At 39.7% G+C, this 72,089-nt stretch overlaps 4 protein-coding genes across 7 annotated transcripts; 1 reads left to right on the forward strand and 3 right to left on the reverse strand.

Moving 5' to 3' along the window:
- Nucleotides 1–24,545: 24,545 nt before the first annotated feature.
- LOC121764906 lies at nt 24,546–26,174 on the reverse strand. The gene is made up of 5 exons (XM_042160929.1): nt 26,069–26,174; nt 25,410–25,892; nt 25,145–25,192; nt 24,889–25,059; nt 24,546–24,820 (listed from the first exon to the last, which is right to left on the reverse strand). Exons 2-5 carry the CDS (start codon nt 25,887–25,889, stop codon nt 24,797–24,799), a joined length of 723 nt encoding a protein of 240 aa, XP_042016863.1. The 5' UTR covers nt 25,890–25,892; nt 26,069–26,174; the 3' UTR covers nt 24,546–24,796.
- Nucleotides 26,175–32,324: 6,150 nt separating this feature from the next.
- LOC121764030 (protein PIN-LIKES 3) lies at nt 32,325–35,300 on the reverse strand. The gene is made up of 11 exons (XM_042160124.1): nt 34,687–35,300; nt 34,389–34,468; nt 34,196–34,320; nt 33,952–34,073; nt 33,689–33,889; nt 33,536–33,628; nt 33,342–33,442; nt 33,213–33,265; nt 32,951–33,136; nt 32,615–32,879; nt 32,325–32,490 (listed from the first exon to the last, which is right to left on the reverse strand). Exons 1-10 carry the CDS (start codon nt 34,819–34,821, stop codon nt 32,740–32,742), a joined length of 1,236 nt encoding a protein of 411 aa, XP_042016058.1. The 5' UTR covers nt 34,822–35,300; the 3' UTR covers nt 32,325–32,490; nt 32,615–32,739.
- Nucleotides 35,301–40,405: 5,105 nt separating this feature from the next.
- Nucleotides 40,406–46,868, forward strand: LOC121764001 (AT-rich interactive domain-containing protein 5-like). 4 transcript variants are annotated; one of them, XM_042160091.1, is made up of 15 exons: nt 40,406–40,458; nt 40,612–40,720; nt 41,142–42,127; nt 42,218–42,348; nt 42,431–42,470; nt 42,881–42,933; nt 43,379–43,424; nt 43,645–43,737; nt 44,107–44,229; nt 44,314–44,362; nt 44,739–44,811; nt 45,780–45,846; nt 45,929–45,979; nt 46,190–46,282; nt 46,491–46,868. In XM_042160091.1, the coding sequence occupies exons 3-15, from the start codon at nt 41,150–41,152 to the stop codon at nt 46,590–46,592; spliced, it is 1,899 nt and encodes a 632-aa protein (XP_042016025.1). In that variant the 5' UTR covers nt 40,406–40,458; nt 40,612–40,720; nt 41,142–41,149; the 3' UTR covers nt 46,593–46,868. The 4 variants fall into 4 exon arrangements, with proteins under 4 accessions (XP_042016025.1, XP_042016029.1, XP_042016026.1 ...); XM_042160095.1 differs by having other exon boundaries at nt 41,277–42,127; XM_042160092.1 differs by lacking the exon at nt 46,491–46,868 and having other exon boundaries at nt 46,118–46,233.
- Nucleotides 46,869–57,223: 10,355 nt separating this feature from the next.
- LOC121765864 (3-hydroxy-3-methylglutaryl coenzyme A reductase 1-like) lies at nt 57,224–60,379 on the reverse strand. The gene is made up of 4 exons (XM_042162138.1): nt 59,393–60,379; nt 58,573–58,754; nt 57,932–58,278; nt 57,224–57,828 (listed from the first exon to the last, which is right to left on the reverse strand). The coding sequence occupies exons 1-4, from the start codon at nt 60,355–60,357 to the stop codon at nt 57,586–57,588; spliced, it is 1,737 nt and encodes a 578-aa protein (XP_042018072.1). The 5' UTR covers nt 60,358–60,379; the 3' UTR covers nt 57,224–57,585.
- Between the last annotated feature and the right edge of the window lie 11,710 nt (nt 60,380–72,089).

The raw sequence follows: 72,089 nt of genomic DNA on the forward strand, positions 1-72,089 counted from the left end.
GACTCTCCACAAAACTGCCCTAGGCTGAACCCTAAAACTCTCGGCCAACACACACGAAAACTCTCGAACCAAACACTGATTTTCCCGAGCCATCTCTTGGCCAAACACACCCACATACTTCACAAAACACAACACTCAGAAACACACCCAAAGCACATGAAAACATCTCCCAAAAACATACAATTCGTGAATCTGCGCAGTCTACTTGCAAAAATCATAATAAAATCATACGACATCCAATGAAGCTGAAATTTACACACCACACCGAAGACGCATCCAAGTTTATACGGTTAAAATTTCGTACCAAAAGGAGATCGTTTGCTCAGTCAAAACGGGGTCGGAACCCACTGTCAGTTACTATCAAAACATGCTTGACAACAACACATAATCACAAAACCTATTCAGCATCTAAACCTTCCCAAAAACGTCCTACATGCATGTTTTTTTCGAATTTAACAAGGGTTAGGGTTTGGGTTACCTTTCCCGGATAGTTCAAACGTAATTCGAGCGGTTTACTTCTTCCTCCGACTCCGATTCACAACGAGCGAGCGTAACACCTTGAAGAATTCGAGATGATGATGAGGGGGAATGAATGGGGAAATGTAAACCGAGAGGGAGGAGGGCGAGAGAGCTTACCGGTGAGAGCACACTTCGAGAGAGATGAGCGCTTGAGAGAGAGACCGAGAAGAGAAAAAGTATGGAAAAGAGGGGGGGTATCGGTTATGAGGGAGTGGGGGAGGTTGAGAGATTTGTGGGGAGAGAGGGAGGGTTTTCGAAAAAGAGAGAGGGAGAGGGAGAGAAAAACCGAGAGAGAGGGGGGGTTTAATTTATTAATTAAGATATTAATTTGCTTTTCAAATGACCATAAAACTAAATATTCACACCCATAAATAATATAAAACAAATAAAACATACCACACCATATCTTAAACAAGATATTCACAAAAAGCAAACACCCCTTAAATAAAAAAAAACGGACATTACATTCCTCCCACCTTAAAAAAAATTTCGTCCCGAAATTTGTTAGATTACTCAAACAGTTCTGGAAACTTCTCTCTCATCTTATCTTCTGATTCCCATGTTGCTTCTTCGACTCCATGATTCCTCCACCGTACTTTCACCGAAGCAAATGACTTATTCCTCAATTCTTGCACTCTTCGATCCAAGATGGCCTCGGGCTTCTCCTCATAGCTTAGATCGGGGTTTAGGATCATCATCTCTTCCTGGTGAACTATGTGTGTGGGGTCAAACACGTACTTCCTCAATTGTGACACATGGAAGACGTTGTGCACATTCCCAAAGCTTGGTGGTAAGGCCAATCTGTATGCCACCACGCCGACTCTATCCAAAATCTCGTATGGGCCGATAAATCGAGGTCTCAGCTTTCCTTTCACTCCAAAACGGGTTATTCCCTTAGAAGGGGAAACTTTCAGAAAGACCTTTTCCCCGACCTCGAACTGTAAATCGGTCCTTCGAACATCCGCATAAGATTTCTGTCGATCCTGTGCCTCCTTGATCCTCCCACGGATTTGTCGGACAATCTCTATCATCTCTTCTACAGAGTCTGGTCCGAGAATTCTTCTCTCACCCACTTCATCCCAATAAAGTGGCGACCTACACTTCTTCCCATACAATGCCTCATATGGAGCCATCTTGATAGTCGCCTGGTAACTATTATTGTACGCGAACTCTACCAATGGCAGCACTTCTTCCCAACCCCAGCCTCGATCAAGCACCACGGCTCGTAGCATGTCCTCCAAGGCTTGTATCGTTCTCTCCGACTGCCCGTCGGTTTGCGGGTGGAACGCTGTACTGAAACTCAACTTAGTCCCCAACTCGCGCTGCAGGCTTGTCTAAAATCTAGAAGTGAATTTAGCATCACGATCAGATGTGACTGTCGCTGGAACTCCATGCAAGCGTATAATTTCCCGTACATATACCTTAGCCAACTGATCGGATCCATAAGTGGCACGAACCGGCACAAAATGGGCAGATTTGGTGAGGCGATCTATAATCACCCAAATCACCGTGTTCCCTCGCTGGGATTTTGGCAGTCCTACCACAAAGTCCATTGCAATATGTTCCCACTTCCATTCCGGAATCTCGAGGGGTTGCAATTTCCCATAGGGCCGTTGGTGTAGCGCCTTTACTTGTTGACATGCCAGGCATCTCTCCACAAATGCCGCAACATGCTTTTTCATACCGTTCCACCAAAACTGTCTTTTCAAGTCTTGATACATTTTGGTGCTCCCTGGATGAGCAGCGTATGGGGTTTCATGTGCTTCTCTCATGATTTCCATCCTCAGGCCTTCATCCTTAGGCACACACAACCTTCCCTTGTAGGTGAGACCGTTATCCGCTGCCTCACGGAAACTTCCGGGTTCACCCGTCCTCACTTCTGAGCGAATCTTTTCTAGTAACGTATCTCGCCGTTGAGCTTCTACAATTCTGGCTCTTAAGTCGGGTTCCATTACCAACGTGGCTACTATTCCTTCCCCAGTCTCGGGTATTCTCACTACTTCCAACCGCATCTTACTGAACTCTTGGATTAAACTCTCCTCGATAGTAAGAAAGGTGGCCAGCTGAGATTGAGACTTCCTACTAAGAGCATCGGCCACTACGTTTGCTTTTCCCGGATGGTAATTTATACCACAATCGTAGTCCTTTACCAACTCGAGCCACCTACGTTGGTGCATGTTCAACTCCTTTTGCTCAAAGAAGTACTTTAGGCTCTTATGGTCCGTGTATATCTCACAACGGACTCCATAGAGATGGTGTCTCCAGATCTTCAAAGCATGTACCACGGCTGCCAGTTCCAAGTCATGCGTCGGATAATTCAGCTCATGGGGCTTCAATTGTCTCGATGCATATGCAATCACTTTCCCTTTCTGCATAAGCACACATCCAAGTCCCACCTTCGACGCATCCGTATACACCGCATAGTCAGTCTCTGGCTCTGGCACGGCTAGGATTGGTGCGGTGGTCAATTTCTCCTTCAACAACTGAAAGCTCGCCTCACATTCTGGTGTCCAAATCATCTTGACTCCCTTTTTCAGTTGTTGCGTCATTGGCCTTGCTATCTTCGAGAATCCCTCGATGAATCTTCGATAATAGCCCGCCAGTCCTAAAAAGCTTCGGATTTCGTTTTGTGTAGAAGGTGACTTCCACTCCTGCACCGCTTCCACCTTGGCCGGGTCCACACGAATTCCATCTGAGGTTACTACATGTCCCAGAAAATTCACTTCCTTGAGCCAAAACTCGCATTTACTGAACTTGGCATATAGTTTCTCGTCCCTTAGAGTTGCTAGGACGGTTCTCAAGTGCTCTTTGTGCTCCTCCTCGTTCTTTGAGTAAACAAGCACATCATCGATGAAAACTAGGACAAACCGATCCAGAAATGGATGGAACACGCGGTTCATAAGGTCCATAAACACTGCCGGGGCGTTCGTCAGTCCAAAAGGCATCACGACGAACTCATAATGACCATATCTTGTTCGAAAAGCTGTCTTGGGTACATCTTCTCGCCGAACCCTCAGCTGATGGTACCCAGACCTCAAATCCATCTTAGAGAAGACTCCTGCCCCTCGAAGTTGGTCAAACAAGTCGTCTATCCTTGGTAGCGGATACTTGTTCTTCAGCGTCAGTTTGTTTAGCTCTCGATAGTCGATGCACATCCTCATCGTTCCATCCTTTTTCTTTACAAACAACACTGGTGCTCCCCATGGCGACACGCTAGGTCTAATGAATCCCAATTCCAGTAGCTCTTGTAGTTGCACCTTAAGCTCCTCCAACTCTTTTGGCGCCATCCTATAAGGTGCATTGGATATTGGTGCCGATCCGGGCTCCAGATCGATCGTGAATTCTACCTGCCTGTCGGGTGGGGGTCCCGGCAATGCATCGGGGAAGACATCGGGATATTCACTCACTATCGCCACATCTTCTATCTTCCTGTCTTTCTTCTCCTCCCCATTCAAATAAACAAGGTACGCTGGACATCCCTTCCTCATCATTGTAGTAGCTTGCAGCGCGGAGACAATGGACTTGCGTCGGTTCATTGAGATTCCGTAAAACTTCGTCGGCTCTTTTCCCGGGGTTTCAAACGAAATTTCCCTTTCTCTACAATGAAGGGTAACGTGGTTCTCCGCTAACCAATCCATACCCAAGATTATGTCTACGCTACCCATCGTCATTACTTGTAAATTATGAGCCAACAAACTGAGTTCACCTATTCCAAAGTTCACACATGCACAAGATCGGGATATATCTATAGTCCCGCCTACCGGTGAGGTCACACTCATAGTGGGTTCGGTCTTAACAGTAGGTAATTCCAAAGTATCCACACAAGACGTTGATATAAAGGAATGCGACGCACCCGTATCAAACAAGACAACTATAGGCATATTGAGAAGTGTGCCCATACCTGCCAAGTTTCCTTGCCCAAAGGTTTCTTTCCCGTTTGCCGGGTGCTTCCCCTTCAAGGCGTAGGCCCTTGCTTGCGATGGTAATCCTTGGCGGCGTTGTTGCGGTGGAGGTGCAGGTAGTGCCTGAGATTGTGGACGGAAGCCTAGCTGGTTCTGTCTCGTTCCCGTTCCCATGTTCTTATTTGGGCAATTTCGGAGGTAATGCCCACTTCCACCACAGTTGAAGCACCTAGGGTCTCGACACTCTCCGGTGTGGTACTTGAAGCACCTTCCACATTGAGGGTTCCTCGGCGGAAAGTTTGCCCTCGGTTGAAAAGTATTCTGTCTCCCGTCATTGTAGGGTGGGTTCCTCATGTGTTGTGGCCTCTTACCACCATACTGAGCCTGGTCACCATCCCACCTCCTCTTCTCTTGGTGGCCTGACTGAGCTTGCAGGGGTGTCGCGTTTGTTGTTGCCACAACTCTTGGCTTAGGGAGTGCATCTTCCACGTCCAGTGCACAAGTCAAGATCTCCGAGTAGGAGAGTTCTCCTCGACAGGCCAATGCGGCCTTTATCTCATCTCTGAGCCCGGCCCGGAACTTCACCGCCCATTTCTCATCGGTGTCCATCAACTCGGGCGCATATCGTGCCATCTGCGCGAGGGCTCGGTCATACTCAGTTACAGTCATTCGGCCTTGGCTCAACGTGTGGAATTCTACCACCTTGGCCCGTCTGTACGTCTTTGGGACATACTTGTTGTCAATCTCCACCTTAAACTCTTCCCATGTTAGCGCTTCCAGGCGTGCAGGATTCATAGTCCTTTGCCGAGTCTCCCACCAGTAATCGGCAACACCTGATAGTTGAAAGGTGGCGCAAGCAATGCGCTCCCTATCTGTGCACTCCATGACCCTGAAAATACGCTCGAGGCCGCGTATCCACTCTTCGGCTTTTGAGGGATCTCCCTGTCCATCAAATTTAGGGGGATTCTGCCTGGAGAACGTAACTATAAATCTTTCTTGCTGAGGCGGGGGTGGAGGTGGTGGTGGCGGTGGTGGTGGAGGTGGTGCCTCCACGTTGGGTCCCTGTCGTGGTTGGCGTGCACGTCTTGGCGGCATTCTGATTCAATATCCAAAAAGTGTTACTACAATTCTCATCCAAAATTACCACTTTCTCAAAATTTTCTTATAAAATCTTCATGTAGTATAAGATGCAACACATAGGATATATATATCAAAATCCAAATTCTCATTAAAAGAAAGGAGGTCAAACGTTGTTCTCAAGAGCAGATCGTACTGAAAACAAAAACTGAAAAGACAACGAACTATTCTAATTCTCGACTACGACTCTATCATCCTCATCCATAGGCCCTTCCTCCGGGTCTTCGTCATCGTCCTCCTCGGGGTTCTCTTGCTGAGCCTCCTCGGGGTTCTCTTGCGGAGCCTCCTCGGGTTCCTCCTCATAGTCATCTTCAAACCCTTGCTCACCCTCGTACATGCTCACATACTTGTCTTGGTACACGATCCTCTCTTGTACATCCTGTGGGGGCTGTTCCTCTCGAGAATCTACCAGTGCACAATACACGGCCTTCCGAAAGCCAGCCATGTCACCCACCATGTCATCGGTAACGGGCTCATGCCACGTGTACCTCCTAGCCGTTCTTTCGGCCCACTCTTTCCAGCTGTCGGGGAGCAATTCTATTAGCTTCTCAATGCCGTCATGCTCTGTCACTCCGAACTCCTGAGTTGCCCTCCAGAGGGTATCGAAGTGTGCCACGAACTCGATCAACGGTACGTGATCCTTCTTCCGGTACACTCTATAATCTCTGAGCACCCTCTGTGCCCTAAGTCTATCGCGATCACTCCGTCGCGGGGTTCGGAACATACGCGCCATCTATAGAAAAACAGAAACAACCGCCTCGCGTATAAAAACAGAGTGCATAACCGAAGAAGAGAGAGATATGTGTATGCAGACGTATCGATGTTCTAACTCCAAGCCCGCTGGTGTTCGAAGGCCAAAAGTCCTTGTCTACTATAGGTCCAAGAAGCACTAGTGAAATCCTATCACGTCTAAGTTCAAACATTCAAAAGGCCAACACATACTCACATAAAAGCTCACATCAACATTCACGTCACCATATCATCACACATCAACCACATGCTTTCAAGTACATTCGACACTCAATAACAGTTCATAATTCAAATAATTTCCAACTTTCCACATCACTTTGTACCCTTCCACATGTCTCAACATTTACTTAAACTTTACACAAAAACATTTTCGAACCCAAAATCACAATTTCCTCCACCTCCATATACTTTCCAAAAATTCAAAATTTTCATTACCTCATTTCAGGTTGAGTGCGATGCGTCGGATGTTGAGCCAATGACACTTTTGAAAACTTAGTCAAAACAGAAAAAGACTTTTGGGTCCAGAGCAGAAAGAAAACCTAGGCTCTGATACCACTCTGTCACGCCCGCATTTCCTAAGGATAGGAAGTACGGTGGACCGCGACTAGGGGAGGAATAAAGAAGCGGGGAAGAAAGGGGAGAACAGGAATATTTGACCCAAAAACATTTATTACAAAGAAGTTCACTTCAAACATTGTACTAAGAAGACATTACTAAAGTTAATGTAAACAGAGTTAAATAAAAACAATGTATCGGATTACAAAGCAGCGGAAAAGACCAAAAGACAGATGATGCCGGGTATGACGACACGACACCATCCAAAAGACCAAGTAAAACACTCATTTGGCTTTCACTGCTCAACATCCGTCATCCCCATCGCCGCTCAACCTGCACATTAAGAAAACAACATGCAGGGCTGAGTACTTATTGCACTCAGTGGACACACGCCAAAATCATAGTTTGTCATGCCACATCAGTGTAACCTTGGGGTTTTAAGTGTAAGAAAATAACCCAAGTACACAAAATATATTTCATAAATTCGACTGCGCAGTCATTTTCAGATATTGCCACCCTTATTCCCACCATCATACACTATCTGATCCAACGGTGACAAGGGGCGTGGCCACACCCCAGGTCACTAGACCGGCCAACTTGCTCTCAGATGGCTCCCAGTCTCGTGTACACTAGCCTGAGGGTTCGCAGCCCAACAGACCCGAATTCGATTAAACATATGTGGTAAACCACTTCAGATAGGTTTCAAATCAAAACAAATGGCAAGACAAACAGTTCACCTCCATAAACATTTCCGGAACAAAGTCCGTATTTAAAGATAACCCACATAAAAGTAGGGTAGAAAAGCCCACCTCGATTGCTTAGCCTTTAAAATAGTTCCCTTCAACCACACTTTCCTCGTAAAAGATCACCCTTTTGAAAGATAAATAAATATCATAATTAGAGTCAGGGTAGACGATGTTTAACGACAATGCATGATTCCTACTTGGATGACTTCAACATCTAGCACGTTACACGTATACACACTTAACAACATGTTATAACAAACACACAAAAAAACACGTCCGAAACACACCACGCACGCACCCGACACGCATACCACGTACCCAAGACGCGCACACGACACAAACACAACACTCAAACTCCCGGAACACCCACACTGCACAAACGGCTCACCTGGCTCGGAACAGGTTCGGGAAAAAGGCTCGGCGTCTCGGCCTGGCTCGGTACCTCGGCCGGCTGTCTCGGCCGCCTGTGTCTCGGCACCTCGGCCGACCATCTCGGCCGCCTGCTCGGCACCTCGGCCGACCGTCTCGGCCGTCCGGCTCGGCACCTCGGCCGACCGTCTCGGCCGCCTGTTCGGCACCTCGGCCGACCATCTCGGCCGTCCGGCTCGGCACCTCGGCCGACCATCTCGGCCGCCTGCTCGGCACCTCGGTCGACCATCTCGGCCGTCTGCTCGGCACCTCGGCCGACCATCTCGGCCGTCCGGCTCGGCACCTCGGCCGACCGTCTCGGCCGCCTGTTCGGCACCTCGGCCGACCATCTCGGCCGTCCGGCTCGGCGCCTCGGCCGACCATCTCGGCCGCCTGCTCGGCACCTCGGCCGACCATCTCGGCCGTCCGGCTGGGCACCTAGTTTACACCCCTTTTCCTCTGACCCCCGATTCTCAAACCCTATACGACAAACACACCACGCATTCTACATCCCAAAACACACCCAAACACCTGGGATCATCCCTTCCAGACTCTCCACAAAACTGCCCTAGGCTGAACCCTAAAACTCTCGGCCAACACACACGAAAACTCTCGAACCAAACACTGATTTTCCCGAGCCATCTCTTGGCCAAACACACCCACATACTTCACAAAACACAACACTCAGAAACACACCCAAAGCACATGAAAACATCTCCCAAAAACATACAATTCGTGAATCTGCGCAGTCTACTTGCAAAAATCATAATAAAATCATACGACATCCAATGAAGCTGAAATTTACACACCACACCGAAGACGCATCCAAGTTTATACGGTTAAAATTTCGTACCAAAAGGAGATCGTTTGCTCAGTCAAAACGGGGTCGGAACCCACTGTCAGTTACTATCAAAACATGCTTGACAACAACACATAATCACAAAACCTATTCAGCATCTAAACCTTCCCAAAAACGTCCTACATGCATGTTTTTTTCGAATTTAACAAGGGTTAGGGTTTGGGTTACCTTTCCCGGATAGTTCAAACGTAATTCGAGCGGTTTACTTCTTCCTCCGACTCCGATTCACAACGAGCGAGCGTAACACCTTGAAGAATTCGAGATGATGATGAGGGGGAATGAATGGGGAAAGGTAAACCGAGAGGGAGGAGGGCGAGAGAGCTTACCGGTGAGAGCACACTTCGAGAGAGATGAGCGCTTGAGAGAGAGACCGAGAAGAGAAAAAGTATGGAAAAGAGGGGGGGTATCGGTTATGAGGGAGTGGGGGAGGTTGAGAGATTTGTGGGGAGAGAGGGAGGGTTTTCGAAAAAGAGAGAGGGAGAGGGAGAGAAAAACCGAGAGAGAGGGGGGGGGTTTAATTTATTAATTAAGATATTAATTTGCTTTTCAAATGACCATAAAACTAAATATTCACACCCATAAATAATATAAAACAAATAAAACATACCACACCATATCTTAAACAAGATATTCACAAAAAGCAAACACCCCTTAAATAAAAAAAAACGGACATTACACATTGATCTTCTAGTGTCTGGGCAAGCTGCCCAATCAGCATCTGAGAATATGCTCAAGGAAGGCTCTGATGTTCTGGAGTAAAACAATCCATGTCCTGGTGTTCCTTTCACATATCTCAGTATTTTCTCAGCTGCTATCCAATGTTCTTCACAAGGTTTAGAAACATATTGACTAAGTTTATGAACAGCAAATGTTATATCTGGTCTTGTGATGCACAAATATAGAAGTCTCCCAATTAATCTTCTATATTTTGAAGACTCTTTCATTACTTCTCCTGCATCTTGTCCCAGTTGCTTTGAGGGATCCATAGGGACTGAAGATGGCTTGCAGCCTAGCAAACCAGCATCTCTCAATAAATCCATAACATATTTTATCTGAGATACTAGAATGCCATCTTTGCTTCTAGCAATTTCCAATCCCAGAAAATATTTAGGAGTGCCTAAGTCTTTGAACTTAAAATGTTGAGCCAAGAATTCCTTGAAACTTTCAATCTTCTTTCTGTCATTTGTGGCTATCAAGATATCATCTACATAGACTACTATGCTAAAGAATCCTGACTATCTTTCTTAAATAAGAATGAATGGTCTGAGGCTGACTGTTGAAGCCCAAATTCACTCAAAACTTCAGATAGCTTTAAGTATCATTGTCTTGAAGCTTGTTTGAGACCATATAAAGATTTCTTAAGTCTACAAACAAGTTTGGTCCCTGGTTCACATTCGACCCCCTCAACAGACAGCCCAGGAGGTATATTCATGTAAATCTCCTCTTCTAATTCTCCATACAGAAAAGCATTGTTTATATCAAGATGGCAGAGTTCCCAATTATTTATAGCTGCTAGTGCTAGCATAAACTTCACCGTAGTGAGTTTAGCTACAGGGGAAAATGTGTCCAGAAAATCTACACCTTCCAATTGTGTATAACCTTTGGCAACTAGCCTTGCCTTATATCTTTCTATTGTTCCATCAGCATGAAATTTCACTTTGAAAATTCATTTGCAATCAATGGGTTCTTTCCCAGGTGGAAGAGTTGTGATGTACCAAGTGTCTTTCTTTTTAAGAGCGCTCTCTTGAATAGCTATATGCCATTCTGGAATTGGAGCTGCCTGAGAGTAGTTAGCTGGCTCAAACACTGCAGTCATCAGAGTGACATATCGAAGGTATATTGGGGATAGTTTTGATAAGGTGAAGTAAGAAGAAATTGGGTATGGAGTACTTGAAGAAACTGAGTTACATAGCTAATTAGTTAGATGAGCTGGTGGTGTTGTTATTCTGCCAGCTCTGGTAGTGATGGAAGAAGGTGGTTGCTGATGATTTTCTGAAGAAGGTGTGAAGAGATTATTTGATGAAGAATGATCTTTATTTTGTGCGGCTGAAAAATTTTGTGAGGCTGAGTTTGGAGAGTTAGGAAAATTTGATACAGTGAGGTGAGAGTATGGAAATATGTTCTCATGAAAAACAACATTGCGAGTGATAATCTCTTGCATGCTGTCAATCTCAAGAAGTTTGTACCCTTTATATCCAGATGGATACCCCAAAAATATACACTTTGAGGCTCTTGGTGAAAACTTGTCTCTGTCCCTATTAAGGGTTGAGGCATAACACAAGCAGCCAAAAACTTTCAAATGAGAATATGAAGGTTCTTTATTGTATAGGATATGGAAAGGAGTGGTGTTATGGGGTAGAACAGATGATGTGGTTCTGTTTATCAAGTATGCTGCAGTAAGAATGCAATCGCCCCAGAAAGTATTAGGTAAATGAGATTGAAAAAGGAGACTTCTTGCAAGAAGGTGTTGGTGTTTCCTTTCCACTCGAGCATTTTGTTGTGGAGTTTCCACACAAGAATGTTGGTGAATGGTTCCAAAAAGGGTGTATATGGAGGGTATAAGGAATTCTGGGGCATTATCAGTTCTGATCATTTTTATCTTCTTATTGAACTGAGTATGAACTGAGTTAAAGAATTGGAGAAGAATATCTTTAACATCAAATTTATGTTTCATGAGAAAAGTCCAAACAAATCTGGAAGCATCATCAACAATGGTGAGAAAATAGGTAAAACCCTGTGATGTGCAAGGATTAAAGGGACCCCAAACATCACAATGTATCAAATCAAAGGGTGTATCTGCTATAGAGTTGGATGATGTGAAACTGAGGTGTTTTTGTTTGGCCATGAGACATATATCACAAAAAAATAGGTTTTTATTAAGCAAATGCAAAGTATCAGAAATAAATTTGAGTTTATTTATGGAAGGATGGCCTAGTCTCATATGCCAAGTATCAACAGAGACAATTGCATTAACAGCAGATACAGAAACAGAAGGAATAGTACCAGTATCAACAATGAGAGTGTAAAGATTTCCAACTCATTTACCCTTCCCAATCAAAGTCCCCTGTGAAGTTTCCTGGATTGTGAGTGAATCATGAGTAAAATTCACAACACAAGGCAAAGAAGATGTTAAGGAGCTGACTGAGATAAGATTGAATGTGAAGGAAAGAACACAAAGGACAGAGGAAAGAGTTATTGAAGAAGTGAGATGAATTGTGCCTATGTGTGCCACAGTGGCTGTTTCACCATTAGGCAGATTCACAAATGTCTCACTAACAGGTGAAGATGAATCAAATATGGATAGATTGCAACATACATGGTGTGTGGCACCAATATCAATTAGCCAAGAATTAGGAGCAGCAATATTAGCTACAAATGGAGTAAAAGAGAATGTACCAGCAAAGCGAGATGGTTGTGGAGATGGAATTTGAGGTGATGAGATGGATGAATGTATAAGTGCGGCAGAGATATTTTCTGGTGGAGCCGAAGTGGATTGAGGAGGGGAAGATGTGCCAAGCTGAGACTGCAGTAAAGCCATGAGTTGTTGGCATTGCTCCATAGTTGAATGTATAGAACCTGCTGTAACAGATGAATTTGCAGCAGTGTTAGTGAACTATTTATCACTTTAATCAGTGATGTTATCCTCCACCAAATTCACTGATTTAGGTTGCATAGAATCTCTAAACGTAGGCTTTCCTCTGCCTCTTCCAAAACTTGGTGGAAAACCATGTAGAACGTAATCTTCCTCTGCCATAGGAGGAGGAATCAACATTTGCAGCAAACAGTTGTTCACTTGAAGAATGAGAAGAGGAAATATAGGCTTGATCAATATTCCTTTGCCTCTCCTCCTGCACAACCATAGAAAACACTTTTGACAGTGATGGTAAAGGCACCATAGAGAGAATTGCCGATCTAATTTGAGAGAATGATGAATTGAGACCAATGAGGAATTGCATTGTGCAATCATCCTCTTGAGAAGTTTGCCATCGCCGAGCACTATTACATCGGCAAGTCGAGCATGTACACCAAGAGATCGGTTGAAAATGTTTAAATTCATCCCAAACTATTCTTAGATTGGTGAAATATGAGCTAACATCATTCTGACCTTGAGTGAGGTTCATGATCTGCTGCCGAAGTTGATAAGATCTAGCTAGGGGAGAGTAAAAAAACCGAAAACCGAATATCCGAACCGAACCAAACCGAAATTTTGAAATTCGGTTCGATTTTTTCAGTTTTTCGGTTCGGTTCGGTTCGGTTCGGGCGAAGAAAAAAACAGAAAAAACGAATTATATATATATTCTATTAATTTAATATATTATATTATATATAATATATATATTCTTTTAATATATTCTACTATATAATATATATAATGTGTATTATTAATTTTATATTATATATAAATATTCTATTAGTATATATAAAATAAAATAAAATAAAATACACATATATAAATATATATTTATATTATATTTATTTTTTTCAGGTTTTTCGGTTTTTTTTTCGGGTTTTTCGGTTTTGTTCGGGTTTTTTCGGTTTTTTAAGTTTGGTTTTCGATTTTTCGATTTTTCGGGTTCGGTTCGGTTTGGATTTTGAACTAAATTCGGTTTTTCAGTTTTGGCAAAAAACCGAACCGAAACCCGAATGCACACCCCAAGATCTAGCTGAATCAGATTGAGAAAAACGATCATGTAGATCTAGCCAGATTTCATAAGCATTCTCCAGATACATTATGCTTGAACAGATCTGTGGTGAAATAGAGTTTCGAAGCCATGAAACTATCATGTTGTTACATCGAATCCATGCCGGAAGAAGAAGATGATTATCATCCGGTCGGAGAAGAGTACCATTGACAAAAGGCAGTTTATTCTTAGCTAGAAGAGCTGTAGTAACCGATCTACTCCAGTTGATGTAGTTTGATTCGGTTAAAACTTGAGGAACCAGCTGCAAATTAGGATTGTCGCTTGGATGCAGATAATATGGGCTTGAACTGTCCTCCAAAGTAGAGTTGTTAGATGATCCGCTGCTTCCGGCATTGCCGGAGTTATCGGTGTTGCCGCCATTGCCGCGAGCCATCACAGAAACAGAGATAAAATGCGGAAGCTAAAAAATATTCACTGATACCATGTAGAATTTGTAAATCTAAACATATATCAAATCAATTCTCAACATAGAGAAGGTAGAAAAGATATTTTTCATTGATCAAAAATATATGAAAAATTACAGATAAAGGAAGCTAGCTACTTATTTATACTATGGCTCATTGAGCTAAGATGTAGCTACGGTGCAGCTGGTGCATGAGGATGATCACATATGATCATCTCTCGTTTAACTAACTACCAACTAACTAACTAACTGCCAGCTCACAACAGAACTCCTTATTTCTTCGAATCTTCTTCACTTCATTGTCTGCATGTTGTGGCTCTTTTCTTCACCTTCAACAGAAGGAGGAGTGAGAAGAAGATGAAGGGATTTAGCGTTTCTCTCTCTATATTTCTGCACCTCTATCTTTTCACATTTTGTATCATTAACTTTGTAGTCCCTATTTCTACCTTTGCTTCTCTTCGACAACGTAAGGTTGATCAATTATCAAATATTGTTAAAAGCTTTTCACAATTCACTTATTCAAATGTTATAAGGCTTTTGTAGTTTAAATAAGTCGCGAGTATTTTTAATTATCCTCCAATTCCATATTTTTATTTAATTTGTATTCATAAAATAAAAGTAATAATTACAAATTTGAAAATTACTTAATTTAAGCTCCTAAATTACATTAATTAAAAATTAAAAGTAACATTAATTATAATTATAAAACTCTGACTAAAGATAACTTCCACTTTCATAGTATATGAATTGTGGTTGTATCGTTCCTAAATTTGTTCTCATAATTTGTTCAAGTCAACTATGAGCTTACTCTTGGCAAAGATAAGCATGTCAAGTCGGTATATTTTTTTTAAATTGAAGTGGCACACCTTTAAGATGGGGCGTAGCGAGCGATTCCTAAGCTAAACTTTTTCATTTGCACGATCAAGCATATTGTTTAATTCATATTTTTATCATGGTACATGTGCATGCGAGACCAATGCCTACACATAAACGGAACTGATCGGGGGTAGTCAGAAAAATAATACAGCCTTCGTCCCTCAAGAATATGCATTCTTTCCTTTTTAGTTCGTCCCACAAGAATATGTACTTTCTAAATTTGGAAAGTCATTTCTTCTAATGAGGTGAGACTCATTCTCCACTAACAATACTTTATTTACTTTTTTTCTTCACCTCTCTCTTACTTCACCAATTTTACATTAGAGCACCCACAATGAGGCGGACGATTCATCGTCCGTCACATCGTCCGCCATTGTGGCATTGCAGACGATGCGATATCCATCATCCGCGCCCGATCCATCGTCCGCGGACGAAGCGCGTCCTCCGAGCCTTCGTCCGTCGCATCGTCAGTCACTGTGGCATCGCAGACGATGTGACGGACGATGCGACATGTTTCCGGTTTTTATTTTATTTTATTCAATTTTCAAAACCTATATATACCTCTCATTTTTCACCTCATTTTTCACTCCTTTCACTCTCCATGTCACACTCCATTTTCCACATTTCAAATGCTGATGTGGCGGTGCATAAGGCGGGGCTTAGGGCGTCGTACAGTCCGCCCCATTGTGGATGCTCTTAAAACCAGTGCCCACCCCAAAGTGCATATTCTTTGGGGACGGTAATAGACAAGGCGTGCACCAACTTCTCAATATTCTTGAGATGCGTACATCTCTGTTGGATGAAGCCTAGGAGACGGCACAATAGCCCTTCGTCGCATCTTTCTTTTAAGCACGATGTCAATACACTTGTAAATTAGAGAGTTCAAAAGGATTCTCATTTTCTGTTGACATTATTTATAATCTGTTGACATCAATCTTGAAATCTAACAGTCCAAATCGTAGTTCGAACTTTGAAGTTTGTAGCAAAGATGCAACTTGCATATTATCACTGCCCTAGCTATACAAAGTGTAACTATATGTAGAGTATTCAATACTCTTTAAATTTTAAAAATAAGAAAAAAATGTAAATTAAAATTTTTTAAATTTGTTTAATATTATTTTTTAAAATTTATGTTATTTTATAATTTTATTTTATTTGTTAACTAAAAACCAAGAAAAAATTGTTAAAATTGGTGAAATAAGTTGGGGTTAGTTTATTGCAAGTGTTGTCGCTTAAATTAAAAATGTTGATGTGATAGTAAAAATGATGAAATAAGTTGCGAGGCTTATTATAAGTGTTGTGGACTTGTGGCTTAAACTAAAAATACTGACGTGACAGATAAAAATGGATGAGCTCGCCCGTGCTTGTCGTTGTGCTCGTGCCGTCGGCACGGACGAGCTCTTCACCAAGAGCTCCATCTTTGGCAGCGGACGAGACACATGGCATTTTATAGTTGAGCGTCATTTATGCCGTTATTTTTTAAAAAAATTGTAAGAATTTGAAAATAATCCAAAAAAATTGGATTTCCAAATATATAGCCGTTTTTTTGACTTTTTTCTATTTTTTATTTTAATTTCTTTTATCCTAAAATTATATATAAATACTCATATTCATAATCCTTTTTTTACATCAAATTATCACTCACTCATACTTCTCTCATATTTTTTCATACAACTCACTTTCATCTTCTCTCACACTTAAACAATCTCTCTATATTCAAAAATGGATCCATACTTCTCTCATATTTTTTCATACAACTCACTTTCATCTTCTCTCACACTTAAACAATCTCTCTATATTAAAAAATGGATCCATACTTCTCTCATATTTTTTCATATAACTCACTTTCATCTTCTCTCACACTTAAACAATCTCTCTATATTCAAAAATGGATACATACGATATGGACGGATCATTGCGGAAGCGGATCGCGAAGAACAAGAATACTATCGACAATAATATGCCACTTATGATGTCTATGCCGCCGCCGCCGCCCCTCCTCCTCCTCTTCGGCTGAAATCAGATCGCTGCTACATCCCTCGTGATAGGGAGAGAGCCTACGAAAGGCTCGAGAACGACTATTTTTCCGAGGAGCCACGATTCCCGGCTGATTACTTCCAGCGCCTGATATGGTATTTTAGAGTTCTCAAACAGAGTATAAAGATTATCAAGTTCAATTATTTAAACTCTAATAATACTACACTACTGCAAGAATACAGTATCGTAGTAGTATTTCAAGTGTCGATCCACAGGGAGGCGAGATTGCTTACACTTAATAAGTCGACACAAAGCATGTAAAGATTTTGTTTTGATTTTGGGAAGGTTAACTAACTTAAGCTACTAAAGTGAGGTTTTTAACACGTGAAGACAAGTCACTCCAAGTTGCTCTCTAAGCTTGCGTTGTTACACACCATTACAACGAACCATACGACGGGATTAAAATTATCAACCTAATCGCGTGCACTGAACATGTCTACGACGAATAGTTCACAGTCAGCTGAACACTTGTTCCATGAACCAGCTTTCAACGACATTTGATTCCTGCAGATGCGCGGGAACAACTGTCGTCTACTATAATTACTTACCTAATCCACTATCAATTTATCCCCTGAACAGTTCTAAATCGATAGCATACCAACAAACGATCAATCCTAAGCTATGTTAAAGTGACGATAGCTAAGATTTAACAACACTACATCATTAGCCAAAAACGTAGCATTTTAATTATCAAACACATTGTTGGTATCAAACGTACGATTCAAGGTGTTAAAACAAATATACAAGCCTAGATTACAACTTGGAGCAACAAAGAGAGCCTAGCCTACACACATAGTAGAATGTAGAAATAAAACCATAGGTGTGATGCTCTCGTCGAGTGGAGTCGGGATTCGGGAATGGATGGTCGGAATAATGGCCGGAATGCCTTCACTCTCTTCTTCCTCTCCTCTCTTCTCTCCCCCTGTCTTTTTCTATGTATCCTCCTTCGTCCCTTTCCTTCTTTTAATCATCAAAACTGCCGAGGAAAATAAAACCGCCAGATTGCAGCTAAAAAATGATTCACCCGGCCGGGTGTAATTATTGGGCATAAAATTCACCCGGCCGGGTGGCTAATTTTGAGGACATGCTGGAATTTTCGCCCATCTTTTTCACTATCCGAGCTTCATTCCTCTTCCTACACCATAAAACAAACTTTTGCAAGCATCAAACAGTATAAATCATGTAAAGTTAGGGGAATAAAAATGTTCAATTTGATTCGCATCAAATACCCCCAAACTTATTTGCTTGCTCGTCCTCGAGCAAGATCACATAAAACACAAAACTTTGAAGCTCAACTCACAAAAGTTTTTCCAAAAGTTTTCATGAGAGTGAATCACGTAGAGACATGAATGACAAAATCTAAACCCCCAACAATTCCAATCAAGATTTCCCGCTCTCATGAACCATCACTTATCAACTTAGAACTTCAAGTCAATGTGCATTTCAAAGTAAGTCCAAGCATGTGATCATACAACTCAAACCGTCATCATTGACTCGTCAAGCATTACTTACCACATAGACTCGCGGATTTCAAATCAAACTTCATTAACTCTACCAAGTTATTACAAAACATCCACAAGCATCAACAAAAAGGTCCAAGGTCTTAATTAAAGGTTGTAATGGGGCTAGGGATGAGGTAGGATAAATATGGATAGTGAGCTCAAAAGCTACACATTTGAGTGCTAAATTCTTCCCTCCTACAACTTCCTTCCAAAGATCAAACAACAAAATATTACAACCAAATTCTCACTCCCCCAAACTTGAGATCAAATCTAGACAAGATTACTTCAAACAAATATAGAAGCTCTATCTTTATTCCATCAAACTTTTTTTTTTTTTGATAAAGACCTCGACTTTTGCAAATTTGGAGGTCGTCTTTTTCTTTTTCTTTCTTTTCTAAGAACTTCATTCTTTTCACATTACATCAAGTCTAAATATGTCTACTCTTTACATTTCACCACCCACACTCAAACTCAAACCACAAAGCTCTAACTTGTATTTAGCACCCAAATAGTAGCAAGGTCTTTCGATGAGGCTAAAATGAGGCTTATTTAATTAGCTAAGTGATAGGCTACGTGTTTACACAAACAATAGGGAATTAAGCTCAAAGTGGCTTCTAGGGGATCATTTGTTGGACTAGGCATGTGATCATTTGGCCATGGAGTTCATTCTAGTGCCTTATCCTCCCATATCATTGACACAAATGAATACAAGCACGCAGCTCGATAAAGCAAATCAATCCAAGATGATTTCCACAAGACATATGACTTTCATACTCTCCTCAACTCAAGAAATCGATTGTAATCACAAAATACTCTTTCAAATAAATTCATGCACAAATTCCATCCATCCTAAGCTTCAAAGATCAAGAAAAATCAAGCAAGCATTCCCAACCAGAAAACCGAAGATCTAACATGCACCCGTCAATTACATGATTCACAACACTTTAGCATACAATACACCCCAAGAAACATGCATAAAAATCATTGAAACTCAACAAACCCCCCAAACTTAAATGCTTCATTGTCCTCAATGCATGCAAAGAAGAACATAAAACGTAAAGGGAAAGAAAACTCCCCCAAACTTGGCATGATATCCATAGTGCATTCGGGTGGGAGGGCGGGTGTATATTCCTTTGCGGGTGTGCTTCCTCATAAGCTCCAATGTGAATTCTATCTCCATATTACTCCTACACAAACAAAAAATTAAAACAAAAAAAAAAGAAAAAACTCAATTCATAAAAAATACATCGAAGGAAAGAATTGAGCAAACAAAACCCTCGATTTATTAAAAGAAAAAAAAAAACTAAAAACTCATTGGGTTGCCTCCCAACTAGCGCCTTTGTTTAAAGTCGTTGGCTCGACTTAGCCTTCTAGCTACAACTCTGAAACAAGAAAATAAAAAGTTAGAAAACTATACAAAAATAAAAACAAAAAGAATCCTAAATTAAATAACCAGTTGCCTCCCCGGCAACGGCGCCAAAACTTGATATGGTATTTTAGAGTTCTCAAACAGAGTATAAAGATTATCAAGTTCAATTATTTAAACTCTAATAATACTACACTACTGCAAGAATACAGTATCGTAGTAGTATTTCAAGTGTCGATCCACAGGGAGGCGAGATTGCTTACACTTAATAAGTCGACACAAAGCATGTAAAGATTTTGTTTTGATTTTGGGAAGGTTAACTAACTTAAGCTACTAAAGTGAGGTTTTTAACACGTGAAGACAAGTCACTCCAAGTTGCTCTCTAAGCTTGCGTTGTTACACACCATTACAACGAACCATACGACGGGATTAAAATTATCAACCTAATCGCGTGCACTGAACATGTCTACGACGAATAGTTCACAGTCAGCTGAACACTTGTTCCATGAACCAGCTTTCAACGACATTTGATTCCTGCAGATGCGCGGGAACAACTGTCGTCTACTATAATTACTTACCTAATCCACTATCAATTTATCCCCTGAACAGTTCTAAATCGATAGCATACCAACAAACGATCAATCCTAAGCTATGTTAAAGTGACGATAGCTAAGATTTAACAACACTACATCATTAGCAAAAAACGTAGCATTTTAATTATCAAACACATTGTTGGTATCAAACGTACGATTCAAGGTGTTAAAACAAATATACAAGCCTAGATTACAACTTGGAGCAACAAAGAGAGCCTAGCCTACACACATAGTAGAATGTAGAAATAAAACCATAGGTGCGATGCTCTCGTCGAGTGGAGTCGGGATTCGGGAATGGATGGTCGGAATAATGGCCGAAATGCCTTCACTCTCTTCTTCCTCTCATCTCTTCTCTCCCCCTGTCTTTTTCTATGTATCCTCCTTCGTCCCTTTCCTTCTTTTAATCATCAAAACTGCCGAGGAAAATAAAACCGCCAGATTGCAGCTAAAAAATGATTCACCCGGCCGGGTGTAATTATTGGGCATAAAATTCACCCGGCCGGGTGGCCAATTTTGAGGACATGCTGGAATTTTCGCCCATCTTTTTCACTATCCGAGCTTCATTCCTCTTCCTACACCATAAAACAAACTTTTGCAAGCATCAAACAGTATAAATCATGTAAAGTTAGGGGAATAAAAATGTTCAATTTGATTCGCATCAGCGCCGTTTCCGCATGTCAAAATGTTTGCTTTTGTGTGTTGACAACACATTGTCCGCCCGTGATAAATACTTTCAATCACGGCTAGAAGCAACCGGTTAGCAAAGTCTCTCGATGTTGCAGAAGTGTATTTCTGCCATCTAGCAACATACTACCAAGAAATCGGTGGATATTTTCGACGAGTATATGCATGTGGGGAGTCCACTGAAATCTTATGCCTAAAAAATTTTTGCACCGCAGTTCGTCCTGCTTTCAGCGAGGAATTCCTTCGGGCACCTACCACCAAAGATTGTCAACGGATGCTTCATCTTCACGAAGCATGCATATTTTGATGATGCCGGAACCAACAACGACTTGAACGTGCTCTACTCTTCCCTCGTCTTCAAATATCTTTTAGATGGTGTAGCACCGGTGATCAACTTCACCGTCAACAGCCGTCAATATCACATGGGGTACTATCTTGCCGATAGTATCTACCCAAGGTGGCCAACTTTCGTGAAGACGCTCAATATGCCGCAAGAGCAAAACGGATTTTGTTTGCGAAGCGTCAAGAACCGGCTCGGAAAGACCTCGAAAGAGCTTTCGGGGTTTTTCAAGCCCGATTCAACATTGCGAAGGCCCTGTCTCAGATGTGGTATGCAAATAATATTGCCGACATCATGTACACGTATATTATCTTGCACAAATAATAGACGACAGAGGACCGAGGGCGGGTAACTTTTTCGACAGGATGAAGTCGGAAGCTCAACCGCAAGGTATCCTCCACACCGAGGTGTGCATACTACGGTGCGTGAGAGGAACCACAAAAGGTTGACTATGCGTGACGCCAAAGCCCACATAAAACTACAAGAAGACCTAGTCGAACACATTTGGGTGAAATTCCGCCACGAGTAGTGGATTTTTTTCGTTTTAGGAATTTAATTACTCAATTTTTAATTTTAAGAATTTTAATTATGTACTCTATTTTATTTTTTTAGTAATTTGTAATATTTATTGCATTTTAATGTTATAGAAATGTTTTTAGTAATTAAATTATTTAAATTATTTATAGCATACCTTCTACAAGAACACATATGTGAGAGTTGTGCTCTTGCAAAAGAACATGAAATTAAAAATGAATAAAAGTAGATCTGGATAACATCTGTGCTCTCTATCAAAAGCTCAGATATGGATGCTCTAACTCTTTCGTGTCTTCGACACATTATGACTGTATAAGTTGTGGAGGTTATGAATTTTTGCGTGTGATGAATTTTTGCTCTAACTCCAATAAATTAGTTAAATTGCGTTGTTGAATAAAGTAATGAAACAACTTACCATAATTAAATGAGATGGGCCATCTCATATCTAAAAGATAAATCTGTCTTCACTTTTTTTTGGTTTATTTGTGCTCTTCATCCTTACTCACTTTTTCCATTTCACCATACAATGGATAATTCCTTTAATTTCATATAAATAAGTCATTTTGGACCTGAGTTTTAATATGCATTTAATAAATTAAGAAGAAATGAGAAAAAACAGTTGAAATTATGTAATAAATGGTAGGAATTATAAATGATAAAATAAAAGAAAAGGAAAAAAATGTTATAAATAAATATAAACTAGTATTTCTATATGACAAAAAAAGAAAAAGAAATATAAACTATTTATATAAGACGGAGTATTTAAATCCTTCTACGATATATATTGCGAAGTCAAATTTATAAGAAAAATATACTCCCTCCCCTATTAGTGGAGCCTTACTTCTCTCCGGTGTGGATGTTATAAATATTAAGAAAAATTGATGAAAAAAATAAGAGAATATAGGTTCTATTTTAAAATATTAATTTTATAATAAAATATAATTAAAATGGATTACTGTAATGTGGGGCTTATAGTAAAAGTATATCTCAACTCTTATGAGAAGACCAAAATGAAAAAAAAAAGACTTTTAATGGGGGATGGAGGTAGCAATAAGATGAACTGAAGTGGCGAAGAATTACACTTGTTTACTATGTTGATGAATATCTTATCAAATAATCAGCACTATGTAGTCAAATATTGTAAATGTGATTTATGGTCTCATTTTTTGCATTACTTGATGATCTTAAACATTGAATTTGTAGTGGTCAAGAATAGTATTCCATTCGTCCTTCAATATATGTTTTGTTTTAATTGGATACGGATTTTAAAAAATGTAAACGAAAGTGGGTTAAAAAAATTATTAGTACGTGAATTCTAATTTATAAATTGGTATCATAAAAAAACGAGTAAAAGCGTTAATGAAATATGTGAGGTCAGCTATCATAAGTAATATTACCTTCGTCCCTGAATAAGAGTCATGTTTTATCATTTTTGTCCATCCCTGATAAGAGTCTTATTTCATTTTTATCATAAATGGTAGGTAGGACTCACATTCCACCAACTTATTTAATTCATATTTTATTATAAAACTAATACTCCATTTGTCCCACTACATGTGATGAATTTCTTTTAGGCACGAGATTTTTAAGGAAATTATATTTATTGAGTTAAAGTGGAGTAAATAAAATACGAGAGAAGAAAAAGTAGTAAGATAAAAAAGAGAATAAAATAAGAAAGATGAAATAAAGTAAGAGAGAGAATATGTTTTGTTTTTTGTTAAAAGAGGAAATCAATCACTTGTGAGACAATCCAAAATGAAAAGTTGTCACTTGTAATGGGACGGAGGGAGTATATATAAGTAGGACATATATTGCACTAACTTATTAAACTCATTTTTCTTTGTATTTCTTAAAGCACGCGTCATAACCAAATAGAACTTCCATTGCGGGACGGAGGTAGTAAAAATGTAGAGTATTAATAATGAATGAACAGAAATGGAAAATTGGAACATATAATAGAGAGAGTAATATAGAAAGGATTTACGCAAAACATATTCTTTTCAAAGAATCCGGTTTAGTAAGGCAAGGCAAACCACATTGATTATTTTTGACAGCACAATGAGAAGGAAAGTTTCTCTCAAGCCTCAAACATCTCTCCATTCCATGAAACCATCCTCCCACCAAGGCCATACCAGCTTTGCTGTGAGGTGATACCGTGATAGTCCTTAGCAGCAGACAGATCTGTCTTTGCTATTATCCACTTGGCACACCTTAATGGAACTTTACACGCCACTGCTCTATTCTATGTTTGTACTAGAATAATAATGCCAACTTTAAAGAAATTAATACCAATATACCGTACTACTAATTCTTTCAAATATTCTACATACTGAGCTATACTAACTAGTAACACTAACCAACAAAATATATCAAATCTAGTAAAGAATATATATGAGACACAACATAATAGTTATAAAAATTATTAGGGTGATCAAAATCCACTTCATCTTCTTGTCTCTCGGAGTTGCTGTCTTAGCCTTTGCCTTCGCCTTCTTCTTTCCCTTTTTCTTGTTCCTTCTCTGCACACACAATGATCATTTCAGCTTAAAGATCATAGTATATGTTAACAATGATATTATACAGATACTAATACATGGTAATGTGTAGTTTAGTTTCTTGCCTTTTCTCTCTTTGATGCTTCTTTGAGCATGGAAATTTGTTGCTGCTTGTTGAGCGAAGAAGAAGGAGGTTCGCTTTGGTACTCAAGTGTTTCTATTTCATCTTGATCTTCCACAAGCTTGAGTGAAGAAGAAGAAGGTTTGCTCTGGTTCTCGGCTGTTTCTATCTTCTTTTGGTCCTCATTTCTTGCTTTAGCTCTAGAGATGATGAGGCCTCTTTGTTGAACTCTTGGTTAGCAACTGCGGCAGCCCTCTTTGTTTCCCTCAATCTAATCTTTTCTGCCTTTTCTGCAATTATTCGAATACTAGTAATTAGGAATATTGAATAATCAAATCAAAATGGTAGAGTTTCTCACCTTCTCTCTTTTTTCTTCTTCCCCCATTTCAACTTTCTGCTCTTTTCCCTCCATTTCTTCTACCTTGTCGACACTTACATCTTCGTTCAAATCACCATTACTGTGCTTTGGTGTTACTACTGCAACACTCTCAACTTTCAAGCCACTAGCTTTGAGGGCTTTGTTTGGAGTCTGCAGACAACATATACCAAATCAAAACAAACTCAAATGAAACTATATATAGCTTTCCTAGAACAGCTGAGGAGATCATATATACCTTCAAATACTCCTCCGCGACCGCGAACATCTCTTGTTCAACGGCTTCCTACAATAAGTCCAAATGTAAAAAAAAATTAATACTAGTACTACTACTACTACATATTGCATAACAAGTGCAAAGAGAAAGAAAATATTTCTTCGTACTTCAACTGGCTTACGTGTTCATGACCATTCTCTTCAATCTAAGAGTAGAAATTAGTTAGTACTAATACGCAATACTAGTTATTTTGTTGGTTATGTTATGCGAAACTCAGGAAACTCACCCGTAACTCTGCAAGACTGATTTGTTCGTTGAGAAATTTGTCATGAAAATTTGGAATGTTGATTGAAAAGAAGCTGGAGGCAAGCTCATGCTCATCAATAGATTTCGGTTTGAGCTGTGAATCAGAGTCACAATATTGGTCTCCATTGACATTAGATTTGTGTCCATTTAGCTTGGGACAGCATGGTTTTTTGAGTGCATCCACCCAAGTTGAAGTGCTTGGATCTTCCACAGAGAGAACTTTGATAGTATTTGGAGTAACAAGGGGAGGGAACTCATGATTCCAGTCAATGTCGGTATTCACCTCAAGGCTCTCCTCTTCACTCAAATCGTTTTGAGTGGTTATGTCATTCAACTCCCCCACACCCACACACGCTTCAGTTTCAGTTTCAGTTTCAGTTTGTTTATCATCGCTTAGGACCAACAAATCCTCTTCCCCAAATTTGCTAATAGGCATAGACACATCACAATCACCCCCCATATTCTGTATCAACCACACACATTAAAATCATTAATTAAAGCATAAAGTAATATTCCAATCACCTTCAAATTTATATACGACTTCAAAATCAAACATACAAACAATAAGAAACACGGTCGTTGTTTATATATGCATGAGAATCAACAAAATATTCTAAAGTGTAAGGGCAGCTAATTTACAGTGCAAAGGTTTACGGGACGGCGGCGGTGGCGTACAGCGCTTCGGAAATAACGGAACACCTGATCTCCTTCTCTATATATCCTCCTCCTCCTCCTCCGTATATAATTTGATCTTAATAGTATCCTTCTCCCCATATACTAAATTATTTTAATACTAATACTAATAGGGATAGGTTTATAATTATCTCTATCGGGAATTGTTTTTTATTTTATTAATTAAGATAATCGATTGGGCTAATAATATCTTATTTTCAACTTTCTACACCCTTCGTCCTAAGGAAAATGACATTTTCTTGACAACACGGGATTTTATACATTTTTTTATTTTTCTTTGTCAGATGAAGAAAATAAAATAAAAAATAAAATCAATTTTTATTAATAAATCATCTTGGATGAGACAAATTAAAAGGAAAGTGAGTCATTTTCGATTAGACAGAGGGAATACAAATTTGTTTTTCTTGTTTATCAAATAACTTATGGACTCTTCAAATAATTTATGGACTCCTGCAAGATTGAATCATTCATTAAAATAAGTAGTACTTCTAGTTGGATTATGCAGCGCCGGATTTAGGTTTTTACCCTCCGTTTTTCAAAAATAGAAACATTTGAAACGGCATGGGTTTTAATGCACAATTTGATAAAATAAAAGAGAAAAAAATTGATAAAGTAAGAGAGAGAAAGAAAAAAAGTAATAAAATTAATGTTAGTGGATTATGGGGTCCACTTTATTAGTTGTATAAGTGGTAAATAAATTGATGTATAAGGGTGTAAAGATATCCTAAAATAGAAAGTTTGAAAGTTGCTATTTTTAAGGAATGAACTAAAATAGAAAGAGTTGTTATTTTTAAAATATATGGGAGTACTATTTGGCAAGTTTTTCTTTTACGTACTTCTAGATACCTTAGCTACTAAGAATGAGTTAGTCTATTAATTGTCAATGAGTCTTGTAGCCTATAAATAGAGGCATTGCCTCAAGATATTTAACTAACTTTTGAATATCAAGTATAGGGGAGCATTAAGGTTCTATTGCCCCCTTAGTGTCTATTTCCTTCTTAATATCATCCATTAGATTGATGGAATGGACGGACTTGATTAAAAGGAGAGATCTGATCCCATGTTGCATTATTAGGTTCATTCTGTGCATTATATGGGTATCATTGTAAAACAACAATGAATAAAAATGGAAGGAGCGAGAATTAAGCGGGATTTTCCATCTACTCACTCTCTATCTCACTCCAACCGCCCCACTCCTCAAACCCACGATTGAATTTCGTCTCCCCTAATTTCCTCCCCCCCCCTTCCAAACCCTAGCCGCTACTCCAAGCCACTGGAAATCAACCCAACCTTCGATTTTCATCCTTAAATCAACGTTCCGCCGCCGTTTCACAGTCGAAGACTCAATCCTTTCGCGCGCGGCCATCAATTTCCAGTCGACAACAAGGTAGGTGTTAAAAGTTCCATTTTTTGGTTAATGGACACTTTGAATCGCCGATTTTCACAAATCGTCTGTATATTTTTCCGATAATCATGAAATAATGGTGGATTTTGTTGACTACATCTTGTTGTTTTTAATTGCTTGTTGGTTTGTCTGACAGAACAACCATGACGAAAAGAGGCAGACAATCTAATACCCAAAACACCCAAAATGCAGGTGAGCAATCTCATGTCTTTTCCATTTGTAGTCTTCAAGAAGTTATACCTTATTCAAGCCAGTTGTTTATATGAATTTTGTGTGTTAAGCTACTTGGAATTGTGTCCCTTGAAGTTGTGCATTATTTGTTGGTTTTTGTACATTATATAGCAATCTGTTGCATTTGCATTTTGTTAGCGTCGAGAAGTTGTTCATTATAGTAGAATGTGGTGTATATGATGAGTTTGTGTTCAGTTACAACGATTGGTTCCCACTGAATTTGTGCATTATTTGTTGGTTTTTGTACATTATATAGCACTCTGTTGCATTTTGCCATTTGTAAGCATCGAGTAGTTGTTCATTATAGTAGAATGTGGTGTATATGATGAGTTTGTGTAAAGCTACATAGATGGGTTCACTTGAATTTGGGCAAAATTTGTTGGTTTTTGTACATTATATAGCACTCTGTTGTATTTGCCATTTGTAAGCATCAAGCAGTTGTTCATTATAGTAGAATGTGGTGTATATGATGAGTTTGTGTTAAGTTACATAGATTGGTTCACTTGAATTTGGGCATTATTTGTACATTATATAGCACTCTGTTGTTCATTATTGTACGCTGTGATAAAATACCTGAAAATTAGTGAAATTTGTATTCATATGTGCATTATTTGCTGCTATTTGTACATTACTGTAGACAGTGGTATACATTATGTTTTGTGGTTTTAAAAAAATCGATCGATTGTTGGTTGAATGTTATATTCAATCGTGCATTATTTGCTTCCATGTGTACATTATACAGCAAGTAGTGTGCATTATATAATATTAATGCAATACATTATTGATTTTTGAAGTTCCGGGAGATTGGCTAAGCATAGGGCCGAGACGAGTACCTCTCATGAAGACGCAGAGAAAAGGAAGCCGAGGGGGAACAAAGTCGACCATCTCTACTGTCGACGGACCCCAACCGAGTTCCTGAACTGTTTAAAAAGCCTAACTCCACGGCAGAAGGAAGCCGTCCATGAATTGGGTTTTGGAGCTTTTGTCTTTCTTGTTCAGGAGGTGTCCAACTGATGTGAAATAGATTTTAGGGTATTTTGTCTAGATTTATGACGATGTAAAGCAATTGGGATGGTTTGAATTCAATTTCCTTTCAACATTATTCTCTTCAATCTGTACATTATTCAATTTCCTTTCAACATTATTCTCTTCAAGCTGTACATTATTCACTGATCCGAATGTACATTATTAGATACTATTGGTACATTATTTAGAGAATAATGAATTTAATTTACTCTGTAATGGACGATTTATGTCGTGTAATGTATATGTTTCTGAGACGTTTTTGTTCTGATTTTATGAGTAGTTTTAACTTATAAATATAATGTGAAAATATTTCAATGTAATGGATTTTATTAACTCAGTAATGGATTATTTGTGTACTGTAGTAATGGACGATCTGTACATTATACATTGATCCGTGCACATTATTAGATACTATTAGTACATTATTTACTGTACTAAATCTTAAACGCATTAAAAAATGAAATTTAATTCATGTTGTGGTGCTATAACCTAGCCCCATGGGTTGCTAAACCCAAGGGGAATGATTCAAACTCTCTGCCCTTTGTGATGGTTCCGTTTGTGAGTGGGTACTACAACCTAGCCCCATGGATTGCTAAACCCAAAGGGCATGAATTCAATTTGCTTTCAACATTATTCTATTCAATTTGTACACTATTCATTGATCCGTGCACATTATTCGATACTATTGGTACATTATTTACTGTACCAAATCTTAAACGCATTAAAAAAATGAAATTTAATTCATGTGGCGGTGCTATAGCCTAGCCCAATGGGTTGCTAAACCAAGGGGAATGATTCAAACTCTCTGCCCTTTGTGATGGTTCCGTTTGTGAGTGAGTACTACAACCTAGCCACATGGATTGCTAAACCCAAAGGGCATGAGTTCAATTTCCTTTCAACATTATTCTATTCAATTTGTACACTTTTCACTAATCTGTGCACATTATTAGATACTATTGGTACATTATTTACTATCACAAATCTTAAACGCATTAAAAAAAGAAATTTAATTGACGTGGTGGTACTATAGCCTAGCTCAATGGGTTGCTAAACCAAGGGGAATGATTCAAACTCTCTGCCCTTTGTGATGGTTCCGTTTGTGAGTGGGTACTACCAATGTTATTAAAAAGCGGCCATGGCGCCGCCGTGGCGCCATTGCGTGGCGGGTTTCGGAAAAAACGCCATCGCCACGAGCTGCCACAAAACTTTTTTATGGCGACCGCCATGAGTGAGGCGCCATGGCGGTGCCATGGCAGTTATGGCGTCACTTTTGGTTGGGCTGCCCCAAACCTCAGCCCAATTACCAAATAACACGGCCCAAATGATTTTTAACCCTTAACCCGGCCCAAACCCGGCCCAAATAATGAAATAAAATGCCAATTAAGTCAAAATCTAGGGTTTTTTTCATAGTATCTCTTTCCTTCTCAAACAAACCCAACCTGCTGCGCCCCCAGTCCCACTGCCCTAGTCACATCGTCGCCGCCCGCCGCCGACCGCCGCCGCCGGTCCGTCTAGAGCAGCCCACTGCCCAGATTTTGAAGGTAACCGAAATTGTACCAGATTTTCTAATTTGCATGCCCTTCATGCCATTTTAATGAGTGGTTGGTTGGAGAGTTGGATGGTGCTGATGGTGAAGGCAGTGATAGAGTTTTTGACGGAGATTCACTTGATTGGGATACTGTATACGGGTCGTCGGGGATTGGAGAGCCTATCACATAGGTCTAAGAAAAGAAAAGAAGCTTCTACATCATCAAGTTCTAGGAAAGCCTCAAGAACCACAACCACATCTAGAAAAGGGAAAGGCCAATTAGGGAAATGCAGATTGGCGACAGTGGTTGAAGAAAGAGAGCTTGTGGATAAAGAATTGGAAGATGAAGAAGTTGGGGATGAAGAAGAAGGATCTACTTCGTTGGAGGACGATGATATCGATGAGGATGAGGATAACTATCTTGTGGAGGATGACTATGTTGGGGATGGTGATGATTGAGGATGGTTTTAATTTAGATTTGATATGTATTATGAATTTGTGATGATGACTTTATATTTTGATTGTTGAACTAAGACTTATTTGGTAGGCATATTATATAATTGCTTATGACTTTATGCTTTATTTATTGTTTTAATAGTTGATAACTTGATATATTACAATTTTTTATTATTTTCTAATTTTTTGAATTTATATATACATATATTACTAATATTTTATTAATTTATTTATCCACCGCCATATCCCGCCATACTGATACGCCATATCCCTGTGGCGGTTTTTGGGCTCACCGCCGTAAGCCGCCATACGCCATCCATAACATTGGGTACTACAACCTAGCCACATGGATTGCTAAACCCAAATGACATGAATTCAATTTCCTTTCAACGTTATTCCATTCAGTATGTACATTATTCAATGATCCGTGCACATTATTAGATAATATCCGTACATTATTTAATGTACCGAATATTAAACGCATTAAAAAAAGAAATTTAATTGATGTGGTGGTGCTATAACCTAGCCCCATGGGTTGCTAAACCCAAGGGGAATGATTCAAACTCTCTGCCCTTGGTGACGTTTTCGTATTTCGGTCAGTACTGTACCCTAGCCACATGGATTGTTAAACCCAAAGGGGAATGGATTTAACTTCTGTCACACATTAAACCCATTGTAATGTACATTATTCAAAGCTGGCATATACATTATACAACTATAATCATACATTAATACAATCTACATTATACACTTAATATAGTACATTACTTGTCGAAAATTTACAAGTTGTAACTGACGAAAAGAAAACACGGAAATCTGTAAGCAATGGATGATTTCATGAAAATAAAACGACAATTGATGCAAAATAAAACTAAATACAACAACGAACTGATCACAAACAAATAGAGAAAACCATAGAGGTCAATTACACGCTTAATACAATAACTTTCTACCAAAATTTATCAATAATCAAAATAAAAACAGACGTCTTCAATTGAAAAAAGACGACAACAATTTCTTAAGAAGGTCTTCAATGGAGAAAAACGATGAGGGAGAGCATTAGGCTCCTATTGCCCCCTTCTTCCATCGTTTAAAGAAAAACGAAATTAATCGTTGTTTTTCATGAACAACTTTAAACCGTGGATTCTTCAATTTAGAAAACCAAACAACAATTTAGGAATGACAAATTCTTCAATGGAGAAGTCACACTAAAAATTTCGATAGAGAAGAAGGAGAGAAGAACGCTGAAAATTTCGATAGAGAAAAAAGATTGAAGCGTGAATCAATAAGCATAATAAATTAGATTATTTATTTACCCAAGTTAAAAAGGAGTGAATCAAGGAATGTAATTAACCGCCTAAAACTATTACTCCCAAAACTGCCATTTTTCTTATTAAAATAATGATTTTATTAATAATAGGAGCATGAATCTAGGCCATTAGATCACAAAATCATGGGGTTAAGATTGAAAATGACAATAGAACAAAAGATGAAAAAATGATATGAATACATCCCATCAAGTATATATAGAACTTTGTTCTTTCTATGATCTTGTCTTTGAGAACTTTGGATTAAGCTCTTGTTGTCCGCGGATTCGGATGGTCTTGTCGCTCGTTCAACAAATTGTGTTGATTCATTTTGTTAGTACATTAGAGAGGTTCCTCTAATAGTTGCTCTACATCACCAACTATGTATGCTCTCTTGGTTTCAATATTGTAGTAGCTGTAGTTAGTATCTTAGTATTAATATTGAAATTTGGTGGAATTGTAACGGTTTCATTTCATGTCTTCAACATCATTTAGTAGAAAATAATTAGAGCATAGTACAACAAATGAATTTGGTGTACCTGCTAGAGTTGAACACCAACGACTGATTCGCACACCTAGCTACAAGCTCAGTCAAAGAAATTAAGTCCTCCAATCAAAGTTTGTTATAAGTCGAGCATCGTGTCTCGTTGAGCGCTTGAAAGCTTCATCCCTCATCAGTGTAAGAGACGAGCCACAGAAAAAATGTTGACCATATAGTGAGAGCAACAGAAGCCAAGGAATAACACCATAACATAATCACCGAGCATTCCATCTCACCAGCACCAAACAATTGAGTTATTGTTCCTAACATATCACAAAAAATTATCATTTCAGTCATTAACAGCAAAATTGAAACGGAGCTAGACCTGACATACCAATGTTCATTGCAGGAGGAATGGCAAATTGCAGCAAAAGAACAAACTCATACAGTGGATTATCATGCACTAAACCCAACCGGATCGCCCCTTTAACCACTGCAATGCCTAACAGCGGCAGGGCAAGGTACCGAACACCTACAACTCCAAAAATAACAGACTTCTCAATTCCCGAACCTCTTAAACCTGCAATAAATACAAACAATCTTTACCTTGCACATAAACAAACATCCCAATGATTAATTTTCAATCAGGCATCAACCTCTTAAAAGGTTTCCACCCATGACAAGCGTGACAGCTGGAATGGCTCCATCCCTGCAATGATTGACAACAACTTAAGACTACGGTTGCAACTGAGCATTAGGTGCTAGAAGATTCTCGTATACATTACCCGATCAAAAGTGCAATGTCTTGTAGTACATGGAATGGAGCTTCATCACCGATTAGGAGTCCTCGGATTTGTGGCACGAGTCCAACTACAAATCCGACAAACTGTGGACAAAAAGATACTACTAATGTTTATCTTCTATATATATATATATATATATATATATATATATGTATGTGCAAGCAAAGAAACAATACCGCTCCTGTCGTTGATGGTGCTAATATCTTCTTCAAGTTGATCTTACTGAAAACTGACCCCAATCTTTGCTTTATGTTGTCTGATACAGAAACCTGCAATCAATCTTTTACATTTCAAAAACTTACTTTGTGTAAAATATGCAGAGGTATTACCTGATGAGGCTTGCTCTCAAATCCATGTCCTAATCCCTTTTCATGGTCTTCAGTTTCAGAAAGTAAAGGATCTGTGAGGCTCTTCCCAGACGATGATGACTTATGGGTGGGAGAGTCAATGATCTCGACTTCCCTTGAGCTCCGGCTTGAGGATACTCTAATGATATTGTATACATAGGACCACAGATAAATTGCTCCTATCTGAAGCATAACAAGCACACTCTTGAGCTTAATACAATTTTCACACAAAATACAAAACTTACTGCCATCGAGAGTGAGGCGTATGCCATTCCGTATTTGACGCAAACATCACTGTCGCCGAAAGGGCTTCCACTCTCTCTACACACTGCTGGGATTATTATCAGAAGCAGGTTTCCCAAGTTCCCTATTTACACACAAATGCAATAGTATGTTAGATTCTTGAATATGATGTTATGTGACCAAGCATTTAGAAGAAAAATCAAGAAATGCATTCAACATTGGTTTTTGGTCATTTTAATCTTGTACCTGCAGCACAACAACCTATAACGAGTCCATGAAGATGGGAAGGAGGTCTGGTGAATTGAATGACCACCCATCCTAGCGCAGAACCAAATATGAAGGTGATAAGGATATTAAAGGGCATGAACCACCTGCAGGATATATTGCATGAGGGGAAACACAAAAGTGCATTATTGGTATATATGTGAACAAAACTTACAACTCAACCATGCTTTCAAATGTTAATGTGCTGGCTAAGTTGCTGTACACCAGGGCTGGGTTAAAAACGAAGAACGTAATCTGTCCACAAAAGATCATTTACAACAGATTGTGTTATTGTTTTCCATATATACATTCAAAGGCAAAAACAGAGTTTGAAAGACTGAAACAGAGAGAAACTTCATTTCCAATCGCCAACAACAAAATTCTGTTTTATAAAGTTGTAACATAGTAGTACTACCTAAATAAGTAAGTAGCCATACATAAACTCGCAAAGCTTATCTAGAAGCACATCTTACATTGTTCAAATGCTTCCTAGCATCGTCTCCTAGAATGTTGACGCGATCCACAGCAAGATACGAGCCCAATGCAGTCACCAGAAGCACTTTCACCACAGGAACAGAAGACGCCGCGAATAGATCCAAAAGGGCCATTCCTTTAAGCTTTGGTCAGCTTTAGATCTTCAATAACATCTTTCACTTTTAATTTGACACTAATATCCAAAATGCTAAGCCATTTCCTCATTATGCTTTCGATATTAATTTCAAGAATTGCCACAAAAATTCGGGCTACTAGTTTGCATATTTATCACTTTAACAGAAGCTAGCTTGTACAACATTTGAGAGATTTTGTGTATAATTATGCACCACGCCCATCAACCCATCCCAATTAAGACTATTCTAGATAGAGAGATGAACTCCACCGGAATATGAAATCCGGATAGGTTGCAACCGTAAAAAGATTTAATCTTTTCCAGAAGCAAAATCAACATGCAATAAACATATATAACCATCAAATTAAAGGTACCTTGTGTTCAACAAAATCACGCCATGAACGAATGATGTAGAAATTTAGAAATCAAAGTAGATCACGTTTCATCATCCTCATTAAAGAAAACTTCTAGATTGGAATTAAAAAAATCTTAAGCATTTCCCAATAAATAAATAAGACTGAAAACAAAGACCCATTTTTATTTCCAAGAAAACACACTGCTCACACAATTGGACTAAAAAGAGAAAAGATTACGCACGTAAATCAGCTGCATGCAGCCGAAACGGCGTCGTCGGATTCGCACAGCTACTAAATTTATTATTACTTCTACTAGTACTCTATTATTTTAAAAAAGTTGAGTTAGTATAGTGTCGTGACAGGCAGTATTGAAATTCCTTTCTATTAGTAATTATTTAGAGTTAAGAAAAGTAATAAAGTCACCCATAAAATAGGATTAATTAAATTATTATGCATATGTACTAGTACTAGTAGGGATGTGATCATATGATAACCCATATTTATGGTGATAATCTAATAACCCTCATTTTATTGACGAAAAGTATCATTTTATAGAACAAAATATCATTTTATGCATGCTGAAAAAATATCATTTTATCGTGTATAAATATCATTTTTTAGTAAAAATGATACTTTTAATCCATAAAATGATAGGTTATTAGGTTATCACATAAATATGAGTTATCATTATAACGCACCTCTGTATTAGTATTTATATTTAATTATACTTTAAAGTTGTGTTAGGTTTTCTAGATAAAATAATACCAAAATAATCTAAGATTGAGTTGTGAGATTATTTTAGTCATAGGGGTTAGCTATAACTAATTATCAAATGATTATCTATTTATGATTGAGTTGTGGAATTGATTATCTATAAAGGGAAGTTCGATTTGCAAGATTGTATCCTGAGATTAAATATGTAGTGCGCGTTTGATTCATGAGATTTAATCTCACCGTTCAATTCTAGACGTCAGACGGATAATCATAAGATAATTAGTCATAGATTATCCCCTCCAATTCTCACAACTCAATCCTAGATTATATCTTGATATTACTATTTTATCTAGGAAACCAAGTACCATCAAAATATAGAAGATAATATTAATTAGGCTGGAGGAACTTTTAGAAATAATATAAGATTATGGAGAACATAAATATAGGATTACACTTAATAAATTTTATAATTCATGATTCTTACTTTATGATATTTATAATCTTATCATTAGTACTTATGATTTATGATTGTGAAACTTGTGGTTCCTAATTTAAACTTGAAATTAGATTGGAATCTTGAAACACGGACGCCATGATACACATTCGATTATATTTAGTTTATTCTTTAATTTAATTTTGAATTTTTATAATTTAAGCAGAATTCATATAACTCATACTTTTTGTTGGGGATGATGCTTTCCGGTGACTGGAATTTCAAGAGATACACAAAATCGAGTGTAATACAACCCAAGAAGGAAGAACTAAAAACTAAAAATTACAATGAAATCGAAACTGTAAACTGGAAATAAAACTTAGCCGAGTCGAGGAGTCCTCTTTCCGCAAGACGAGATACGCCCCTGTAGTGCTCTCGGTTTGGCGTGTCGTCCCCAACGATAAAACGGCTACGTCTCTGGTGAAGCAGCACCGCAATCAACAGAGCTCCGGTGAACTGGATGGAGGAGAGGGCAGAGCTTTAGAAAGAAAGACTATGCAGAGAGTATGATGCTTGTGAGTATGTTGTTCTATGTACTAATGCAAGGAATGACTAGCCTATTTATAGGCTTGGTCCACTGCGGGGGTCAACTCAGCCTTGATGGCTGTCATCATGGCTCATTATGGCGGGGCTGTAACCGCCGGCCGTTACGAGTTTGAAAGCTGGAGTGGTCGACATAGGCTTGGTCCACTGCGGGGGTCAACTCAGCCTTGATGGCTGTCATCATGGCTCATTATGGCGGGGCTGTAACCGCCGGCCGTTACGAGTTTGAAAGCTGGAGTGGTCGACGTTGAATCTAGATGTTGTACACGCCCTAGTTCAACCGTCACAACATTAAGTCTGGATCCAGGGACAAGCCCAAGAACCACCCAAAGACCAATTGCCAAGATCCAAGACCAAGACCAAGGGCACGGGGCACGGGCGCGGGCTCAGGCTCGGCTCGGCTCGCGTGTGCGCGCGTGTGGGCTCTTTCACCCATCTTAGTCCACGATAATTACTAAGTGTAATTAGTCACTTAATAAATACACATTTAAAGATGTATCTCATCTCCTATGTGGGATAACTAACACTAGTTAATTACTCCCTACACTTTCAACTCCTAGCTTTATCAAAAGCTACAATGTGACCAACTTTAATCCACTATTTCTCGCTCACCGAGAATCGGATTTGAGAAAGTGAATATACTACGGTCATATACGCGGAACGTAGATCGACGCTATATCATTTAATTCTCCAAAATTAAATGTCTCGTCACATTTATTATTGGTCAAACTTCATTGACCGGACATCTTAAATCAAGATTCCAACACTTTTATATTCTAAACTTCTATATTTCTTTCGTATATGCTTAAGCTTAAGAAATGTGGTCAGCAATGGTTTCTTATTTAGACCAAATACACAATATTTAATATCACGAAATTTTACATTCCGCTCGCAGGGGCGTAGTGCAGTTGGCAACGGAGGGGCAGATCTTGTTGCAATGAGTCTGGGTTTGAATTCCACTGCTGTTGTGTAGTTGCTTCCATCTCTCAGGCACACGTATGAGGCCTTGAGATATGTGCTTCTGGCAGCCAGTGGGTTGGGGCCTCCCCCTTAACGGGGTATTGCGTACCCTGACTGAACCCCCTCACATAATGTTGGGCCGGAATATGGGGGCCGCTAAGGCGACGGAATCTACTTTTGCTGGAACTAAATTTTACACTCCGTGTATATATTAATTATTCTGGGCCAGTTTTCTGCACAACCTTTTCCACTTGCTAATATTTTTATTTGTGCTTATTGCAATATGAGCATAATACAAATTTGCTATTGTCAATTTCTGTTGAGATATGACGTAAATGCTTACACTTAAATTGTGTACAAGAAAGTACTAAGTTAATCATTGCTGATGTTCGTCTCTAAACTTGGGATTTTTTTTCATTTTTTCCTTTTATTTTCGGGGATGTTATGAGTTTTAAAGTAGTAGTAATTAATTTTTAATTGACCATATTTGATGGAAAATTTTATTTTTTTGAACCCTTAAACTAAGGCTTTGTATTCAGAAAATATTTTATGGTTTATTGTAATGAAATTTAAGAGTTCAGAGATTTATTCAAACATATAAAATTTAAAACCAATATTTTTTAAAATTAATTATATAAAAACATTATATTGTGAAGAATGAGTTGTTTTATTAGTTTGGATATTATACTAGGGAGTATATTATAGAGATTCTAAAAACCTAATCCAACACACTTTCAACTTTGAAGGTCATCTAATTGGGCCTAATTGGGCTTGATTTTCAAATTTATGTTGGGCTTCCCAATACCATAATTTGTGGTATTCTAATACTAGCAAACACTAGCTCCACAGTTAAATTTCTTTTTTGAGGCATTAATTATTAGGAAAATTCATACTACTATTATTTTGTTTCGTATTTAATTATCAGTGATAATATAGTTGAATAATCACAAAAAAAATAATAAAAGCTTCAGCGTTGGCCTTGTATTATTTCTAATGAGTTCACTATGTATTTATCACCATATACGATATACCCATATTTATTTCTTCATAATCATTCTGGCCAAGAATGTACAATAAATACAATAATTGACAATTTCTGCATGTCATCGAATTACTATATATTTAAAATATGTATAGGATAACGTAGATGTAAAAATTTTATTTACAACTTTCTAAATTGAATTCTTCATTCATTATTGATTATACCCAAAATCATGATAATAAGATCACTGAAGATACTGTATATATAGCTCATGAAATTCATTAATTGCATAACAGTAATATATATAGCTCATGAAAATGGAAATTCTATTACACAAACCGTTACCCATTTCATAAAACTCATTATGCAATTCATAGCTCATTTAATATACTTATAGCCATTTTAATTTAATGGTATGTTAATTTACTACGCTTCTAACGATAGGCATGAGTCCATGACCAATCCTATCCACAATAATTAAGTTTATAGTACTATAATTTTAACAATTATTAGAACATGTCACGAGTCGAGATTCTGATGGACACGGTTAAATTTAGATGCAAACATAATCAAGGCCCAATAATAAGATCAAATATATTAGTATTGCATTCAAATATTGATTCCATTTATAAATTTTGATATGGGAAACAATCTTAGTCAAATCTTGTTAAAAGAGTAGTATTACTTTTAAATTAACTTGTTAAAGCCTATTTTGAATCGGAGCGTATGTCAATTGAATATGAGAATGTTTAGCAAAAACAATTTACATCGAATTGAAGATAATTTCAAATTTTTAAAGAAATATAATGATTTTCATAATTTCATCATATTTGCTAAATTTACAATACGCTGTAACATTAGAAAATCGAAATCATATCACCCACCAATAACCAATTGAGCTTTTTCAGGTCTGAGATTTTATTAAAAAAATATAGATAATTCAAGTCGTGGTTCAATCAACTAATGTGGTAAATCATAATAGACTAAAGTCTAATTTACATATATGCACCTACTTATAAGCAAACAAGTCCATCTAAGCTGATACTAATAATTTTTATTTTCCATTTAAATCCGTTATGATACAATAACATTATAGAAACAATAGATATGAAGATAATATGACAATAATAACCCATTAAACTCATAACTATTCAATAACACCAATACACTTACATGCCAATGCTACATACTTTCTCGGTTATATATAAAAATAATTTTTTTTTCCTGTTTTGATCCGTCTTATAAAAATAATCCCTCTGTAATTTTAGTAAGTCTTTTTTCACTTTATAGAGTCTCACTCTTCATTAACAATACTTTACTTTTTCATTTTATATCTCTCATATTTTATCAATTTCACGTTCCCAAAATTCCTATTTTTATAAGAAGGAGGAAGTAGTACAATCTACAAATTTTAAGTTTTAACGAATAACAATAATCAAGTCTAATAGAATTGCGGTCAAATTAGAAGGGTAAAATGGCCATTTCTGAACGGTAAATCTATATCAATGTGTTTTTACATCGTTGTATTGAAGTAGGCAACCGCAGAAGCAGGGGACTTTCTTTGCCGTTCTCTCTCTCCGGCGTTTCAAGGTGCTCTCTCTCTCTACCTCTTTGCTAACGATTAGCCCTATCGTACTATGTAATAGCTGTTTGGCTTATAAAGACAAGCTTCTCCCGTTTCAATTTTTTCCCAATTATTCCCCAATTTAACAACATTTTGGACTGGAATTTGTGTGCGTGCAGAATCCTCATTTTTCTGCAGCTCACGAATGTATTGACTCCAGACTTGAATTCGATTGCATCGCCATTGCGACGGACTTGTGCCTTTCGTTACCTCGAGCTGTTTTCTGAGGTGAGTGTTTCTCAGGTTTGCCTGCATGAATTCGTGAGCGTGTGTTGAATTTGTCTCTGCATGTGAATCTGGAATTTGAATTCTGACATTGGTTTTCGTGGTGTTTTGACTGTTCAGCCCGCTGAATTGTTGTTTATGAGATTCGGTTCATGCACGCAAGTTTTTTTTTGTACTCCAATTTATTTATTACATTTGGAGGAATTAGGGTTTAGAAATGCTCCGATTCCTGGATGGATAGTGTTGGACGATGATTTGTGTGCATATGCTTTTATGCCTGGTCTAACAGGCGTTCTGGTTCTATACTTGTATCGGCCTCTGTCTATTTTGTTTCGTCTTTTTTGTTCTTTTACCCCCTTTTTTATTGTTTAATGGAACTGAATCTATTAAAAATTTGATGATATCGATCTAATCTGTGTAATAGATAGCATAATGGATGACAAAGATGTAGAAATGCATGACGCCCAAAAGCCTGATTCAGGAAATGAAATCAAAGAAGCCAATTATAAAGTGTTAGACTTTAAGAGTGAATTTAAAGACGATGACCCTCCCTCTGCAGTTACTATTGCAGAGAATGCAAGTCAAAATGGAAATGGTGATGACGACTCAAATAAGCTGAGCAATGAAGCAAATGATCAGATCAATGCCATGAGTGAAATGGAAGCTCAAACTAACCATGAAAGCGAGACTATTGAGCCAATGTCAGTTGAGGGTGTTGAAACAACAGGTGAGCAAGTTGACACTGAAAGTAAGAATGAAGAGGGAATCAGTATTGAGGCTAATTCAAAAGTGCAAACTGCGCCTGAAAGTGGTATGAAGAATGATGTGGTTGAGGAAAGTGGTGCTAATGATGGTTTGAAAGAGGAAAATCCAGTTGCAAATGATGTTGAAAGTGAAATTCCTGTTAAAAATGTGGTTGGAAATTCCAATGGCCACATTGTAGTGGAAAAGTCCAAAGAGAGCGGGGAGAATGAAGAAAGTGTTAAAAATGTTGCGGAAAGAGAAATGGAAGGTGAAAACGTGGATAGTGGGGGTGGTTTTAGTGACAATGATAAACTTCAAACCGGATTATCTTCAAACGAGGCTCCTCAAGTCCAAACCATTACATCAGTTGAGGTTCCACAGAGTGGGGACAAAGAGGTGGAAGATGCAGTTAATGCAAATGAGGATAAAGTAGTTAATGATGAACCAAAACAACAGGATAAAGAAGTACTTCTAGCTGCGTGTGTAACTGATGGGAATACCAAGAGTGTGGAAACTATAACTAGACTCGAAGGGAGTGATTCGTCTCTACCAAATAAGCATGAAGTTGGTACACCCAATTCCACTGTCAGATATTTTCCGACAAATATGGGGAGCCATAGCGGAGAAGCCGGAAAGACTGTTTGCAGTCAGGCCACACTACCTCTGGTAATGAATAAATCACAAAACTACATTTATGCAGTATGCACACAAAATAAAATAAAAGAAATGCTTCTAATAACTTTTTCTTATTGGCAGATAGCAGACGGTGACGATGGAACGCCAGAGGACCAAGCAGCATTTATAAGGGAACTTGAAAGTTTTTATCGTGAGAGGGCAACAGACTTCAAACCACCAAAATTTTATGGTCAACCATTAAATTGCCTGAAGTGAGTATTGTTTGCATTTAGTTTTGGAAGCTATGACTAAGACCTTGAATAAAATCTTATTCCTTATCTTATTGGCTTTTAGGCTATGGAGAGCTGTGATTAGATTGGGAGGTTATGACAGGGTAAGAATTTCTTAATATTTGAGATGCATCTTTATTTTGCTGTCCTTTTCTCCATTATTTCTTTCCATTCAAGGCTTGAAACATGCTGTTTGGAACCAAACCTCAGGCACAAAACTGTTTCTTCATATTTTTTGCTCACTTTAATTGAGTTGACAATTGTGCCTATTTTCTTTACTTATATCGCCACCCCTTACTCCCTCTTAAGTCCTACCTACTAAATCCCACAAGAAACGTACTAACAAATGAGTTTTTTTAATGAGTAGAAGAATTATTTTGTGTTTGATAAGTTAATTATCTACATTATGGCCCATGAATGGGGGACTTTTGAAAGTTTTATTGTCTGTTGGATGATAATATTATTTGCTGAGATGTTGTTTTTCTGAATTTCTCTGAATTTAAACATCTGATAGGTAACTGGATCCAAATTGTGGCGACAGGTGGGAGAGTCATTTCATCCACCAAAGTAAGATTTCCCTTTTCATTTTCCCTTTTCCTTTGTTTGAGGTAAATCTGATTATTTGTTGTTTCTCCTCCTTTGCTATGCATATATTCTTGCGTTTACTTTTTGGATAATTGTTTTTTGGAGTTACTATGTGTTATCAAACTTGTGAGGATATCTTCAAAATATGTGTTTCTCTGAATATAAACAGCAAGCAGTTACTTATTACTAGTCATATTCTCAATAATTTTTTCATCAAATTCATTGAACTAGTAAATAAATAATACTGTACGGAAAGTATTCATTTCACGCCCAACTAAAGAATTCTATGAATACCTTCACATTTCATCTATATATGATACCCAATTACTTATGCTTGTACAGTGATTTGTATCCATTTGAGTTTTAAGATATACATATAATATATCGTAAAAAAGTAATTCACAGAACTTTGTCTTTTCTTGGGCAGGACTTGTACAACAGTTTCATGGACTTTCCGCATTTTCTACGAGAAGGTAAAAATTTGAGCCCAACTCTGTGTTGTTCAAACAGGCATAATTCCGTTCATCATGGAAGGGTGTGAATTTTTTTTTTCAGTTGCCCAAAATCCAGGACATTCTTATTACTGATTACTCTTTGAACTAAGTGGTGACTCTTGGGTTATTAGTTATAGTTTATACCTATCATTTCATTTGACCATTTAAATAACAGTTGCTCATTTATATGTTGTATCAGTCTCTTTTAGAATATGAAAAGCATAAGAGACAAAGTGGTGATCTTCAACTCTCAGTAGCAATGCTCCATGACGCTTCTGGTGCTGATAGTGAGGTGAATTTTCATTAATATAGTCGTATGTTTAATATAATAATATTTCCCTATACTTGTCTTTCTTGGATCACTCTACTTGTGCATGCAAGCTGTTTTATGTGCAAACTCCTAAAGAAGTGTATTCTAGTAGATGATTGAAGCAAGAAAACTTTATGGCATAAACATTCACCCTCCTCTCTTTCTCCTACCCTTCATCTCCCCTCTCCTTTCTGCTGATATATGCCCTTAGTCGCTATTCTTGTCCCTTGATATCTATACCGTCTGTATGAATGTGATCTGCATCTATTTCTTTTTGTATATCTTTAACTTGATGTTTTTGCATAAAGCTCGGTGTTTATCATATATTTCAATTCGTCTAATGTATCACAGGGTAATGGCTATCAAGGATCAGGACCAGGAAGGGCTAGAAGAGATGCTGCTGCTCGTGCTATGCAAGGTTGGCATGCCCAGCGCCTTTCAGATTACGGAGAAGTTGGTGAGCCTGTTATAAAGGTTTGTGAAAATATCATCTTGAAGCCAATCTTTTTACGTTTGAATGTAGCATTAAATTCAATGTCTCCGTTTATGATTTGATAGGACAAGAACATCAATATGGTGAAGCGTGAGAAAAACACTAAAAGCATTGGTAAACATTTTAACCCTCAAATTTTCATGAATATGTTCATATTAAATAACCTCTATAAATTGTACTCTCTCCGTCCCATAAAAATAAGGACATTTTCCATTTTTTGGATGTCCCATAAAAATATCCCCTTCTATTTTTGGTAACTTCCTTCTCTCTAATAATGTTGGTCTCATTCTCCTCTAACAATACTATAATTACTTTTTCTTTCTATCTCTCCCTTACTTTACCAATTGTGCATTAATTCCTGTGTCGTCCCAAATGTCCATATTTTTATGGGACTGAGGGAGTAGTAATGATTGATTATGCTAGGTCTTAGTATTACTAATTTACTATCACCACCACCTTCTTTTATTTCTAATTCGATTTGTGGATTTAGCTTCTCTCAAGCAAAAGAGACCAAATGAGGTTGAGCTTCCAGTCAAGTCTATTCGTACTGAAACATCAAAGCAGTTAAGTCTTGATTCTTTTCAATTAGTCTGTCTTTCTATATATCTGCTGATAGAATTGAGCATTTACAAACTCTTAGTGTGTTCTTGACTCCTTGTGGAAGACAGCCATCAGTTGGTTTGCAGGCAGATGGTTTTAGCTGTTTTCTTCCCAGTTTCTGCTTATTTAGTGACCAGTATGACTTCAGAGCTTCAGGCAGAAGACACTTTTTGATTCTGGTTGTGTAGTCTTACCATATAGGAGCAGATTCAACCTTAAGCCTGCTACGTGGCATGCTTGCTTGTCTGTGTATTGCATATATATATATATATATATATATATATATATATATAGGGGAGCGTTATTCTCATATTCATCCCTTAGATCCTTAATTCTTCTTAATATGAGCCGTTAGATCTCATTCATCAACGGTCCAGATGATCTGCATTATTACACTATAATGGTGCATTATTAGTCGGTGTGCATTATTCAACTGAAAATCTGCATTATTAAATGACACGTGGCATCAATCTAACCGTCGGATGACAAAATCGTGAGGCTGAGATCAAGAAGGAAAAAGGAGGAAATATGCAAAAAGGAAATGAATACATCCCTATATAGGGGATATATATATATATATGTGTGTGTGTGTGTGTGTGTGTGTGTTTGTGTGTGTGTGTGTGTGTGTGTTCATAGTGGAACTGTGATCTCCTTAACAAGTGATCCAACTGTGCTTAGCTAGCAGTCAACATGAAATATGATAACGGAAATTCTTATCTTTGTTGATCACTGTTTAGTTTCCAGCAATAATGTGTTTGGATTTATTACTTTTCAATAGAGATATCCTTGCTATGTAGTAGAACTTATGTTTGATTTTTTTCCCTTCTTAGTGGCATTTCCCCCTCATAAGCGATTGAATACATGACGTTGATAGATATTATCCATCATTTTTTCATATGAACTTAAATTTTTTAAAATTGTATGCTTGTAGGCTTGTGACATCAGTTGTTGATGTGGGTCCTCCAGCAGACTGGGTGAAGATAAACATACGCCAAACGGTACATTCCTTTTCAAATTCCTCCTTTGCACCTCTTCACATCGCACATGCATAAAATTTGACCATTTAGTTTTACTATGCAGAGGGATTGTTTTGAAGTTTATGCACTGGTCCCAGGGCTTCTTCGTGAAGAGGTATGCACGGCCTTTAAACACACATTCACTCTTAGCTTCAAAATTCATATCATATTTTCTGATGGTTACAATAAGGGTTTAGTGTTTAAGGATCTTTGCAAGGTGATTCTTATCCTCCAATAGTAATGTCTTGCACAGGATCTACTTGCATTTCTGTGTGTGGAACTGTGAAATAGCGATGTATAAACTGTTTGCTGAATGGCTGCTTAGGTGCGGGTCCAGTCAGATCCTGCTGGGAGATTGGTCATAACCGGCCAGCCTGAGCAAGCTGATAATCCGTGGGGCATTACCCCATTCAAGAAGGTAATCTTTCCATCACCTTCTGGTCCGATTGATGCACATATGAGCCTAATGACGATACCCATTAGTCTAAATGAAATCAGAAGTTCTTATTTTGTAATCTGTGATTCTAAGCCTAGACTTCTAAGTACTGTAGATTCTTGAGATATTTGCATATAACATTCGTGTCATCCCATTTGTGCTCGTATGAACGAATTTGAATGTTACCCAGGTAGTCAGCCTACCAGCCAGGATCAACCCGCTTCAAACGTCAGCTGTCGTTAGCCTTCATGGACGCCTCTTCGTCCGGGTTCCTTTCGAGTCAAATAGCTAAACCTAAAGGTTCAATATTCTATTTATAGATTTTGTTCAGATTAATTATTAGCGAACATCCGGTGTGACTACCGTGCCTGCAAAAGTTGGCTCTGTGAATGTGTAACTTTGGCCATGCATGATTGTGTTTGCAGTTTAGATTGTAGAGGTCTCACATTTTAGTTCAAAGTTAGTAGTGAGAAACATCATTAGCTTAGTAGTTCTACAGTGTAAGAATTCACAAAGTTTTATCGATTCAATTCATTAACTCCAATGCAATTTGCAATATCTTTTATGATTTTTTTTATGTTTGTTTTCAACTGTCGACCCCATAGTTCGTGTTGAATTTCAAAATTTCATGATAAAATAATGGTATCTTGGGATTTCCCAAAACTTGTACATTAACACATGAATACTACATTTGAAGAAAACGATAAATTAAATAATTAATTCCGTTGATCATCAACCGCCGCTGCCCCATCCAAAAAGGTCCGCCGAGAGAGGATAATCCACATGCCAGCCGCGGGTGCCTCCCTGCTCCTCTGGATTGGAGAAAGACTCGGCCATCAACACCACCGGGCCCGACGCCATCACAGTAAATATCTACAAGCCGGTGGCGGAAGCATGATGCGATCTTAGCTCGAGTGATCGATATCACAAGAAGCAACGAGTGACTATCAAACGCAAATTACGACCGAATAGGAACTATATTGATAGGAATTAAACGATGAATCACGTAATCAACAAATTCATAAACAAAAGATAAATGCTAAGGATCCACGATCCAAAAGCTATGTCGTTATGCGGAGGTGGTTGGCTATCCACAATGGCGCCTAGCGCACCGCCTAGCCGAGCGCCGGCGCTAGGCGGTCGCTAGGCGAACCATTGCAGCTTCCAAAAACCGCCGAGCGGTTTTTCGGAATTAAAAATCGCCTAGCGCTAGGCGGTCGACGGGCGCTGGCCGATGCGCTGGGCGATCCGCTCGGCGCCATTGCAGCGTCGGGATCGCCCAGCGCATCGCCCAGCGGTTTTTTTGTTTTTTTTTTAAATTTTTGAGACACTATATATACGCGATTTGCACTTAATTTTCATTCGCACCACTTGTATTAACGAGTACTCTCTCTATCTTAATTTCTATACAAGATCAACACCGAGAAATGGATCTAAACAACGAGCCTAGTTCAGGGACGAGTGGTTCTCAAACTCCCCCAATCCTCGTTGGAGGCGGATGGAATCAGATGCCCGGGTACTACAACATGTACCCGTGGCAGCAGATGCTACCCGGGATGCCGACCGGAGGGAGTCCGCCGGGGGGGTTCCCGGCGATGCCGGGTTGGGGACCCAATATGCAGATGATGCCGGGGTGGGCACCCAATATGCAGATGATGCCCCGGGAGGTTCGGCGACGCAGGGGATGCCGGGGGGAGTACCTACGACGCAGGGGACGCCGGGGGGAGTACCGGCGACGCAGGTGACGCGGGGGAACATCTATCGCCCCAGTTTTGATTTCAGCACTGCTTCGTCGCACACATCGACCCCAACGGATGCGCAGTTCACGCCGAGCGGTTTTGATGAATTTTCGTTGGCGGATTTGGGGTTTGATAGTCTCGGAGTTCCGGAAACTCTCGTTCAAACGGGGGGAGCAGTGCAGGGTAGTGGCGCCCCAAAGAAGAAGGGCAAGGGAAAGAAGGTCGGGGAGTCGTCGCAGTCGGGTGGGGATGACCCCACGGCACGGAGAAGGTGGACGGACGAGGAGAACGTTGCCCTGTCAAGGGCGTGGGTGAGTGTTTGCGATGATCCTCTTGTTTCTAATAACCAGAGGATCGTCAACATGTGGGGCAAGGTAGCAGCAGCCTACCAGCGATTTTGCCCGGAGGGGAGGCCACACAACGGGGAGGATTGCCGGAAGGCGTGGAACCGAATCAGGGCTGCCGTCTCCCGATTTTCGGGTTTGTACGCCAACGCCCTCCGCATGCAGAGTAGTGGCCAAACGGAGGACGACTGCAGGAGGATAGCGGAGAAAGCCTTCCCCCAGCCCGGGTTGTATAAGGACTTCACCTACTGGAACTGCTATCTTGTGCTGAACGACTCTGAGAAATTCCGAGAAGGTGTCGATGCTGGCTGGCCGAAACGGCAACGATTGAACTATACCGGGGATTTCAGCGGCAGCAGCAGTGGTTCCCACGACCTCCCCGAGACGGACCAGGTGCTCCCCAACCCTCGTTCGTTCGGCCGCCGACCTCGCCCCGTTGGGCAAAAGCGGGCGCAACGGGCGGCGAGGGGGGTCGCCGGGGGTTCCCAGGAGGTCCAGTCGGCATCCCCCTTTGACCGCCAGTCTACAGAGGATCTCAAGTACTTCGCGCGTCAACAAACGCGCCAGATGATGGTGAAGACGTTAGCCGAATGGCGAGCGGCGACGGACCCCCAGGAGAAGAGATTTCTCTTCACATTGCTCGAGAGCATGAATGACGATCTGCGTGGAGGCGGCAGCGGCGGTGGCAGCGGAGGCGGCGGTGACAGTGGCGACGGAGGCGGCAGAGGCGGTGGCGACGGAGACGGCGGTGACGGTGGCGACGGCGACGGCGACGACGGAATCGAGGGAGCCACCGAGTGATTTTTTTTAAGTAATGTACTTTTTTTAATGTAATTTTTATTGTTAATGTACTTTTTTAAAATTTTAGTACCTTTTTAAATTTATTGTACTTTTTTAATTTATTGTACTTTTTTAAAAATTAAAATAGTATTATTAATGTTTCCCGTATATGTCTCGTAAATTAAATTCCGTATATTGTGTTATTAGTGATGTGGCTATTGATGTGGCTGGGCTATTTATGATATGGCTAGGCTATGGCTGGACTGTTTCTGATGTGGCAGGAGGATTTTTAATATTGATGATGTGGCAGAAGGAGTTTGCGGCTGGGCTATTGCTGGGCTATCACCACCGTGGATACCCATACTCAGCTCCCCACGTATCCTACGCCTTTCTTGCCACTTCAGCAAGCCAGCTCGGATGAACATGTGCTCCTTATTGATCCTTCATCAGCTTATTCCTTATCCTACGCTACATGCACACCATCACCCTCTCACGTGCACGGCTATGCATGTGTACTTCGCAATGTCGCATGCATGGATGTTCACTGTTATGTAATCCCAAATAATGCCTCTAATTGGGGCAAATACAAAGATTTTTCGATAATCCATAATCCCAAAATTCATTTTCCCATTTTGAATGATGGATATTCACATTCATCCATACCCATTTAGGAAAACATCAACTTCTATCAACTCAAGGGCCCACCATAAGTCAATATGGACATTTGTTACTCCTACCAAATTCAACATGGAGTAGTAAATATAATTTGGTTTTAGAAAAATAGTAGTAATTCTTTACGTGTGTACAAATAAGCGACTATGTATTTGTACAACGCCAGTTTTGTTCTTATGGGCGTGTTTCATTTTATTTTATTCTATTTTAATTTGACAGAACTTAGGATGTGTTTTAGAATTTAGATAGTTACATTTTGATTGGTCTTCAATTGGAATTTAAGTTGGGCCTTTTTAAAAATAAAAAATAAACACCAAAGCTTCATAGAACTGGAAATAAGTCGAGATCCAAAGGCGGAGTCGTCAATTCCTCCGATGAAACTCAAGATCTAACTACATCGTCTCAAAAGCGGTAAAGAAGGCGATGATCCAACGCCGGAGGCGTCAATTCCACCGTCGAAACCATTGAACTAAGCTAAGAAAGCAGTGAACTATCTAAACTAAGCTAAGAGAGCAGTGACGTTAAGCACCTATGAGAGTTTTCTACCTAAACTACGAGAATGGTAGCGTTAAGTGCTCGAGAGCTTCCTACCTAAACTACCATAGCGTTAAGCGCTCCATTTCTTCATTCATGTTGATCCCTTTATATAGGGAGGCTTCAAGCTCGAATCCCTAGGGTATGCTCTTCATGATTTGACGTTTGTACCCTTAAAATAGAAACTTTTAAATCTGCTCATTTCTTCGCTTCTTCTGCTCCATTTTCCCTGCCCCGGGTAATTTGTGTGCGTTCCTGGGTCCGGCAGATTTTTCACGCACTTGCTCTCCTGATAATTCTCCTTGACCTAGCGGATTTTTGACACTTTTTACTCCTTTCTGCTCATTTTTGCATCTGCTCGGTCAATTTGCAGCATCTACTTGACCCAGCAAATATCTGCACACTTAAGCTCAAATTTGCGCATTATCTCCCTCAAAAAGCATGTAATATCACCCAAAACCAATGCATGAAACGAACCTTATCAAATTCACAGTTTATCTCCTCTCCTGCAGCCCATAACAAAAATGAATTGTGGGAGTGAAATATATTTGGGCCCAATGGAGTGAATTATAGGATATACTCCTTCCGTCTCATAGTAGATGTCACACTTTCCGTTTTAGTTTGTCCCACAAAAGATGTCACATTTCTTCTTATGGAAAAAGTTAATTCTCACATCAATTATAAAATTATATTTTCTCTCACCACTTAACACACAAAATAACATCTTCTAAAATCTCGTGTCATCTCCCAAGTGTGACATCTACTATGGGACGGAGGGAGTGGTATAGTAAAGGTCAATTTTGGTCCTAAACATATGTCCAATATACGAATTTTGTTCAAAATATTCACTTTTTGAAAAATAAGTCAATAACAAATGAAAATCTTGTCACCTGTATTAAGTCAGGAACAAAACAAATATGATCAGTAGCTCCAGTGTCAATAACCCAAGTATGAGTAGATGTCGAAGTCAAACATGACTCGACAACTAGAGCTTGGTGCATACCTGCAGCCTTGCCCTTTTTAGGACAGTCTGGCTTTCAATGCCCCTTCTCTCTACACTTGAAACACATCCTCGAATGCTTCTTGTTAGCCTTCTTCTTCTTCTTCTTCTTCTTCTTCTTCTTCTTCTTCTTCTTTCCCTTAGCATTCTTAGCCGCAACAGGGTTCGGTGCCTTCTTCTTTCCTACGCCAGGCTTAGAGCCAGAGGAATGAGGCGCCAAACGCAGCATAACTACATTAGCTTGAACCATAAGGTCCTCCGCTGACTGAAGTTCAGTCAACAATTCTGCAAAGGTGTAATTCCTTTTGTTCATCTCGAAGTTGAGCTTGAACTGCTGGAAGCTATGGGGAAGACTCTGAAGGATAATAGTCACTTGGGACTCGGGATCGATCGTCCATCCCAAAACCTCAATTTGGTTGAGGTGGCTCATCATCTCGAGGACATGGTCCCGCATAGACGTGCCTTCCTTCATTGTCTTCGTCATGATACTCCGAAAGGCTTGAGACTTAGCCGCTCGATTCTGAGTACCAAAAAGATTTGTGAGATTTTGCATAATCTTGACGGCAGTCGCCATGGAAAAATGCTGATGCTTGAGCACCGAAGACATAGAAGCCAACATATAGCACTTAGCCATCTCATTCGCCTTATGCCACTGTCTATGCGCATCTCTAACTCCTGCCGCGGTATTCGCCGCCGACACTGGAGGCTGTGGAGTAGTGAGCACAAACTTGTACTCTTCAGCTGTGAGAATGTCCAAATTTTGTTTCCATTCTATGTAATTTTGGCCATCGAGTTTGTTTTATTTAAGAATTGCAGAAAGAGGATTGAATGACATTTTGACGATTTAGTTTGCACTGCAAAATAGAAGATTTACTATTTGTCATAAACTTATGTAAGAAATTTGAGTAGATTAACCATAAAACTTTTCAAAATCTTACAACTGTAAAATTAAAATTTTGTACCCTCCATAAGAGGTCAATACGCATTAAAAATTTAGCATTTTACTGGTCACAACACCGACGAATAGTCCAGAGACCACATAATGGCATGGCCGCCAAATGTTGTCTAAGCAAGACCACCAGATTTAGCATTACAGAATCTCATTTCTACAACACACTCCCATAGCAATGTTCATGTGCTGCTAATAAAATCAAATTATCTCATAAATTTTGTGTGAACTCCTGAATCTCGTAGTTTCTTAGGATTATTGTCCCCACATAATGGGTGGCGATAATATTAGAAACCACATTCTAGTTCATACTATTTATATTTGAGAAGTCCGCCCTCATGAACTTACTATTTCTTAGGATTATTGTCCCCACATAATGGGTGGCGATAATATTAGAAATTAGCTTCACAAATTGCAGACCAATCGATGGAGACCATATACAAACATTAAGTTCGTAATTATAGCTTAGATATTTTGGTTATGGTTTTTCTTTAATTATCCTTAGCCTTAAGGCAGAAAAAGGCTTAATTAAATTCTGTTGGCATTTAATTGACTGGATAATTAAATCTTTTATTATCTTTTAGTATCTTACTTTATGAAATTAATTATTCTAAAATTTAATTCTTATTCATGTCTACTATAAGATATTTCTAAAATAAACGAATTATTTAAATCTTAATTAGACATGAAAAATTAAATTCAAATTACTTCCATGTTCAAGATTAGGAATAGAAATTGTATTATTTAATGTATTCATGCATATCTATCCTTATTAGGATTGTAGATATATAATAATTATGAAACTATAAAATTATTCTTGTCCATATCATCTAGCAACAAAAATAATATTATTTATTTCCATAGATGTAGTCAATAATTTAAATATTCTTAAATTCTAGGGAAATCTTCCCAAAATATTTTATTTCCAATAAATAATAATACTTTAATGATATCTTTTAATTAAGGAATTAAATAATCATTAAAATAATTCGTCATCGATATCTCATCGCACGAGGGTTGCACGAACGACGAACGACGAAAAATCCAACTAGTTCTTCGTCGGAAAACCGACGCCCATGACGTTGCGGTAAGCGGCGCCAGCAGCTCACGCAACACGCGACGCTGCTCTCGGCCCGCCGGCGAGGAGTCCCGTCCATCGATCCAGCCGCCCTCCGCTCCCACCGATCAGCCCAGCACCGCACGCATGGCACGGCGCTTTCGACCAGGGACTTGAGCCGCCGCCGCCTTAGCTTCTACGGGACCGTCGCTCCCACTGCTCTGGCATAGCAGCCACGCCTGCGCGCAGCCGTCCTCGCCGTCGCTAGGTCAACGTCGGGGTATCCTCCGCCTAGGGTTCCGGCCTGGTGGCTTGAGGTGTCTCGGCGGTTCTCGGACGAACCACCACGCCGCGCCAGCCGCCACCCATTTAGGTTTCCGGGAGAGAACCGCCTAGGGTTCACGGTCTCGGTCGGCGGCCCCCATGAGCCCACGCTCGTCTGCTCATCACCCCGTGATCGTGAATTCCTCGACTCCCACTCAATTCGATGCCCTTCTCTCAATCGTGTGTGGTGCGATCCGTCTCGGCGCAAGCGCCGACGGATCACATGTCTCGTACGATCCAAAAATTCAAGTTCTTTGATTTGATAGTTCTTGAGTTCAACATGTATATAAAATAAACAAAAACACCAAGAAATTGCTTCGCAATCAAATAACACATGCATACATGAAATTTAAATCCAAATAATCAGAGCCAAAGACTGGCTTTGATACCAATTGAAGGGGCTGGCAACTAAAGAATGCATTAAATTGATCACATAAAATTTTGATCTATTTAACAGATTATTTAGACAAAATCTATTCGCGTAATTATCATATGTATCATTCTCATAGCTTCAATTAAATCATGCTATAGCGTAATTGAAACCCGAAAACATGCTTACTACGGAGTTAGCCAATTTTCCTCGTTAATTCTCCAAAGAATCGAAGTTGGCTAGCGCATTCTCCACGTGAAGGTCATGACAACTAAACCACGGATCTTCTGACTGGTTCCCAGACTGTACGCTGATATCAGTGTGAGCTGATCTCACCAGAATACTAGGACTTAAATAAAGAAGACGAAAACTGCTCACGGAGGGAGTTGAAAAATTGTCCCTCTTGTGCAAGGAGATGGAGGGGGATGAAAATTTAGAGAAAATATTAAGTGTATTTTATGTCTCATTTATTCTCCTATTTATATTAAGTCACATATTGGGCCCAGTCAGGGATCTATGGAAGAATTTGGATATGACCTCCCCCAATTAGCTTTTTACTAATTAAATTGAACCCACAATTTAATATAAGCTTATATTAAATATTACAAGCAGTCACTACAGAAGTAATATTGCACTGCTCATTCAAATCCGAAATTACAAGTATTCCGGGTTTCCATTTGTTTGTCGTTCATTTATCGTGCTTAAGATAGAAACGTCCATTAATTAATTAATGCCTGCTATGAACTTAATTAATTAACATATTATTAACTCCAAGAGTGGACTTAGCAAGAAACGCTTATTTATTATTCATAGAGTAATCAAACTCCAACTAGCTAGGTTCCGAATAATAAAACCTTGTTTCGAGATCCTCTTGTGGACGTTATCAAACGAGACTCACCTCGCGCACGATTCAATATAATAGCAATCCTAACACCGCTAGATATCAATCACCACTACCCAATATACCAGGATTCTTGGGTTGCGAAAAACCTGCACCTTTTGGTAAGTCAAAGTAGTGCATAATTAATACTGTATGCTCAATGCTAACGTACATTGATTAAGAAATTAATTATCAAGACCTCTTCTTTCAGTAGATAGCATAAAGACTTGTCTTACTGTTAGATCCAATTAAGTGCTATACCACACCAATGTCATCTTATTTCAGTAAGACTTAGAAATATGCTGACTGACATTGCAACCTTTCACGATAGGTAGTCTAGGCCTATCTAGGTTGTGAAATTCTTTTTTCTTTGTTCAGAACTGACCGTGTTACATTAAAGTGGACGACGCCCACAACTGGTCTACTAAAACAAAGACTTAGACTTTGTTACGTTACTTATACATTTAAACATGCAATAAACATCAATTAAATGTAAAATATAATAACATTATGACAAAAATAATCTGCTGCATCCATTTAAAAATAAAATATAGAGTTTTATAGTATTCAATCACTCGAAAGGTGATTTCTAGTATACAAACTCTAACAAATATCACAACGCACAACCCTATAAAGATGGTGAAAATTCCAAATGTGGTACAACCTTGATTTCTATGGCTCAAGACCAAGTTCGATAGAATCAATGTGCAACCACCACATTATATTTAATAAAATGGTCCACAAACAATTCACACGAAATTCATAGACAGCACAACAACATGATGTTGGTGGACCGCGGGCCTGAAAATTTCACGTGTGTGACAATCTTGAAACTTGAGACAAAATGAAATGGCATCACTCTAGTAAATATTTAAAATCCATAATTAAGAATTTCAAGTCCCACCACCCAACCCAACCCAACTTAGTTATATAAAGATATTGTCCTTATACTATGTACCAACCGAATGATAAATAAAAACATCTAAAAATTGTGTAATTTTTAGCTAATACTTAAAAGAGAAGAAATACTCCACAAAGTATACAATAGTATAAAGGAATATAGATAGTATCATAATGTGCAAACAAGTAACCGGTCAAGATTGTCCCTAAGCAGACAGGATCGAATGCTGGCAGCCGCAGTGTGGGAGTTTCACCACTGTGGTGGCTCCTTGTGTGCTGGTTACCAGTGTAAGTTCCTTCCACCTAATGGGCCGCTGAGGTACCGTGTTTGAACCCCTCCATAGCGATGTCGGGCCGGGTTATGGGGCGCCTGGGGTGAGCGAATCACCTTTTTGTCCCTAAGTAACCGGTCAAGATTCATTAAACCAAAAATCGATGGTCCATAAATCAGAAAAAGGATAGTTATCGAACAAGAGACTCTGCCGAGCATAAACATCCGTAAAATCTTTTGATTACACACTGTCTGTGTCTATGTCTATGTCTATGTCTATGTCTATGTCTATGTGGTCAGTGGTCCTGAATTATGCCAACCCATCTGGCATAAGCTAAAAATATCATTAAGATTCGGTGTCATGATAACATTTCTGTCGATTTTAATCACGATTTGATTTCTTAATCCTATTGTTAATTCGTATTATGCCAGCGTCACATTTAATGTTCCTAATTAAGCACCTTTTAGAGTTAATTAATGGAGTACATTATCAGCCCCTTTAATTAATTACTCCATAATTTAACACATAGCTACCAACCTAATCAGCAGGCCTTTGCTCTGCTCTAACTTCTATATATGTAATCAATCCCGGATCCCAAAATTTAATTTGAATTATACCTAACGACAAATTTTAGATGTAAAATGTAAATTATTATTTAAAATTATTACTGACATAGTAAAGTTGTCGATATATACGACAGTAGTACTGATAATCAAATTAAAGGTTTTAAGCCAAACAATTCTTATTCAAGTTGGAGTTCTGAAAATTCTACACTCCTTTTCTTTTTTATATAATCAAACTTCAAATATACTCCATTTAAGTTGGAGCACTACATAGGTTTACATTCTTCACCAAACTAAGGAGCATTGCTTTCATTCCTCGATTATTTCATCCTAAACTATGATCTGAAATCAAATACTATTCTATACTCGATACATTTCAAAAGATTAGATTTTTTTTTCACAATTCGACCCTACCACTGAATCAGTAGTCCAATGAGCCACAACATAGCTACAATCTACAGACATTCTTCAAACTTCATTTGTCCACATTCAATGATCACGATAAGAGAGAGAGAGAGAGAGAGAGAGAGAGAGAGATCTTAACCTGTAAAACTAGAAATCACAGCAGCAAAGCAAAACAAGAAAATTGCATTACAAACATATAAACCGATCTTGGTGAGGCAAACCGGCCTCCATTATAGCCAACAGCGAAACTTCGATTCACTAAGAAAAAACATGAATACGGGGGCGGGAATGAGGAGAAAAGAAAATAAGAGCAATACAAACACTTGGAGGAGAACTCCAGATCATTCACAAGACTTGCCCGGCAAGAGCTGGCAAGTCGAGTCCCATTCCTTAAAGTTGCACGCACGTGAGTTCCAGCCTCTCCTGGCCCATCATGACTGTAACCTTTCGTCCACCCCTCTGGCCTGCATTTCCACTTTGTTGACACCAGCCACTTTCAGGAGCCAATCTTCGTGATGTCCCTGCTTGATCGATTGTATTTCATGTGGCTCTTAACGAGCTGACCAGCTGAAATTGCAGACATTAGTGAGAGCTCTCCTGCCAAGACAGCACCAGCGACAATGGTGGCCAGGAGCCGAGCATTGGATCCAGGAGACTCTTTGTTTGCGCCCTTTACACCAAGGAGGTTTAGGCAAGCAGATTGTGATGCAAGTTGAGTTCCTCCCCCGACAGTTCCCACCTAAGATACAGTAACAAAGGCACGTTTTAACCCTCAACCTATGATATATGTAGTACTAGTAGGAGTAGTATACAATACTATAAGAATAAGATCTTGTATATACCTCAATCGATGGCATTGTCACTGAAATATGAAGATCCCTGCCATCATTAATAGCCTCCATCATAGTAATGCAGTGGGAACTTTCAATGTTTTGAGCCGGATCCTGCCCAGTGGCTATAAATATTGCAGAGACGATGTTCGCAGCATGTGCATTGAAGCCACCAAGAGCGCCAGCAATAGCAGAGCCAGTAAGGTTCTTGAGCATGTTAAGCTCCACGATGGAGGGTACAGTTGTTTTCAGTACCTTTGACACCACATCACCGGTGATCACAGCCTCACATACAACTGATTTTCCACGCCCTTCAATCCAATTCACCGCAGATGGTTTTTTGTCAGAACAATAATTTCCTGCACCAAGCAAGACAAATTATACTCTGGTATACTTCCAATGAAAAATATGGTCCCCAAAAAAAATATAAAGCCAACACAATCAAATTCACAAGCACAGACTGAAATACGATACAATAAGGCAGCTATAGATGAACAATGAAAAAAAAAGCTAGTCCTCACTGGATGCGTGTGAGAGCTCATGGCAGTCAAAACAAGGAAGCACGTAATAATTGGAAGATTCCATAATCATTGTTAAAACCTTGCAGCAAAATCAGAAGAAAAGTGAAACTAATTGAGTATCATAGCACTTACCAGAAATACCAATGACATCCATATCTGGGAAATCATTCTGAAGGAAGTCCAAAACATTTTGAACACCTTTCGAAACCATGTTCATTCCCATGGCATCGCCCGTGCTGCAACTGAATCTTATGTATAGATTCTTCCCAGCAATTGCACATTGAATACTTTGGAGTCTAGCAAATCTACTCGACCTGCGCAACAAAAAATAATATGTATTATAAAGATGATTCCTTTTACTTACAAGAGCCTCAAAATCTAGATCTTTAAAACTGTAAATACCAATAAAATTTATCTTGAAGGCTAATCCACCCATGTAGTAAAGGTAAAAGTTAAATTAGTCTGTTATCTGAAAATTCCCAATTCTCATCCTTAAAGTTAAACCAACTTCCCAGTTGACATCAAAATTCGCAATCCCTAATTCTAGAAGATGCACCCTCAAACACCCAAACACATGAGATATTTAAACTCCTAAAAAAACCTGAAATTTGAACTTTAAAACTCAAAATATCAAGAAAGTAATCATGGAGACTAATTATCCCCTGAAAAGGAACAAGCCAAAACTGGAGCAGCAACCCTCAAAACTAAAAATCTGTCTATTTCTGAAAATTCCCTATCCTCATCAATCCACTCACCTCTTAAATTGACATTGAAAAATCTAATTTTCAGAAGATGCAAAATCAAACACCAATCACATCAGAATTGCCAAAAGGACCATAGCTCCATACTTGAGTCAATTTCAACCAATTAATAAAGAAAACACACAAGAGAAGAGATGATACAAGACTGCAATTCCAACAGTAACTCAAACAGCATGCAGACAAAAACTTACTTATTGAAAACGACCGACAGCGTATCAAAATTGAGAGGGTCTTCGAGGAAGAACTTGAGGTCAGTGGCCCTCTTGGCGGAAGAAAACCTGACAACCGGAGCTCTTGTCATGGCGTCTCGCAGCAGGACGCAGGTTGCACCTCCGGAGGCATAGATTGCCTTGCAACCCCTGTTGGTGCTGGCAACGAGGCAGCCTTCGGTGGTGGCCATAGGCACCGAGTAGTCACATCTATTGAGCAGCAGCGGCCCCGCAATCCCCACGGGAAGCTGCACATACCCCACCGGCATCTCGCAGCATTGCCCCAAAATCGAGTCGTAATCAAACCCCTCCAAAGGCAGGCCTTCCACACCTCTCCCCGCCAGCCTCTGCACTGCTTCCCGCCGTATCTTCGCTGCCCTAAGGCAGTCCCCTAGCTTCGATTCCAGCGAATAGGAGGGGATTTCCCCGGACACGACGCGTTCAACGATTTCCTCATCGTCCTGGGGAAGCAATCCGCAGTGGATCTTCCGATCTTCGTGGAGGATAAACCTCTGGTGGTCCTCGTCGGTCTCCGGTTTGGAGATGAAGGACTGCACGAAATCGATCCCGAAAAACCCTAGAAGGTAGATAAATGAGGCGATTAGGCAGACAAGTCCGAAGAGCTCGGAGAGCGACAGTACGTGGAGCGGCGTGGAATTGCGGATCTTATCGCGCCAGCGGTGGAGAAGGAAGTAGGCGACGGAGAAGAAAAGCGTGAAGAAAATGCCGTTAGTGAGGTAGAGCGGTAATGGCAGAGCATCGGAGGCTTTAGGGGATGAGGTTTGGTGGAGATCGGATTGTGGCTGGGAAGGCCGGGGAGGCCTCCGGCGGACATCCATCGAGAGAGAGAGCAGGAAGTGAGAAGGGGCGGAGCAGCGATGGTGTCGGGAGTTGGTTTCTTTATAGTGGAGAGGGAGTATTCTGTTTATGCGCTGGCACTTCACCATTTTTTGTTTGTTTCCTCATCTCACGCTCTCCTACATAAATACACTCAAATCCAATTTACTAATAAATCTACCCTCATTTTTACGCATTCATCCATAAAATGGTGTCATCAAAATTAAATCATGAAAGGATAAATAATTGCGTACTACTCCATATTCAGTGGTGGTGTGAATAGTGGTATTTCTTTTTGTCCTTCAAAAGTTTGGTGAAATTAAGGACGAATTATTTTATGTTTCCCGAAATTGCAACTTCCACATTTCTTGTTGCCCAATTCATTCATTTATTTAGGTACATTTAATACTACAAATTTTATACGCTTTGTCCCTACTCCATCACTAAAATAACTTTATTTAAAACATAAAAATGTTCAATACTTATTAACCATTATCACTAAACATTAATTTGTTTCATAAAAGCATTTTAGAGAATATGTTTCGTTTTTATTCGTCTAAAAAAATGATAACTGTCAAACTTGACCCCACGCTACTAAAAAATTCAACCTTTTAAATTTTGATACTACTCCACTATGCACTTCAATCAAGTATTGATTGCGTGTAATGTGTAAACCTATGTACAATTTCCTTCGATTGAAATGTCAGGTTTTACCATAGTAATATAGATAAACTATCAAATATTTACGATCAATTTCTTGCTTTAACACGTGAAGTTGTTCGAATTGGTAGCTTTCTGTTGATTTTGGTATATAACTGCTGATGGGTGTTTTAATGAAAATTAATGCGGATAAAAGTAATACTAGCTATCATGACGATAATATAATTAAAGGAAATTCAGATCTAAGACGCAATTATCGTATGATAAATAGAGATTTATTATTCGTCCTTACAAAAAAGTATTGGAAAGAGAGACAACATTAATATGTTACCCAACATTCATTATGGAGAGTTCCTAAGTGATGCATAGTTCCTAAGCTTTGTAGAGTACCAATTTATATTTATTGATGTACTAGAATATTCTCATTCACCCTATAAATACTAGGGTGATGAACATTTGGAGTACACAAGAAAAAATACACAACAATTTCTTCCATTTCTATTTTCTACTTCCAATATGACTTACCAACATGTGAATGTCTCTCTCGATTACCATCTTTAAGAAAAAATACTCCAATAAACTTGTAACTGAGGACAAAAAATTCTCCGCTCACTTAAATGAGAATCATTTATGTATAGTCGATTATTGCTTAATTCTTTGTGTAACAAAGTAAATGTTTACTCTATTAGTACTAATTTATAAGGCGGCGACACTTAAATAAAAGTAGAAAAGTTTACAAAAACATGCCGTGCTCGTGCCCATGGCCATAGAATCCATGTTCTCGTTCCCGTATGATAATTTAAAAAGTTGCACACTCTTTTCTTACTTAACTAATGTGGTTTTATTTTATTTTTGATATACGAAGCAAATAGTAGTACTATGATTTATTTAAAACTCATTTTAAAATAAATACTACTCCATTTCCAAAAAAGAAAAGAAGGTACAACTACTCCATGAACGTAGTATTTGTATAGTGTATACATGCAAAACGAAAGTAGATTATTCTCCGACAATGTAGTTTGCATATAAGTGAGATATTGCCAGTGGATCTAACACAATGTTGCATGATGTTAACAATGCGACCACCCCTCACATGCACGTGTTAAAAGTGGCCCTCAATTAATTTCATCTCTATTTCTCTTACCGAATATAGTGTGTGTGTGTAAATATAACATAAGTACATTAATTGGGGATTATTTTTAGTCCTTAGGCATCATTAACCCCATCCCCATTTCAGGCCCCAAGTCCCCTCAACGTCATCATTCCCCTACAGTTGCGGCCAGGCCCCAACTGCTCTAATCCTGCAGGCCACAACCCGGGCCGCAACTAATAAATGACACTATTCACAACTTCAACCTATTTTACACGTAAATGCAATACGTTGAACAATTCAAACCGGGAAAATTTATTGTTCAGTCGAAAAAAGAAAATTACAAATCCTAGGAAAAAAATTACAAATCCTAAAAAAATTATTAAGCCCTAAAAAATAAATATTACAAGTCCTACAAAAAATATTGAAATAATTTAGAGGATAGAAATGGAGAAATTGGTAGAAGAATGTTGAAGAAATGAGTATAAATGGGCAAAAAAAGAAAAAAAAAAGAAAAAATAAATTTTGGGGGTTTGCGGCCCGTCCCGACACCCTCCAACGCTAGCCTGGGCCGAACCCCGAGAGCGTCCCCAGGCCGCAACTGCGGCCCCGGGACCAGCCCAGGCCGCATCTCCGCCTCGTCTAACCCCGCGCCTGGGCCGGGACTCGCTTTTTGTAGCCCGGCTTGGCGCGTTAATGATGCTCTTAGTTCATAGTTCAAAGTAAAGCGTATTGATACCTTATTGTAGTCATGGGTTCAAATTTTATAGGTCACAAAATTTTCAATTTTAAACCCGTACGTACATCTACCCGTTAAATTGAAAACGAAAATATTACCGTCAAGACTCAAGAACTCAAGATAATTTACATGTAACGATCAACTAGTTAGATAAAAGACATGTGCTTGGGGCGTACACTCGTGGTCCAGTTTAATAATTTCATAAAAATATATACTGTAAACAAATTAAATACTAGCATGGGACATAAACTAGTATTAATATATGATCAGGTGGTCCAAGTTAATCGTTTGACAAATTTATAACTACTTAGGCTACTCTCAAAAACTACACTTTTTGTTGAATCATTATTAAATTAAATGTTAGTAGTATTATTACTTTTATAGTACTTTATCTATACTTCTCAATAGGTTCACTTTTTCTTTTTAGTTTATCACACTAAAAAATATCTACTTCTATATTTGAAAATAAATTCATCTCTCATTAAAATACAACTATTTTTTTTCTATTTTACCTAACAACTTCTTTTGAAATCCCGTGACACTCAAGAATGTAGACATCTTAAGTAGGACCAACGGATTATTATTTTTCAATTATGCAATAGACAATATATGAGCGAAAACACAATGTTTCCAAAACTTCAACTTCAGCACACACATATACCAAGTAAAATATCCAAAACTTCAACTTCGACATATATCTTTTTTCGTGGTCCTTTTACTAATCTCATAAAAATATAAAGCTAGAAGAAGTATAATCTACCACGTCAAATAAATGACGAAATGTGCGATAATTAATGTGGCCGGTCCCAAGCAGACTCCAAATTGATTAGTTGATCAATATAAAGTATTTTTTTATTTTAAGTACTGCTCCTGTTTTACAAATATCTATACTAGTAAAAACTTTCTTTGAACAAAAATAATATTATCCCGCTGAGGTTTGATACGTAGCATTTATTACTAATTTTATTATATGAATACATTTTTTTCAGGCATCATGTGTACATTAAAGAGACGAAGTACATTAACACTATACTTGAAGAAAAACTCAATTACTTCAACATCGACATATAGCTTAAATAAATAAACTCAATGTATATAATAATAATAATAATAATAATAATAATAATAATAATAATAATAATAATGTGATAGACTTACGTACTAGTGGTCCTATTTCACGAAAATATAGTTTTGAACTTTCGAACAATCGTAAAGATTTAAGCATTTAGCATACCCAATCATTTATGTGGTCCAAATTAATCACTATTCACTACATAAACATACACTGTGTCTAAATTGTACTCATTCCTACACTTGCCTATTTATTAGTAAATATTTGCAATAATTGTGTAAATCAACATATCTGTGTAATTGAAAATTTGAAAGCATAACAATGTAAATTTGTTCTCACAATGTGTTAAGACCCTTTCCCTTCAACAACCCCGATTCTCCCTTCGGTGGCAATCAAACGTTCCGGCGCCCTGTTTAGGGTCGGCGGATTTGGTTCGAACGGATTGTGTGCGAGGGTTCTTCCCCGTCAGGCAATCAGGTTCGAAGCTTGTTTCACAAGTTATCGACAAATCTTTGGGCAATTAATAATTTTATTCATGAGAAGTTATGAACAAAACAGCCCTATTTATAGCCTATGGACCCTAGGTTTGGTTCGACCTAATCCTACATCGGGAAAGAACCAACAAGAAAACCCGACGGAGCTTATAATTACGCTCGATAAAAATAATAATAAAAATATCTAAAAATAAAATATTAACTGCGACTCCTACTTCAATTAGAATAAAGAAAAATATGGAAATTGCTACTTGGTGACGAAGTCGCCGAATCTGCTCGGCGGCTTCGCGTTCCTTGTCGGTCTTGACCTCGCGATGGAAGACTCCACACGAACTCCCTTTGCTCGCCTGTCCTCCGCGCTCTCTCTGCCTCGTTCCATCTCCCGCATTGCTTGGGTTTCTACGGCCGGCTCTAGCGTCGCTTGGGCTTCGGTCGGGATCGGGATCATATCAACCCCCCCTTCCATAGCAACATCCTTGTCCTCAAGGAAGATATTCGGAAACTTCAGTCTTAGCGTCTCCACCGGCTCCCACGTGGGCGACTCGGTACCGTCTGACCACCTAACCAAGGCGTGTTCCCTCGGCTGATCGCCATTCCACAGCAGCCGCCTCTCCAGCACCCGTACCGGGTATACCACTGGTCGATCCTCGAAGAAGTCGGATGGCAATTCCGTGCGTTGCATCTCTGAATCCCCAGCTACAAACGGCCGAAGAAGGCTTACATGAAATACGTTGTGAATCCTGCTTCCTTCCGGAAGTCGCAGCCTATACGCCACCTGCCCAATCCTCTCCATTACTTCAAACGGCCCGTAATATCGACGCGCTAATTTCGCTGATAATGGGCCGCGCCACCGAATGCTGACGATAAGGTTGTAATTTGAGTAACACCATATCCCCCGCCACAAATTCCACATGTCGACGATGTTTATTCGCCGACTCTTGCATACGTTGCTGCGCTCGAGCTAGATTCTTGCGAAGCTGAACAAGTAGCTCACTCCGCTGTCTGATCAGGTCCGCCACCGACGGAGGGGTCGCGGCTGACGGCGGCGCAAACACAAGACTAGGCGGATCTCTCCCGTAAAGAGCTTTGAACGGAGATGTGCCTAGACCCGCGTGATAGAAGCAGTTTAGCGCTAGTTCCGCCCATGGAAGGAAATTCGTCCATTTAGAAGGGCGATCCCCGGCGAATGCTCGGAGATACTGCTCGAGGCCCCTATTACGCACCTCTGTCTGACCATCGGACTGAGGATGGTATGCCGTCGAAAAGTTCAACTTCGTACCGCTTAGGCGCATAATCTCCTCCCAAATTTTATTCAAGAATACGGAGTCGCGATCCGACACCGGTCTTGGGGAACCCGTGATGACGCACCACCGTGTTAACAAACAAATGGGCGACCCGCAAGGTGTCAAAACGTGTGGGCAGGGCCGCAAAGTGGGCGTATTTGGATAAACGATCCACAACAACCATGATGGCCGTGTACCCTCTCGACGGAGGTAGTCCCGTAACGAAGTCCATCGAGACATCCTCCCAAACTTGCGAAGGGATTGGCAATGGTTGTAACAATCCAGCCGGTCTTTGCGTAGAGTATTTAGTAGTTTGACATATAACACACGCCTCGACGAACCGTCGAATCTCCTTCTTCATGTTCGGCCAATAGAACTCGGCTGTGACTCGCCGGAGGGTCCTCTCAAAACCCGGATGACCTGCCGATTGGGATGAGTGATATTCGGTCATGATTGGCGTCCGCGCCGATGATCGGGATCCCACAAAAATCCGTCTGTTATAGTACACGAGCCCATCCACCCACGATAAATGAGGTGGAGCGCGTCCTTCTTTGATCTCCTTCGTCATCTCGCGCATTTCCGGGGACGATGCTGTCTCGCTGCGTAATAAATCAATTAGCTGCGGGACCGGGCAGATGACCGCCGTCAGGAGGGCCCTATCGGCTAACTCATCTCCGAGCTCCGCGCTTGCTCCGCTGGTCTCGGTGTCCCCGTCACGTGGGTCAGTGCGACGGGAGAGGGCGTCCGCTGCACGATTAGAAGTGCCTGTTTTGTATTCAATTTTGAATTTGTACCCCATTAACTTCCGCACATAGAGCTGCTGATCCGGGGTCTGGACCACCTGCTGTAGTAGCTCCTTTAAGCTCTTTTGATCGCTCCGGATCACAAACTCACGCCCCAAGAGGTATTGGCGCCACTTCTGTACTGCCTCCACAATCGCGTACAGCTCTTTGTGATACGTAGAGGCCACCCTGCGTCGAGGCCCCAATTTCTTGCTGAAGAAGGCTATGGGATGCTCATCCTGTAACAATACTGCCCCAATGCCCACATCCGACGCGTCTGTCTCTACACAGAACTGCCTATCGAAATCCAGCAGGTGAAGAACCGGGGCCGAGGTCATTGCTTTCTTCAAATTTTCGAAGCTTGCCTCGGCGTCGGTAGACCAAGTGAAGGAATCCTTTTTGAGCAACTCGGTTAATGGCGCCGCGATCATGGCATAGCCTGCAATAAAACGACGGTAGTAGCCCGTCAAACCCAAGAAACCTCGGAGCTGCTTCACAGACTTAGGTTTCGGCCAGGCAGTCATGGCCGATATCTTACTCGGGTCGGCTTTCACCAATCCTTCACCGATTAAATGCCCCAAATATTCCACCGTGGAGCTACAAAAAGAGCACTTTGGCAATTTCACGAAGAAACTGTTGTTCTGTAACACGTCCAAAACGGCGGCCAGGTGCTGCCCGTGTGCCTCGGTCGTCGGGCTGTATACCAAAATATCGTCGAAGAAGACGATAACAAACTTACGGAGCATTGGTTGGAATATAGCGTTCATAGCTGCCTGAAAAGTTGATGGTGCATTAGTGAGGCCGAAAGGCATGACCAGAAACTCGAAATGTCCATCATGTGTGCGAAACGATGTCTTGAACACGTCCTCGTCGTGCATTCTTATCTGGTGGTATCCCGAGCGTAGATCCAACTTAGTGAAGAATCTAGCTTTCCCTAACTCGTCAAAGAGTTCATCAGCGGTCGGGATTGGAAAGTGATCCGGTACTGTTGCACTATTCAAAGCTCGGTAATCGATGCAAAAACGAAACGTCCCGTCCTTCTTCCGAATAAGGAGCACAGGTGACGAGAAAGGGCTGTTGCTTCGCTGAATAATGCCCTGTTCAAGCATGTCTCTGACCTGTCGCTCAATTTCATTTTTCTGAAAGTAAGGATAGCGATACGGTCTGACGTTGATGGGTTTCGTGCCCGGCAGCAAGTGGACACGATGATCGAAAAGCCGCTTCGGTGGCATTCCCGCTGGCAGACTAAAAATTGGACGGAAACGTGTCAAGACTTCCAATATTTCGAGTGGGAGATTTTCCGGAAAATCCTCCCTCGTCGACTGCCCTGACTGATCGGACTCCTGGTCCAGCAAGAATAACTCGAACATGTTCGACACCTCGTGTGAAGGCACTAATGAGGAAAATACGTTCAGACTAACGCGTCGTGGCGGCGGCAAAATTCCCTTTAGCACGACCCGTTGATCTCCCTGTGAAAAAGTCAGCCGTTTGTATGCGAAATCTGCTGTGATCGGCCCCAATGACTCGAGCCAGTCCATCCCCAAAATTACGTCCGGGCCATGCACAGGAAGAATGTGCAAATCCACCAGAAATACTGTCCCCTGTATTACCAATTTTGTTTGTTTTGAAATGTGCGAGCAAAGCAGAGCGTCGCCATTTCCCACGATCACTCTAAACGGCCGAATGGGCGAAAGGGGTAGGTGTAAGCCCTCCGCGATTCGCGGGTGAAGGAAATCCCGATCGCTCCCTGTATCAATCAAAACGCACACTTCCCGATCCTGAATTGTTCCAATCACCTTCAGGGGACGCGACCGTCGACCCTCATGCATAGTGTGGACGTGTGCTACTTCCGTGTCTGCGTCTTCCTCCGTAGTCAATTTTTCAAAGTCGCCAGCTTCCTCTTCGTCTGCCTCATCGGCATAGCAGAGGAGGCGCTGTTTGCATACGTGGCCAATTATCCACTTCTCCGGGCAAAAATAGCATAGCCCCAGCCTTGCACGTTCTGCCTTCCCCGCCTGGGACACGCGTATCAGAGGTTGACGAGGGGGGTTTGGAGCACCTCCCCGGTTAGCCTGTGGAGGTTGGGTGGCAGCAATGGGAGGCGGCAGTTGGCTGGAATTCGGGCCTGCTTGACTACGACCATCCTTAGTCTGCCAAGGTCGACGAGCAGGTTGTTCACTACATAAACATACACTGTGTCTAAATTGTACTCATTCCTACACTTGCCTATTTATTAGTAAATATTTGCAATAATTGTGTAAATCAACATATCTGTGTAATTGAAAATTTGAAAGCATAACAATGTAAATTTGTTCTCACAATGTGTTAAGACCCTTTCCCTTCAACAACCCCGATTCTCCCTTCGGTGGCAATCAAACGTTCCGGCGCCCTGTTTAGGGTCGGCGGATTTGGTTCGAACGGATTGTGTGCGAGGGTTCTTCCCCGTCAGGCAATCAGGTTCGAAGCTTGTTTCACAAGTTATCGACAAATCTTTGGGCAATTAATAATTTTATTCATGAGAAGTTATGAACAAAACAGCCCTATTTATAGCCTATGGACCCTAGGTTTGGTTCGACCTAATCCTACATCGGGAAAGAACCAACAAGAAAATCCGACGGAGCTTATAATTACGCTCGATAAAAATAATAATAAAAATATCTAAAAATAAAATATTAACTGCGACTCCTACTTCAATTAGAATAAAGAAAAATATGGAAATTGCTACTTGGTGACGAAGTCGCCGAATCTGCTCGGCGGCTTCGCGTTCCTTGTCGGTCTTGACCTCGCGATGGAAGACTCCACACGAACTCCCTTTGCTCGCCTGTCCTCCGCGCTCTCTCTGCCTCGTTCCATCTCCCGCATTGCTTGGGTTTCTACGACCGGCTCTAGCGTCGCTTGGGCTTCGGTCGGGATCGGGATCGTATCACAATGAATTTATGCTCGGGGCCCATTATATGGTTTTCGTTTCATACGGGATTTAGGAAATTAACATTAAATATAAAAGATGCCTTCTAATACATTCTTCTTATCTTCTACAATATATAGTTTTGTTTTCGCTTTTGATAATTATATTTCAGTACATAATATTGTCATCTAATAGAATTGTGAAATGTGACTTCATGAGCATGAAAGAATCGAGAGAGTGAGAAGATATTTGGAGAAAAATCAGAGTCTTATTGATTGAGTATGAACGAGTACAACACACCTTATATACTTGGTGTTAACTAAACTAACTACATAACAGAAATATTAACTAACTCCAGCTGGCACACCTAACTAACAGACTAAACGGCTAACTCTTGCATGGAGAGATGCTCGTGTGTGAGTGAGAGCATGGTAGTTTGCATGGATGCTTGGTAGCTGATGTGATCTAGCTCTGATAAGCCCCCTCAAGATGGACTATATAGACTTTTGAAGTCCATCTTGATGAGTAGGTTGTGAAAAGGAGCAGCAACCAAAGCCTTGGTAAAGATATCGGCAAGTTGGTTGTTGTTGTGAACATGAATAGTCTTTATCACTCCCTCAATGATCTTATCACGAACCGTGTGACAATCGATTTCAATGTGCTTTGTGTGTTCATGGAAGACCGGATTGGAGCTGATGTGGACGGCAGCTTGGCTATCACAATATAATGGAACCGGTAGCTTCATATCAATTCCAAAGTCTTTGAGTAAGGCAATAATCCAAACTACTTCACAACATGCAAGTGCCATGGACCTATACTCGGCCTCGGCAGATGATCTAGAGACCGTATGTTGTTTCTTCGATCTCCAAGAGATCAATGATGTGCCAACAAATAAACAGAAACCAGATATAGAACGTCGTGTGTCAGGGCAGCCAGCCCAATCCGCACCAGAGAAGATGCTAGGTGATAGATCTGCCTGAGCAGAGTAAAACAGACCATGGCCGACTGTGCCTTTTAAGTATTTAAGAACTCGTTCAGCAGCAGAGAGATGATCAGAGCATGGTTTTGATAGGAATTGGCTGAGTTTGTTGACAGCAAATGTTATGTCTGGGCGTGTGATGCAAAGATATACAAGTCTTCCAATGAGTAGTCTATAAATTGTTGGATCTTCAAGTAGAGAACCTGCATCTTGTTGTAACTGCTTGATAGAGTCCATAGGAGTGGAGGCTGGTTTACAACCAAGTAAACCAGCATCAGAGACAAGATCCATGGCATATTTGTGCTGAGAAATGAAGATTCCAGATTTGTTTCTAGCAATTTCAATACCAAGAAAGTATTTTGGATGGCCCAGGTCCTTAAATTTGAAGTGGTTGGCTAGAAACACCTTGAACTCAGAGATCAAATGCTCATCATTACTAGCCACGAGGATGTCATCGACATAGATAACAACTCCAAAGAAGTTACCCGTTGGAGATGACTTGTAGAAGAAAGAGTGGTCAGAAGCTGACTGAGCTAAACCAAAGCCTGAGAGGACTTGAGAGAACTTCAAGTACCATTGCCTAGAGGCTTGTTTAAGGCCATAAAGAGACTTTTTCAATCGACACACAAGTTGTCCAGACCCAGGGGGAGGATTATCAACAACCAAGCCAGGAGGTAAAGTCATATAGATCTCTTCCTCCAAGTCTCCATATAAAAAGGCATTGTTAATGTCCAAATGAGCTAAACACCAGCCTTTAATGACAGCAAGCGAGAGCATCAACTTCACTGTAGTGAGCTTAGCCACAGGAGAAAAAGTATCATGGTAATCAACACCCGCTTGTTGAGTAAACCCTTTTGCCACCAACCGTGCTTTGTATCTCTCCACACTAGCATCGGCTTTGAACTTGATTTTATACACCCACTTACATGAGATGGGGATTTTACCCGGGGGTAAGTAAGTAATCAGCCAAGTATTGTTTCTAATCAAAGCTTGTAGCTCATCTTGCATAGCTAGAATCCACTCTTGGGATTGAGAGGCTTTCTTATATGTGGAAGGTTCAGAGAGTGTGGAGAGAAGAATGATGAATTGCTGATATGGATGAGAGAATCTGGATAAAGAGAAATAAGATGAGATAGGATATTGTGAAGTGGAGGTGACTGCATTGAAGATGTAGTCACCAAGGTGAGGTGGAGGTTTGAGAGGTATGCCAGATGTGGAGTGATGAGATATAGTGGGAGCACTCTGAGATAGATTGGGAGCATTTTGAGATGTGAGAGGACTATTATGAGATGAAGAATTCTGAGGGATGAGAGGGTCAGAGGCTGATGATATATCAGTGGTTGGGAAACTGGAGTGAGATTGAGAAGAGAATGGAAATTCAGTCTCATGAAAAGATACATTCCTACTGATAAAAATCTCATGAGTGTCTAGATCCATGACTTTATATCCTTTATAACCTGAGGGATATCCAATAAAAACACATTTGATTGCTCTTGGTGAAAACTTGTGTTTACTTTTATCCAAGTTGGATGCAAAGCATAGACACCCAAAGGTCTTGAGATTGGAGTAAGAGGAAGGCTTTTTGAAGAGGGATTGGAAAGGAGTTGTATTATCTGGTAGGACAGAGGAAGGAGTTCTATTAATAAGGAAAGATGCAGTCAGAATACACTCCCCCCAAAAGGATATTGGCAGATGAGATTGAAAGAGAAGGCTACGGGCGACATTGAGTAAATGTTGGTGTTTTCTTTCAACCCTTGCATTTTGTTGGGGAGTTTCCACACAGGAGTGATGAGCTATAGTCCCATATGAAGATAGGAGATTGTGAAGGTTAAATTCTG

This window comes from Salvia splendens, chromosome 14 (genome assembly GCF_004379255.2).
Source record: "Salvia splendens isolate huo1 chromosome 14, SspV2, whole genome shotgun sequence".
Lineage (NCBI taxonomy): Eukaryota > Viridiplantae > Streptophyta > Magnoliopsida > Lamiales > Lamiaceae > Salvia > Salvia splendens.

Coding starts and splice junctions, on each gene's coding strand:
- LOC121764906 (XM_042160929.1), bottom strand. CDS start 25,889: ATGGGGGGTGATTGTGATGTGTCTATGCCTATTAGCAAATTTGGGGAA. Junction 25,060..25,144: donor TCGCGGAGGAGTATTTGAAG/GTATATATGATC, acceptor TGTTGTCTGCAG/ACTCCAAACAAAGCCCTCAA. Junction 24,821..24,888: donor AAGAAGAAAAAAGAGAGAAG/GTGAGAAACTCT, acceptor GAATAATTGCAG/AAAAGGCAGAAAAGATTAGA.
- LOC121764030 (XM_042160124.1), bottom strand. CDS start 34,821: ATGGCCCTTTTGGATCTATTCGCGGCGTCTTCTGTTCCTGTGGTGAAA. Junction 33,443..33,535: donor CACCATCAACGACAGGAGCG/GTATTGTTTCTT, acceptor TTTTGTCCACAG/TTTGTCGGATTTGTAGTTGG. Junction 32,880..32,950: donor TCCTCCTGCAATGAACATTG/GTATGTCAGGTC, acceptor GTGATATGTTAG/GAACAATAACTCAATTGTTT.
- LOC121764001 (XM_042160091.1), top strand. CDS start 41,150: ATGGATGACAAAGATGTAGAAATGCATGACGCCCAAAAGCCTGATTCA. Junction 44,812..45,779: donor CGTACTGAAACATCAAAGCA/GTTAAGTCTTGA, acceptor GTATGCTTGTAG/GCTTGTGACATCAGTTGTTG. Junction 45,847..45,928: donor AGATAAACATACGCCAAACG/GTACATTCCTTT, acceptor TTTACTATGCAG/AGGGATTGTTTTGAAGTTTA.
- LOC121765864 (XM_042162138.1), bottom strand. CDS start 60,357: ATGGTGAAGTGCCAGCGCATAAACAGAATACTCCCTCTCCACTATAAA. Junction 58,755..59,392: donor CTGTCGGTCGTTTTCAATAA/GTAAGTTTTTGT, acceptor TTTGTTGCGCAG/GTCGAGTAGATTTGCTAGAC. Junction 57,829..57,931: donor TGACAATGCCATCGATTGAG/GTATATACAAGA, acceptor ACTGTATCTTAG/GTGGGAACTGTCGGGGGAGG.